The 72,089-nt window shown below is 32.9% G+C and overlaps 7 protein-coding genes and 1 long non-coding RNA gene across 10 annotated transcripts in view; 5 read left to right on the top strand and 3 right to left on the bottom strand.

Moving 5' to 3' along the window:
• The window catches only part of LOC125068953, a 12,073-nt gene extending 7,385 nt beyond the window's left edge, over positions 1-4,688 (top strand). Inside the window, exon 4 of the mRNA XM_047678359.1 lies at positions 4,536-4,688. Coding sequence (XP_047534315.1) covers positions 4,536-4,688 — 153 coding nt within the window. The remainder of the gene's footprint in view (positions 1-4,535) is intronic.
• Positions 4,689-5,215: 527 nt separating this feature from the next.
• On the top strand, positions 5,216-6,870 carry LOC125068952 (bromodomain-containing protein DDB_G0280777-like). Its single transcript, XM_047678358.1, has 2 exons — positions 5,216-5,710; positions 6,118-6,870. Exons 1-2 carry the CDS (start codon positions 5,216-5,218, stop codon positions 6,868-6,870), a joined length of 1,248 nt encoding a protein of 415 aa, XP_047534314.1.
• Positions 6,871-17,259: 10,389 nt separating this feature from the next.
• LOC125068839 lies at positions 17,260-29,538 on the top strand. Of its 2 annotated transcripts, XM_047678172.1 has the most exons (3): positions 17,260-17,386; positions 28,989-29,229; positions 29,317-29,538. In XM_047678172.1, exons 2-3 carry the CDS (start codon positions 28,989-28,991, stop codon positions 29,487-29,489), a joined length of 414 nt encoding a protein of 137 aa, XP_047534128.1. In that variant the 5' UTR covers positions 17,260-17,386; the 3' UTR covers positions 29,490-29,538. The 2 variants fall into 2 exon arrangements, with proteins under 2 accessions (XP_047534128.1, XP_047534127.1); XM_047678171.1 differs by having other exon boundaries at positions 28,989-29,538.
• Positions 29,539-31,601: 2,063 nt separating this feature from the next.
• Positions 31,602-40,505, top strand: LOC125068667 (CD209 antigen-like). Its single transcript, XM_047677939.1, has 7 exons — positions 31,602-31,801; positions 34,606-34,644; positions 35,137-35,201; positions 36,443-36,564; positions 37,005-37,137; positions 39,216-39,276; positions 40,382-40,505. Exons 2-7 carry the CDS (start codon positions 34,640-34,642, stop codon positions 40,497-40,499), a joined length of 504 nt encoding a protein of 167 aa, XP_047533895.1. The 5' UTR covers positions 31,602-31,801; positions 34,606-34,639; the 3' UTR covers positions 40,500-40,505.
• LOC125068669 lies at positions 40,352-48,613 on the bottom strand. The gene is made up of 3 exons (XR_007119788.1): positions 48,383-48,613; positions 40,752-40,885; positions 40,352-40,466 (listed from the first exon to the last, which is right to left on the bottom strand). It is a non-coding gene; the product is annotated as an uncharacterized LOC125068669 (long non-coding RNA).
• LOC125068668 (40S ribosomal protein S12, mitochondrial) lies at positions 43,904-51,992 on the top strand. 2 transcript variants are annotated; one of them, XM_047677940.1, is made up of 5 exons: positions 43,904-44,023; positions 44,128-44,197; positions 50,101-50,285; positions 50,801-50,964; positions 51,857-51,992. In XM_047677940.1, exons 2-5 carry the CDS (start codon positions 44,128-44,130, stop codon positions 51,936-51,938), a joined length of 501 nt encoding a protein of 166 aa, XP_047533896.1. In that variant the 5' UTR covers positions 43,904-44,023; the 3' UTR covers positions 51,939-51,992. The 2 variants fall into 2 exon arrangements, with proteins under 2 accessions (XP_047533896.1, XP_047533897.1); XM_047677941.1 differs by having other exon boundaries at positions 43,935-44,045.
• Positions 51,993-53,149: 1,157 nt separating this feature from the next.
• On the bottom strand, positions 53,150-53,797 carry LOC125068664 (thyrotroph embryonic factor-like). The gene has a single exon (XM_047677936.1). It carries the CDS (start codon positions 53,795-53,797, stop codon positions 53,150-53,152), a length of 648 nt encoding a protein of 215 aa, XP_047533892.1.
• Positions 53,798-65,275: 11,478 nt separating this feature from the next.
• Positions 65,276-65,932, bottom strand: LOC125068666 (transcription factor VBP-like). The gene has a single exon (XM_047677938.1). The coding sequence runs from the start codon at positions 65,930-65,932 to the stop codon at positions 65,354-65,356; it is 579 nt and encodes a 192-aa protein (XP_047533894.1). The 3' UTR covers positions 65,276-65,353.
• Positions 65,933-72,089: the final 6,157 nt, after the last annotated feature.

The following is a 72,089-nucleotide window of genomic DNA, read 5'->3' as shown; positions in this document are numbered from 1 at the left end:
GGGAATATACAGTAAAGTATAGCGAAGTACAATTATTTATTCTACTATTTTATTATGGTTACTGCAACTAAACGGTTGTATTAGAATAGGAAACGGATAAACGGCGACGTTTACGTTTCGATTTGATTGCGATAAAATGTCTATTTGTTATAAGGATTTCCCCTGTTTAATCGAACTATCCGTTCACGGCGGATAACCCTAAATGGATAGTTCGAATCGTTCCTCATTCAATTGCAAAAGAATAATTATTCAATTGTAAATATAACCACCTTTGACAGTTCCTACACTAGTCATCTGATTTATTTGAAACATTTTCACGTGTTGAAAACGAATTGTTCAAAACGCTAAACATAAAGATATGAATTATCGAAGTACTTACCGTTTCGTCTTTATTTCATCAAAATCGGTTGAGTTTGTCCTAAGTTATAACAACTTATACGTACATATATTTACCGCTGTTACAGTTAAATAAGTTTATATGTTTTGCTTCCACAAATGTATTTAGGTCTAGCTTGATGGTAGGGCTTCCGTCCGTACCTGCCGTCTGGGTAGGTACCACCTAATTATCATATATTCTAACAGCAGTACTCAGTATTATTGTTTTCCGGTTTAAAATATGAGTGAGCCAGTGTAACTACAAAGGGACATAACATCTTAGTTCCCAAGGTTGGTGGCGCATTAGCGATGTAGGAAATGGTTAATATTTCTTGAAGCGCTTGTGTCTAAAGGCGATGGTTACCACTAACCATGAAGTGGCCCATTTGCTACCTATATTTTAAAAAGTAATTCATGGGCATAATACAAAAACCGCAGGATACGGCTAGTATAAAATCAAATCGTTTCTATCGTTTAAAGTACATTCGTATGCATACTCGATTTATTATAATTAAGGCGATGTAAGGGCGTCGTGGGCACTTTCAATACGACTTCCTTAAACCGAAACGTGTTCCAGTTTCATGTAATTGCATATATTATTTAACTTGTTACGCAATTCCTCCTATCGTATAAGGAACGTGTGTGTACACGCCCTTAATGCATTCGGCTGCTCTGAATATAATCTATGTATACAAGACTTCGCTCAAATGTCATTCAAAAATGTAACGCTAGTCTTGGTAAGTACTTTAATGTTTATACCTACTTCGGAACGGTACAGTACAAAAAATACAGAAACATCATTTTTTATTAAATATTGAAAACCACGTAAAACGAGTCCATCAATTTCAAAATAAATTAATCAAACAATGAAACTAATATTGGCGTCTTTCAACGTTGTTGATTCGTTTAAAAATAACATTTTTAAATTTTTCTTAAATTTTATGCTGACCAAAACTCTTTACAGACTACCTTAGCGTTCCAAATTTGAATATTTTGCAGCCACTGCGCTCCAAAAATAATAAAAAAAAAAAACATTTTTCGATCAGCGTAAAATCCGTCTAGTACAAATACAGTGGCTTTTTCATAACGTTATATTTTTCAATTAAAAATACATTATTCAAAACTTCGACTAGGCGTGCTAGTTTTCTATAATGACCATAAATACAAAGAACAACAATACCTAATTACTTTATTCAAACAAAGACAACTGCGAAACATAAAGAACCATTACCAGATCTAAGCAAAAACATAATTAACGAAGAACAATTAGACCAGAGAAGCGCAAATTTAAATAACAGATTGCTTTAAAATAAAAAGTATAGAAAAATATATTTTTTTTTTTTTAAATTAATTAATGTATTTTGTCTCAAAAGTTCATGCTGTAGTTGAAATTGACAAACAAACAGCATTAAAATAAATTTAATTAGATTTGTACAGAGATCGATAACGTTGTCCTGGCCGATTATGGGGACGGCGTCCAAAGTCAAAGGCCAACTGCGCAGGACATATTATAAGTCTATGCAAGTCTACTCTATTCCCTCACTCTCATAATCCGACACGTCTGGAAAAAGTTCACACACAAAAACCCAATAACTTTTTAACGCCCCGATCTGGTGCGAACCCAGAACCTCGGGATCTGTGACAGCCACAAGACCGACGTGGCACTAAGGAACAGATTACTAAAAATGCGTCAACGATATGATTTCAAGTATCAAAAATCACGTGTCAAACTAATATTCATTTTAGATAATATGAAGTGTTATCATTTCATTGTATTTCAGTATCATTATAATTTTGGCATTGAAATTCTTAAAAAACTTCACATTCCGGTCACGCCATAATTCATCGAGAAGCAATTTGGGAATCACAAATGAAAATTAAACGAGGACGTGAAAGAATACGTCATCTCAGCGGTAATTATGCTGCGGCGATTTTGACGACCAGTCCGTCGACTAGTTGGAAGTTCTGGTCGAAAGTCAACTTTGTCATAATGGCATTCGTTTTAAAACGATAATTCATCACACTTTGTTCAATGTAAAAATAATGAGTGCGTAAAACGATTCTGGAAACATTTCCATTCTTACTAACACGATTAATAATTGTAAGGGCTGGAAACTTTTCGTGGTGGTAGTTCTATGTAAGCCCGTCTGGAGGCGCATTGGTGTGACGTGAGGAATGGTTATTATATTTTACGGCGCCAATGTATATGGGCGGTGGTAACCGATTACCATCAGGTGACCTGTTTGTCCGTCCGCCTATGCCTACTATTACATAAAAAAATATTAGTCACGCTGCTTCAACGCGGATTAGATACATACGGCAAAATAAGTATTTAATACATGCGAACCATCACCCGAGATTAATTATTATAAACACCAATTAATCACATGAAAATTCAGCGGCAGTATTTAATTGGACTATCTATAAATCAATCCAATACTTATATGAATTATTTGAATTTGAAGATGAGAACATATCGCACGTACGTCCAATCAAAAAGCAGGCTCATTTAATCCATGTTACATATTACATACATGATCAGCCAACTAGTTGACCAACCAGTCGAGCGACCAGTCCCTCAATCCGACGCTGTATTTAATTATAATCAAAGGGAAATTAAGAGATCCGTTGGCATATGTGACAATGATATATTGTTCCAAAGAAACGTTCTCATTCTTTCCGTTCAGTTATTTCGTATTCGGGACGGAGTTAGCGCGCTTTGAAACGAATAAACCATTTTTTTGAATATATTTATGAGGATTCGCGGGTTTTCGGCTTCTTATCAAAGCTGGGGGGGGGGGGAGATTGTTATAATTCATTTTCTTGATAAGTTTCTTTGGGTTAAATGTGTTTCTTCGGTTCGGTTACGTGTCTTGCGCTACAATCGTAATGCGAGATTCTTATTTAACTTCATGTGTCAGTGTGTGTGAGTTGCCATTAGTAATAGTAGTATTATATAGTATAGTATTATTAGTATAGTAACAGAAATTATACTATAAGATGCTTCATTTTTAGTATACAATATCAGTAGCAGTGTTGCGTAATTTCACTTATTTCTAATTTAGACTATTGACGTGACAAGCGTGAATTTCACGCTCTTGTTTATTATCACCACGACAAGCCAATCCCTTTTTTAAAAAAGCTCTAGTATAATTTGAATATCGAATAAATTCGTACGTGACTACGAAACCTTTAAATAATTTATAGCTCATTCAATACCAGTTAAAGGTTTAAGTCTAATTTTAATTCATTGCAACTAATTAAATTTCCTAACACAATTTATAGGAATTCCAAGAGATCGCAAGTGCATTTCTATTTAAAAATAAATTCCATGTGTGAATGTCGAAAAAAATATTACATTATTACTCTTAATCATTGATATAACCTTCGTACGAAACCGACATTTATCAATATCTTCTATAAAATAATACACAACAATTCAATACATCAACGTAATCTCCAATCATTCAAGGGAAGGACGCTAAATCTTTTATAGCGATTCCTCTCTCGGCTTACTTCACTGAATTTCCCCTGGTTCTGTCTCGGCCCTGGAATAATATTACGACACTAATCGCTTTATCTCTGTCGGAACTGGGTGCAAATACCCCGCAGTTATGAACCAAGGAAGGGACGAGATCTACTAAAAATCATTATCCACTGAACAACGTCAAATAGCGTAAGCATTTTTTTGATTTCCCAAGATGAAAATTGTCAACATAGATAACATAATAAATTCCAGCAATGAAATGAGAAATCTGTATCACTCGATACAGAAAATATGTAGGTACTCCTCGATAAAAATAATAGCAAAACTTGATATCAAATATACTAATATAATAAACTCCTTAGTTAATAAGGCGTTAAATTTAAATAAATTTATTCTAGATTGATAAATCTTAATAATATTTTAAGGCATATTTTTTGCTAAATTCTATAACTAAATGATATGTATGAAATAAATCTAAAGTGGACCCCTGACGGACGACTACCGTGGACACAGTTTCTAATAGACACCGGAGCACGCTTAGTCTTAATAAGGTCACGCTAAACATCCTTGTTCGCATGTCACACAAAATCTTAGAGGTCGAGAATATTAGTGTAAGGTACTTACTATTTTTATTAAGGATCATGAATTATATTATTTTTTATTTTATTTACAGCAAGTTTACGCGACACCTGTGCCACAAATCTCTAAGATATCAGACGTGCTGACCGGACAGGGCCCTCCATTCCAAGCTGCTATCGCTAGTCATCTGTATTCTCCTATCTCAATCTACCAATCCAGGGTGAGTTTAGAGAACAGCTTTTTATAAGGAAATTGTATACACATAGCACCATTTTTTTAATATTTTTTTTTGGTGTGGGTAAGTACCGCCCACTCATCAGATATTATACCACTAAATAGAAGCACCCAATATTGTTGTGTTCCGGTTTGAAGGGTGAGTGAACCAGTGTAATTACAAGCACAAGGGACATAACATCTTAGTTCCCAAGATTGGTGGCGCATTGGCAATGTAAGGAATGCATAATATTTCTTACACAACTAAAACTACGAAAAGACGAATTTTCTCTAAAATAGAATTTCTGAAATTTCATCTTTAAGAGTCGAATGGACTGACTTTGTAAATTTTACCCGTACGAAGTCAAGACAAGCTGCTAGTCAATTATAATTTGCAAACACTTTAACGTAAAATTTCGCGTTATAAAATTGACACTTTTGACGTGGTTCTCTTTGTAAAATATAATTTCACTATAAAGTAAAACTACATTGCTGCTTTAATTACTCTAGGAAAACTATTAATTCTCCTCCTACCCTGATAAATTTTTTATTTAAATTTTAATGGAATATATTTCGTTCCATGGTGTTAATGTTCTCATTTATTTCCAGCCCGGACCTCCTACAACGTATGAAGTTTCAGCACCAGTGCCTTCTCAGCTAGCTTACTCAGAGCACAGACTATCGGTTCCATCGCCGAATTCGCTGCAATACAGTTCAAAGCCACAACCTATTACAAAGCCAATTATAACCAATTACGAACAGCCCCAAGGATTTGTTCAGCCATCTTACGAACATAACTTTCTTCAATTACAACCCAGCTACCAACAATCACCTATTAACGGTCATCTTCAAAGCGCTTATCAACCAATTCAGTATCAACCTCAAGCTTATAACCAACAACAATTGCAATATACACAAGAACAACAACTACAACAACCCGGTATTGCGTATACTCGTCAAGAACTGCCAATTCAATACCAAAAACAACCAGATCAGGGTGACTTAAAAAGTCAACCGGATGCACAGATTATTGAAAAGCAACAAATAATCCAACAGGTGAGTTCTTTTTTAATTAGTAATATTTTACTGACTATGTTTCCTTGACATTGTATGTTTAAATAAATTTACTCATCAGCTTGATGAACTATTTAAGTAATGGTAATGTTTATTTGTAACTTTAAATTAAAGTTATAAAAAGCGTGGACGTTCTATTTATTGATTTCAAGGCATTTATATAAAATTTAGTTGTACTTTACTGACACATTCTGTAATTTAAATGTTGAAAAAGAGTAACTATTGAGTTTCTTACCGGTTCTTCTCGGTATAATCTACTTTTCGACCCGGTAGTAGCTTTACATTTAATTCAATAATGTAGCATGAAGTACTTTACGAGCCGACTTGAATAAAGAATACTTTGTATTTGAGTATATCTTGATTATTGTGAGTTTGATTTTATGTTACAGAATTACAACGATAAACAACAAAATGCCCTGAGCTACGCAAGGTTTACCTTCAATCAAGCTATTCCTTCTCAAGAACAACCTCATCCACAAGGATCCGTATCACCTTCTCCGCAACCAGTATCACAACCAGAAACGCATCAACAACTGGTTCAATCACAGCCACAACAGTATTCAGTCCAATCGCAGCCAATAGCACAAATAAACTATCAGCTTCAACATCCTTCTCAATATGTGCCACAAATACAATATAAAGCACAACAACAAATTCAACAACCTAAACTTCAACAAATCCAGCAGCAACAAGTCCAATATCAAGCACATCAAGCAGCCCAGCAACCCCAATTACAATATCAGGGACATCAGCAACTCCAGCAACCATTACAATATCAACAACCTCAAATTCAATACCAGGAACCACAGCCGCAACCGCATTTCGTCTATCAACAACAACAGTTACAACCTTTACCTGATCTACATCTCCAAGCACAACAGCAATATCAAGTCCAACCGCAACAGTACCACCTACCACAAATTCAGCCTCAACTGTTTAACGCGGAAAAATCCGAGCAAGTACTATCAAAGCAATCGGTACCTCAAAGACAAGTGTTTTACAAGCAACCATTTCAACAGCAATTAATTCAACATCAACCACAAGATTTAGGTTACAAAAATCTCCCCGTCTTCCCGACGTTCCCTCCCGTTCAATATTTTGGCAAATTCGCTCAATCAATCTTCGGTAATTACCAGCATTAATACAATCTCCCAATCTAACGTAATTGTTCAAGCAATCATTCAAGATTTCTATAAAATATTTCTTTTAATTTTATGATTAAATTGAAAATCCCAATCTTGAATAATAGAGGGCTTGCTGTTGGTCTTGTAAATATTATTTTGGTGCCAAAAAAGCCGTAAAAGCATAATTACTCTGTACTTATTATTTAATATTCCTATCTTTCCATTCTTATAAGCTGCGTATAGCAAAGGTTCATCGTTTGTTTTCGCCTCTAAACCGAATTAGTCATAAGTGAATAATTTAATCGTCGTATATTATATGAAAGTAAAATTAGGTGGTATGACCTGTGATGCCATAAATGTATTGCTTCTAAACTTTTTCTTGTAAAATATATTGAATAGGTTAATAAAATTATTTAAATGTAAACATAGTCTTTATCTTTTACGAATCCTTTTCAAACATACTTGTACAAGTTAAAAATCAGTTCCGTGACGTAATTGGTAACTATTTTAATATGCAAGAGAAATGCTAAGTTAAAGTACACTTAGCTTGTTGTATTCTTATTAAGCTATTTATTGTATGTACATAATAAATTAGTGAACGCAGATCAACCACTTGTCAAATGTATTCGCATTAGAATTAGCATGCATTAGTAGCCCGTAAATGTCCCACTGCTGGGATAAAGGCCTCCTCTCCCTTTGAGGAGAAGGTTTGGAGCATATTCCACCACGCTGCTCCAATGCGGGTTGGCGGAATACACATGTGGCAGAATTTCGTTGAAATTAGACACATGCAGGTTTCCTCACGATGTTTTCCTTCACCGCCGAGCACGAGATGAATTATAAACACAAATTAAGCAGATGAAATTTCAGTGGTGCCTGCCTGGGTTTAAACCCGAAATCATCGGTTAAGATGCACGCGTTCTAACCACTGGGCCATCTCGGCTTAATGTATTCATTATGTTGTATATTATTATGAAGTAGCTTTTCTCTACGATTCGTTTGTGTTTTTGTTTATTTTCGCGTATTTTCCTTTCATTGTACGCTTTTGTCAAATCTTAGCTCCTAGGCTTCCTATAGGTCAAACTTATTTACGATCGGTTCAGTAGCTTAATCACGATGAGAGAGCAAACCAATCAATGATCATAATATATTCTATGACCAAAAAGCAATACTTAGTGATTTTGAGCTAGTGTAACTATAGGCAAGAGGGATATAATATCTATGAGGAATAATTTCTTTCTTATATCAGGTTATTATTAGTTATTTCATTAATAAAATAAGCTTTATAACAGCCAAAACGACCAAACGAAACATTTTCATACGACCAAACCACGATATTCGATATACAATTTAACAAAATATATGCGAGGTACTCGGAAAATGGAAAAAGGAAAATTTCCTGATTTGGAAACTGATATTCTTTGTAAATGTAGGTTTTCTATGACATCTTTAAATATAATATTTGGTCAAAATGGTCTCAGAATTTTGGACCGTAATCAGCGAAATAGTTGCTTCAATGAAAATACTCCGCACGCATTCTCAGAGGCCGAACTTGGGCCAAGATAACAGAGCCCACTCGTCCTTACTTTATAACGACCACTTCATGCTTTCTTTACGTTTACTATTTCACTTGAAAACATTTAAAAAACTTATAAATAATGTGTCAACAGTTTTAAGTGTAAAACGAAGACATTTCGTACAATCATATCTCAATTTCAATGTCATTAGGTTTACAAAACCTCTTGCAAACGTTTTTAATTCCTATTTTTCTTCTATCCGATATTTATCTCTTTAAAATATATTTCGAAATAAAGCGGGTTATTGTGTACGGAAATTAATAGATGTGGTAGATTGTTAGACAGGTTTTTTAATGTAAAATCAGTTGAATTAGTATTAAATTTTGAACCCGCAATCTTTTTTTGAGATTCATTTGCTCATACCGCTGGTACTCCTCGGTTCTAGTTTTTAGATATAAATTCCGCTGTCATTTTGAATATGGTTGAATGTTCAATTATTTATTTATTTATTTAACACTTTTTTGTACACCACAAGTACAATCACAAACGATTACAAAATATACAAACTAATAACCTAATGGTGAAACAAAAGGCGGCCTTATGGCTTATTAGCCATTTCTTCCAGACAATTATATATTAATATATTCAAAAAAAACTTTATAACTTTGTTATGTATTATACAACTAATTGGTTTTGTGTGAAAGAACAACAGACAGACAGAGTTATTTTCACATATATAATATTAATATAGATTATATAATATATTAAATTGATTAAAAAATTAAGTGAAAGTGAAACTAAAGAGATCTCAGAAGCACAAGGGACGACATCAAAATATGCCAATGCTAATTGCACGCGACCCTTTTACAACAATAGGGCGAGCTTAGGTCGAGTATGTTTGAGGTAATTTTGATGCTTATAACTTTGTCAAATATAATTTTATAACTTTCTATTTCTTCCTTAAAATATGTATGTAAACGTAAGGCTCATTTCACCGAACTAAAAAGTAAAGCTTATGTGGCATTTGCCCAAATTTGCCGATTAACAGAAGATGACTGAAAATATAGTATAAATACGAGTATATGTATAATAAAAAATAGTATATTACACTTGGTGGTAGGGCTTTGTGCAAGCCCGCCTGGGTAGGTACTACCCACTCATCAGATATTCTGCCGCCAAGCAGAAATACTTGATATTGTTGTGTTTGAAGGGTGAGTGAGACAGTGTAACTACAGGCACAAGGGACATAACATCTTAGTTCTCAAGGTTGGTGGCGCATAAGAGTCTAGTCTAGAAAGTCTAGAGCTCGCTTAATATATGATATTCAGTTTGGTTTTGCGAAAAAATGGCGTTTTGAACGTCGTCGAAACTGTTATCAGAATTTTCGAAATAAAATTAAAGTGGATATAAGTAGTTACATGTGAGAGTGTGTTTATAGATAAAGATATATTAATCATAAACTCTTAATAGCGCACAATATAGCTGAGTTATTAGCAAATCGCGTGAATCGCGTTTGCTTATCTTTATTCCTACTACGATTGGTATAAGCTACACATAAAGTTACCAATGTATGTCTGTAAACACGAATGCAGCACATGGATACTCCATGGTTCTTCAACCCGCAATCTTCATTTAAGATTCACGTTTCTTAACCACTAATTCCCCTGGGCTTTAAATTTAACCAACATAAAGAAATTCAACCTTCTTTGATGGATATTAAGACTCAATACACTATTCCATATTTAATATTTAAAATAAATTTTAACCAAAGTGTGTTAATTACAATTAAATAATCAAAGATACTTATATGTAAGCCTACCTATTTATATAGATAATATAGATATATATTTTTAAAGGATTATTAGGTAAATTGTGTATAATGTAAGCTAAATAATAAGTCATAATTATCTAATTATAGATTTTTATTGTGTAAAATAACACTTATTATTAATTTAAAATAATTACTAATAAATATATTTAAAATAGCAACACTAGACAAATAAACAAATTATAAATGAGTATGATTGACAATGTGAGTAGTGGGAAGCGGATTGTTCTGGAAGTTATACGGACGCGTCGAAATTGAAGCGAGACAAATAAAATTGTAAAAGTGTAAACCAGTGTGTTTCAATTATTAAAAGTTCTAGCTAAACTGGAAATGTGACTTCATTATACTATACTTGTTGAAATCGTACTAAAATGTACGCGTTTTGTTAGTAAGAACCACATGGAATGAAACAATATGCTTGTAAGAATTATAACAATTACGCAGGTCAGAGTACCGTATATAAACAAAATAATTATTTCCTTCCTTATCAATAATAATCTAGCAAAGCCAGCCAGTATATCAAAGCTACAAGCTGTACTGCGGTGCCATCTAGTGGCAGAGTGGATATAAATAAAACTTTTTCAATTAATTAAAGTATTCATATATAAATCATTCTTTTACAGCGTATGAAAAAAACAAACATTAAAATTTTATATCCACACCTCTAAATTTTATATAACTGTTTTATTTTACGATCTACTTATAATTTTTTTCTGTAAGTACTTATGAATTTGTCTTTTGGCATTTAGTAATTATTACATTTAAGTAAAATTTAAAACTCTTTTCACGATATATATTTTAATCCGCTGTGGTTATTATATTAATTTCAGTTTCCATAACGCTCCAGTTCTATTCGAAGCATAAGGAAAAGCAACCTTTTAAATTTCGGCACGCACTTCCGACATGTCCCCAATTTTATGGAAATTTTCTAAATTTATTTCCATAAAAAATTCCAAGTTATTCGAGCGATTCTATGCGACTCAACTTGGCTATAATATTGTTAATAACTTAAATAATCTTCTATAAGTTTCTAGTTTCTAAGCATATCTTCTAAAAACACCCGTGGCATCCGTGGCAGGATGATATTATTATCATCCTTTACCATGCCATATACTATATGTCTTGCTTTCTTCTACTGATTTGTTTCTTAACAGTTTTATGATCGCGACATTTATATTTTATCGTAAAAATATTGAACTCCTGCCAAGCCAGCTGAATGGCGGACGAGCAAATAGGCCATCACCTGACGGTAAGTCACCTTCACCTTAGGAAATATTAACTTTTCCTTACCTCACCAATGCGCCATTAACTTTGAGAGCTGAGATGCTATTTCCCGTGTGCCTGTACATAGGCTCAGTCAACATTCAAACTGGAGCACAAAAATATCAAATATTGCTCTTTAGCGGTAGAATACCTGATGAGTGGGTGATACATACTCAGAGGGGCTCGCAAGAATCTCCACCAAGTATTGGTTCAGGTAGTGGTTACTTGACACCACAGCAAGCATTATGATAACTCCACACCTTCTCCTTAATGGAGGAGCCACTTTACGGTCATGAGATATTTACAAACTTTTCAGTTACACAATTTTTTTTTCTCAAGGACTGCATTAAGCTAGGAAGATAAGCGTGGGCGTTCCTCTGCACTCAGATAGTTAATTCGCTTTGTATGTAGGTAAGCAACATTTTGACTGTGCGTTATTGAAACGTGACACTGATTACGTAACAAATGTAATATAATGTACTGTTTGTATGTTTTATTTTATTTTCGTATAAAGTTTTGATATATATTTATTCAAATATATTGAAGTTTGTCGGTCTTCCGGGTCGACTCCGCTGATTAAGTTAATGCACATTTAGTTTAAATATCCTTCAAGCAGTCATTTATGATAACTTTTTTAATTCGTTTTATTCTTATCAATAATAAATCTCAAATCCGTTTTTCGTGTACTTTTAATTACGTTTATTAAAAAAAAATACTGTACATATCTATGATCGATATATGTACATGAAAGCGAGGTACCACTCCCTGATTAATCACGCAACCTCAGAAACAATAACACAGATAGGTTCCTTATAGGGTGTAGACATCTGTTAAGAACGGACTTTACGAAACTCTATCCCTAAGGGGGTAAAACGGAGGTCGGAAGTTTGTGTTTTATAAATTTTGCGGGTGAATCCGCAGGTTCAGCTAGTACTATTATAAATGTGAAAGTAACTTTCTGTCTGATTGTCTCACTGTCTGTCTATTTCACACAGCTAAATTAATGAACCGTATTTAATGATATTTGGTATTAAGAGAGCCTGGTTAAGGCTCGCTTAATACCAAATTTTATTACCACCAAGGAAGGACATCGATTTTTTTACACCTAACACCTAAAGACATACCCTAAAAGGCGAACTAGACCGCGGACGACAACTATTTATAAAAAAATATAAAAATTTAATAACTTTAAAAAAAATGTGTAAAAACATAAACGACGTAAAATTGAGCGATTATTACTTAAAAAAACTTTAATACGTTAGATAACCTTACGATAATTCTTACTATAAAAACTTTAAGCACTTGTGTAGGTTGGGTATCAAGGTTTCCTTCGCACGCTTATGTTTTCCCTATCTCAAACAAAACGGTTTGTTTCACGTTAAACACAAAATAGTTAACTAGGTTAACCTACAATAAACCTATAATATAACCAATAAATAATAATAAATAATAAACCTAAGTCATATTACACAATACAAGATTATATTAAAGATAAAAAAGACTGGATTTACTATTTACTTGCATTGACTTCTAGGTGGGATATATAAAAAAAGAATTGTTTACTAACATACTCTGTAATTCAAATGGTGGAATAGAGTAACTACAGAGTTTCTTGCCAGTTCTTTTCGGTAGAACCTACTTTCCCAACCGGTGCTAGCTTTAAATTTAATTCAATAGTGCAACGAAGGTGCTTTTATGAGCCTGCTCGATTAAATATTTTAATTCTGATTTTTAATGTTTACTAATTGTTTAGCGAAATGAATCAAGTGTTATATCCAGCAGTGGATTGTGATTGGCTAATGAAGATGACGATATTAATCGGAGGGCTTTATTAGCACTTTTGAATGATAAAGATTAAATTCTGTAGCTAGCTATCTATTAGGAATGTAAATTATATTAAGACGAACCGCCATAATCAATTATATACGGTATAATTTGTCGTAATACTTTTGGGACGAGTACATAATAACTTACTTTTCTATTTCTCTTTGAAACTTGAACATAAATAATAATCATACATTCATTTACATCGACTCCGCGAAACTTGTAGTTTCGCACAGTTGAATTGTCAAAGCAGCGCTCTGGAGCCGTAACTCTTGGCCCTTTACGTTATTACGCGTGTTTTAATGACAGATATGCAGCTCCTACACGGTTAATAACATTTTATAGCTTGTTAAATACTTTCATCTGAAACACATTGTGTGTTCATCGAGAAAAATATTTTTAAAAAGTTTTAAGTATGCGAAATGTAGTGACAGAGTGTAGAGCCGGGGGAAGTTAAATGGAGCAGCGAAGGTACTCAAGTAGCGGAATATCGTATCGGACAATCTTTGTTAATTAAGTATACATGTTTATGTTCTTTTTATTGTATTTTTTTATTATTTTATGATACAAGTACATGATCTAGGAAATGGTAAGTGGTCACTACCGCCCATAGACAATGGCGCTGTAAGAAATATTAACCATTCCTTACATCACCTTTCGTACCTTGGGAACTAAGATGTTATGTCCCTTGTGCTTGTAGTTAAACTGGCTCACTCAACCTTCAAAACGGAACACAACAATACGGAGTATTGCTCTTTGGCGGTAGAATATCGGACCCACTCAGACGAGGTTGCACAAAGCCTACCATCCTACCACTAAGACTACTAATAATCCTGATATTAATATGATTGTGGCCGTGATAGGACGGCCGGTAGGTAGAAATATCGAAACTAATAATTATTGAAAGAAATAATTATTTAAAAAAACAATCAATTAGATAAATATGGAGTACAATAAATAAAAACAATGTTTCGTTAAGCATAGATATATGATTGCATAGCATAGAATAAATGAAAAAGGTATCTTATTGTTCATTAAAAAGTACTCTTAAAAAAAAACGCCTGGATTTAGGCTGGGGTTCCATCACAGGACACTAATTATTGTAAAAACCAGCTTTGTAAATCTTTTTATTTGAAAAGAGCAACTATGCGAGTTTCTTGCCGCTTCTTCTCGCTGGAGGCTGCTTTCCGAAACGGTGGTAGCATTTTAATATCGACGATTCTAATACGCTTCGTTGTGAAGTTTACTTGAATAAAATTGATTTGATTTTGATTTTGATTTTTTTATTTTAATAACATGCAAATAAGTAATGATTAAAATAATTAAAATTGTAATAGAATAGATATTAAAAAATAAGATAAGCTGTGAAGTTGTCTATTTCGCGTAACTTGGCATTTAATTGGCTTAGCGAGCAACTTCATCATGTAGTCTTTACGTCACATTTTGGGCATCATAAAAAAATACCATGATCATTGTTAAAAAAAAAAAAACAAACAAATAGTACATACTACTTCACCGATGCAGATGCCACTTCCCAAGCATGTTGTGTTCTATGGCTTGGCACATATTCAAATGAGCTGATCTGAGCTGACCTCCGGCTGCTCGGCCTTTCCTTTCCTATTCCGATTAGCTTTTGATTAAGGTTTTGGCGAGCGAGGTCGGTTTTGGGCCTAATAAAGCCAGTTTTTAAAGGCTGAACGTAATGTGTATCGCAAGGCTTGTATTTAAATGTATCCTGGTAAATGTAATTCCGTATTTTTACCTAACAAGTCTCGACAGATCGAAACTTAAAACGACATGTCTTATTTTAATACATGTATAGAAATTAGTCAATCGTTAAAAAATCTCGCTCAGATTTATTCGTCGATTCCTTTCATGCCGAAAATATTTACATATATTCTTTTAAATAGTTATACTTAATATATGACCATGAATATACGCATTTTATGCATGATATTATGAAAGCACTGTTATGGCTCAGTGGAGAGATCAAGCGGATTTTAACAGAACGTTTTGGGTTCAATTTCGAACGCGCTGATTTTCTTTTTTGTGCTTAATCTAGTCTTGTGCCTTGAAGAACAACATCGTCAGTAATTCTGCATGTGTCAATTAAGGTCAAAATTCTGCCACACGTGACAGGGAGGATCTGTGCCCAGCTGTGGGATATTTACCAGTTATTTTATGGTTAACATTATGACATTAAATAAAAAATTATTTATCAAAGGTTTTTTTTTAGTTACATATTGTATTATTTCTATCTTTGAATATTGAATTTAATAAAATAGACGATCGTAGTCAAAATTGAGAAACGGCTCGAAGAGAGATTATAAATCAAAATTTGAGTGCATGAGCTTGAAAAATGTCCTTAATCTGTTAATAATTCCGGAAACTTTCTATAAAATGAAATATCTTCGGAAGACGAATAGTCGTAAGAATTAATATCGCTATAGAGGCTAAAATTAGAATTATATGTTGTTTTCTTTACGTATGTCTGTCAGTATGCACACAAAATAAGTGTTTGAATCGTACGTATTAATTATTATTTAATGATAAATAATAATTTTATGTAATGTTTACATTCCGTAAAAATAATATATACAAACTTATTAACTGGGATAATAATCTTCCCGTTTTATACTTTATAATTTTTCTCATTTGTTTTGCCTTTATTTATAAAATTTTACCTATGTGCTATATAATAGACCGTCACTCCACTGTACCACCTCGAGTATATAAGTGTATAATTTAATAAAAAAAAGTGGCCTAAGTCCTTCCCGGGACTCACACTACCTCTCTACTAAATTTAATATAAATTTGTTACAATTTCGATAAAATCAAACGAAAATTATTTTAAATACAATACACACACAACTTACAGGATTTAGTTCGACTTTTCAGTTTATGTCGTCATGTTGTTAATTGATATCATAAATTACATTGAATACAAAGCTAAATGTTTTTATATAGACTAATATAGACTCTCAGGGGACGAATAGAACTGTGATTGTTACCTTTTTTTAACGGACGGAGTTGCGCTTGCTCGTATATATTAGAAACAAATCGTTCCGTTAGTTGTTTCCTTTTAAATATGTAAATTTAAACAACTGGGTCCGAGTGCGACGTTGATTAAAAGTGACAAGATTCACAAGATGAACATCATAAATCCGCGATGACCCCCCGGCATTAGAATAAAATATTAATGGACGTGCCTTATTCGAACTTGTAACTTCCAACTTATTTGTTAAGTGATTCATGTGTGTCGGGCCATTAGAATTATATAAAACTCGTCCAGAATTCTGTCGAATATATTTTTCATTATAAAATCATTTTGATTTTGGAATGATGACAAAAAAATTCTAAATCTAAAAATGTTTTCGGACACTTTTAAATTTATTTACCTATCAGTATCTAGTTCAAGAAAGGAGCGAGCATATAAGTCACGGCTACATTGATTCAAAGTGGAGGACACAATCATAAAATGACAGAAATAATATACTATAAATATAATACTTGACTAGTGAGATCCGAAGTGGGTTCTTCTAGAATAACACTGTGGAATAGCACTGGTGATCGTAATTGTTAACCGTAGTCTAGACACTAGTGTATATTATTATTAAATTAAAACTAGGAATTATTATTCCTTTTTTTACATTGTTTTTACATTCTTTACATTGAGTCACTCTTATAAGACAGAACAAAATAATACAAAGTGAAGTTCACTGACGTTTCCAAAATACCTACGACTTCCTACACTCAGTCAATCAAACCTAAATATTTTAAACTTTTTATGATTTTATATATTTCCATATCTAATTCAAGCTTACAGAGAAAGAGCTCAGTAATATTGTCCAATAGCAGAATGTTTAGACAGCTTTGTATCAGCCGCTACGAACTACTTCGAGTATGTAAATCGCTGTTTTAGTAGCGCGCCTATTTTCAATACCGGCTCGCGCGATACCATTGCAGTGCAGACAAACTGCCTGCGTCGGAGAGTATACGCGTGGTTTATATACAAATCTAGTGAGTTTGTCAGTTAGTGTCCGCGGGAGATTTAGTGGTACCTGTGCTTGACTAGGACTGGATTACTATCTGGACGTTCAAGGTAAATTTAATATTGTTGTTTTAATTTAGCCTAGATAATAAAATTATACAGAAATTATAAAATCACGCCGACCAAAAGATTGTCCTGTGGTATTGTACTCCATACGTTTTGCTATTACCTATCTGAATCGCTGGCACTTTGCTCAAAGACTGAGCAAAATGCCAGATCACCTGAAGCCTGAGTCACCAGAAGTTTGGACTAGTTTCTTAGAAAAAAAGAATAGTTAAATAATATATTATCATTCATCAATTATTTTACTGAAAAGCATCAATACTATAATATATTATTTTGTTTTGGTTTGAAGGATAATCAAAATATCATGTATTCAACTAGTAACTTACCTCTTTATAATTATATTAAATACAAAACTATCGATTCGTAAGAAATTCGATTGTGAAAAAATGGCGAAAAGTTAAATTGTTACTATTTTACTGAAATTAAGTACACAGTGTTAGTTAACACATAATTGTAAAAAATAAATCTAGCAAAAAATAAACTATGTTACATAATCGTAAACAGTCGATATGTAAACACAAAATTAACATTTGATGCCTTACCTCGATTCAAAAGGCGAGCTTACAAAAAAACATACAATATTTATTCGCGTTTATAGGAATATTACCATTTTTAATAGTCTATTAAGGTTAAGTATTTGAATATCAGCGCAATCTATTTTCAAGGTCTCAATAATACGTCAATCAAACAAAGAAATTAACTAAATATATTAGATTATATCCTGCTCGATTTCAAAATCAGCGGCCAATTTTAAGGGAGACTTGCGAAACATTGTATAGTCTACGAGTTCATCCACAACTACACGTGCCCTCCCAATCATAAGCCGATGGGACGGGACTCCTACACGGTCGGAGAGTTCAGGCGCAGAACCAACGTATTTACGTGCTAACTGACACCAAAGTTAGTTGTTACGATTTTGTACAAAATACCGAATAACACTTAATTTAACTAAGAACCCAAGACCTCAGGATCTGCGTCATAGTAAGCTAGCCACTAGACCAACGAGGCATATTTAGTGGATAGAAGGTAACAATAAATGTTTTAAACCGTAACAATATCGACGAAGGCCGCCTTGTTACTATCACTTACAGTGTTGAAACCGCATTACATTCGATACAGGTTTTATTTAATAGCGATTTAAATTTTATGTTAATGTCATATTTTGAAACTGAATGTACAAGTGATATACAAAAACAACACACGTACAAAAGTCACAGATTTTATCCTGATCCCTTGAGCTGTAGTGGTCATCTTTATTAATGACACCAGCTTTACTGTTATTTGGAAAGAAAAATAAAAATATCAGTGACAACATTGTACAAGCCCATCTGGCTAAGTACCAATCACTAGTCACTAGTTCTCCTTCTCTCTCTCTCTCTCTCTCTCCTATGCATTTATTATTCCCATCTAATGATGGGGTCTGCCTTCCTAGTCATTTGCTTCCACTTCGCTCTAATTGACTAGTCATCTAGTCACTCGTTCTATAGTTAACAAATACTAATCGTATTGTTGCGTTTCGGTTTAAAGGATGAGTAAGTCAGTGTTACAGCTACAAGGGACATAACATCTTAGTTCCCTTAGTTTGATGGCGCATATGCCGAAGGATCAATATTTCCTACACCGCCAATGTTTACGAGGCAATGACTTACAATTAATTGACACATCGCCAGTCCTCCTGCCAATTAAAAATCAAATACCTAATGGTAATAAAATAAAAACGTTACATAATCGACATATGAATTTGACTACTTTTAAAATCAAATCAACAATATTCTGGTGAGCCCATTAAAGTAATGGTTCGAACAGGTATCGAAAAAATAGTTTCAATCGTCTATATTTCGCGATACGAACCCGAAAGTGGAAAGTAAAGAAGTATTCGGTTATCTGAACATAATTTCATGGAACATTTGCTTTACCATCTTAAGCGAAACTTATTATTTCCTTTCATAGCTGAAGAATTTTGATAGATTTCCTATAAACGGCGAATGGAGGCATAAAGCTCGAGGAAAACTATTTATAGTTGGCATACAACTTCAGAACTATGTAACAATATAACCGACCAGGGTACGTACGCATAGTTTATTTTAATCGCACATGCTATTTCTCTACGTAGCAAAAGCCTCCATTGATTAAAACATAATATGTATACAAAAATTATACAACATAGCTACTGGAAAATATATAACCATGTGAAATGGTATCAAGAATGCTGGCACCATTTTCCAATTAAATTGAAACTCCGGCTTTCTAGGCAAAATATTAAATAATTTTATCCTATTTCTTTGTGATAGGGCTTTGTGTGAGCCTGTATGGGTAGGTACCATCACTTATTATATATTCTACCACCAAGCAGCAATACTTTGTATTGTTGTGTTTCGGTTTGAATGGTAAGTAAGCCAGTATAACTACAGGCACAAGGGACGTAATAGCTTAGTTACCAAGGCTGGTAGCGCGATAGAGATCTAAGGAATGATTAAAATGTCTTTCGTCGCCAATGTCTACGGGCGGAGGTGATCACTCAACATCAGGTATTTGAGCATCCGACTACCTATTTCAAAAAAGTGTAGGTAATAAAAGGCCTTTCATGTTTTTCGAAATTTCATGCACTTCTACTCCAAAGTCCAAGGTTTCGAATATAAATGGTGAAAATGTATAATTTTGAGATAGAGAAAATTATTAACACTTTTTTCAGCAGCATTTCCAGTCGCAGTTTTAAATGCTCATTTACTGACATGGGCCTGTTCCAATGTCCCAACAGTTGTGGAAACTTTCAGTATCACCTATATAGTACCAGGGTCAAATATCCTCATAGTACCAGGGTCAACCTATCAGGTATATCTTTCCATCATCATGATAAATTCCAAAGCGCTCAATAATTTCTAAAACGAGAGGCAAAAACATAATTGTACAGCATTCTAACTATACATACATGTATATATGTGTTAGCAAAATAGGGTATGCAATGTTCATTAACATAGAACGTAAATGAATAACATAATAACAAGAATCAATAAAAAATATTACGTATCTTCGGCCGAATATGGTCTGTCTATAAAATTAAAATATTCATTATTCGAATAGATTCTTATAATTACTTTTGATTGACCATGTTTAGATTAGTCGCGAGTATTTCTCGTTTTGATCATGATGCATGCAAAAAATTACAAAATTCTATTAGAATATTCTGCGATTTGTCTAAAGCATTTGATTGTGTAGAACACGAATAGCTCGAAAATATAAGCTGAAATATTACAGTTTTAAAAGTAAAGCTCTTGATCTCCGTGCTTCATACTTAAGTCAAGAGTACAACAATTTTACATTAATGGAATAAAGTATTCTTGATCTATGCTAAAGATGGGTGTAAAACAAGGATCAATTTTAGGTCCTTTTCTATTTCTTATTTATATGTGACGTTGTTTTGTTTCCTTCACTAATTTTTAAGGTTGACAGGAAAAAAAAATATTTCAAAGATGTAAACCGTACTTCATCATGTAAACACTTTTGGTTCACAGCCGCTTATTGAATTCTGAATGCTAATAAAACAAAACGTCTTGGTTTTACCCTACCTAAAGTTAGAAAAAAAAATTATAGCATATCATTAAACAGTAGCTATCAGGATCTAACCGATGTCGGTGTTTTTAGACATAACATTAAATTCTAAACTTCCGTTGAATCCTCGTTTATCGTCCCTAACAGAAATTCTCCGCTCCGCAACTTATGCGGGTAGAAAAGTTAGACTAGTAACTAATATTGATACCGCTACTCCAGTATATTTTGGTTACACGTACAAAGGCCTATTGTTCTGTCACCCCTGCAACAGAACGTTTAAAACCAAATGTGGCTTTTCAAGCCATCTTCGCTCAAGAGACTAGCCAAATTCACCATTGACGGACACGTCAAGGAGGACATCATATTTTGGTCATTTTCATAATATTATATTATAGGACATATTACTTTCGGGTAACGCTGCAGTTATTGAATCTGTTTTTATTTTTTTAAAAAAGAGACCTGTCCGGTTTGTTTATAATCTTGGAGTTTGTGATGTTTTTAACAAAGTAGGAATACTCGTTGCGTCACAACACAGAACTATTATGAATATTTACAATAAAATTGATCACTTTGATAGAATCATTGTATGGACACAAGATGTACGGATAAGTCTATAACGGCAAGTTTCCGACTCCACAATGTCAATAAATCCTTCTCGGGGCAAGGCATTCGTTTCTATAATAAAATTCCGCCGATATTTGTAACTCTGCCGATTCATGGATTCAAATGATTTGTTAAAAAAACATGAATAAATAAGGCTATATTGTTCAACATAAGATTTCAGGCAGGATATATTATATTTCATGTAATATATTGTACTTTATTTAATAATCCGAGTCGATGTAGAAAAAGTTAATTAGTTTTCTATGTTGTCTTGGGTCTGGGTGTATGTGGTACCGTCGTTACTTCTGATTTTCCATAACACAAGTGCTTTAGTTACTTACCTTTTGGTCAGAGTAATGTATGTGATCTTGTCCAATATTTAAAAAATAAATAATATATTTCAAATGTTAGAAAAGAGTAACAACTGAGTTTCTTGCCGGTTCTTTTCCGGTAGAATTTAAATTCCGAATCGATGGTAGTTTGTAGTAGTCTGTGCCCGCGACTTCATGCGCGTTTGAATTTAATAAATTAAGCGTGACTTTAATATTATTTTACATATAATTCTAAAATAAAAGTAGCCTTAGTTACTCCTTATTACATCAGCTATCTGATGTAATAAGGATGATCTCCGTTCCAGAGATTAGCCGGAACAAACAGACAGACAGACAGACAAACAGACGGACAAAAATTGTAAAAAAAATGTTTAGGTATATGACCGTGAACATAAAACGCGGTTATTTTAATATTACAAACAGACACATCACTTTTATTATATGTATAGATATAGTTCTATAAAATGACGTTTCACGAGTGGTTGTTAAAGCCTATATATAAAGTATATTCTGATTTTTATTTTTGGACATATTATATATTAAACTGGCTCACTCTCCAAACCAGGACACAACAATATCACGCGATGAGTGTGCGAATAAGACACACTTACACGAAGCCCTATCCCAAAGTAATATTCTTTTTTTTTAACACACGATTTAGCTTACCGATAAAGAGTTTGTTGACTATGAATATACTCGTAAATAAACATTTCTTATAACATCATAGATTCTCTAATGTCATAAGAATATCATGTCTAACCGAGCGTGACGTTAAAGCTTACCGTGGGTCCGATAACGTCATAAGTTAACTTATCACATTAGATATAAACTTGAACCTCAATAAAGGTCAGAGGATATCGTTACATGTAATAGACATATCTCGCTCAGCTGACCTTGGACTTTAAGACAAACTGAAATTTTATTATTTCAATAGTTCGGCTTCGTGGCTCCCTATCTAAATCGTGTCTATGTAATAATTCTTATTTAGTCAGTGTTATATATTAGGGTGTCCCTTATATGACTTTATATGACCAAGCTACAAAGTTTATTAAAAGTAGTTGTATTTCATGATAGTCTTATCTGCTATAAAACTAACATAAACAGAATAAATGAAGTAAATATGAATTGAAATAAAATAAGACAAACATTACTAATAATCAGCCAAAAGCCAGGGGTAACTTCTCGCACACAAAAATGAGCTTATCAAACAATTTTTGGGTCAGTTCTTCCTTGGATTGAACATAGCTATATAACATAGCTTTGCTATATTGCTTATCATTCATCGATAGATATTATTTTATTGAAGCGTACGATAAGAAAATAAAAATAAAACAAAATTGTTTTTGATTTCTTAACTTATTGTGAAGAACTTATTCTCGTTCAATCCTACTGACAGACAGACTTTGATCGTAGGGATGCGCTCTTATATTAGGTACGTAAAGACGAAATTTGTGAAAAACACAGGACAACAAACAAAAAGAGTATTTTTATTAAAAATATAAAGAATATACTATTAAAATTATTCATCTTATTCAAATCTGTATGTTGGATGAAACCGACAGCGGCCATAAAAGCGGCGTGATGGAGCCTTAAACCACACTAACCACACTTTACTTTCTAAGATCCCAAAATTAGTTCACACAAATAACTGTACAGCCAAGCGATGGCTTTATTGTAGCAAAGTAAAAATAATTGGCAACCCCGATCGAGAACTTATACACTGTTCATTAGACTTAATAGAAACGCAGTCACGGGTTCGTTATGACGTTACAAAGGTTTTCATAGACGACGGAATACCTTTACCCCTTTGACCAGAAGGACTAATCACTTTATCTCCTGAATATCGCCGATCGGACTTGATTAAAAGTCAAAAGGCAAATGAGAATAGCGTCTCTAATCAACGGATCTGATCATTTCCCGAAATGGGATGCTGAGATGATATTATCCTTTTAGAAAAGATTATCTACAGGATTTGCCGATTTGATTTACCGAATTAATGACGTCAGTTATTGTTTGCCAATTATAAATTGAAGGTTTTTTCAGTAGATTGCTCTCATGCCGACAAGATTTCTTTTTTTCTTTGCCTTATCGCCGCTGCTCTCTATTCCCTTGTGGGAACGTGACGCGTATACTATATATTTTGTTACTATTATAACAAAAAAAAGATTTGTTTTATTAACTAAGCCGTAATTTTTTGTTTATTTTAGTCCACATTTATTTATTAATTTTATTGAGATTATTTTAGATAACCACCGATTTTTATGTTTGTCATCAGCTAGGCGTCCCATGACGGCCATATTTACTCTATCATTTATATATCCTATGCATTTAGCCGAGATGGCCCAGTGGTTAGAACGCGTGTGTTAGATTTTTTATAGAGAGTGAATACATTATGTCAGGATATTTTAAGATAATTTCTATTTCTTTATTATTTTATTATATTTTAAGGTTATAAGACAATAAAAGATTATATACGAAACACAAATATTTATTTAGCCATTATAATAACTGTAGTAATCGTATTTAACAAACTATTTACAGTACCGGTTCGGAATGTAGATACCAAGAAACTCAGTAGTTACTCGTTTTCAAAAATACAATCATGTTAGTTAAATACAATTATACTAACTTTGTATATTGATAATTGCAAAAACACAATTCATATATTCATCAATAATTTAACAAGCAGTACCAATTATACTATATCACAAAATTATATCGTACCTTAAATATTAGCACCTTGCTGGTCCAGGATCAAAGTGAATAGTAAAAAGTCGTAGTCGAATTGAACTGTACCTTTTTTTTCATGGTTGAGTAGTGCTGTTGGCCCTACTGGCCTTTACAGCGTCACCGAACGTTGGGGCGAGTGTTAAAACACTGCCTTAGAGTGAACCCTTTTGGGCTCGAGAGTGACGTTCGTCCTGAGGGTGTCTCCTATGAGATCGCACCTCGGCTCAGAACATAGTCGGTGGGGTAGAACTGTACCGAGCGTCCATCACTTATATAAGCCACACTACGAATTACGTGACTCACAATATTGTACAGAAAAGTCAAAGTACCCTCTTATTCCATATCGATGTTATCAATACAATTCAAAAATAACTTAAATTAAAATATTGTTATTACAGAATTGATTAAAACATACAATACATAGTGTAAGCCTTGTTTGTAATTGTCTAATGCGTAACGTGGTAGGAATTTTGAACCATATCTAAGTATTCCACTCGACCCACGCAAGTAATCACAACATTTTTTCTTCACCTCTGAACGCTGAAGGAATAAATTAAACATAGGACTCAATGTTGCTTACGTTTACATAGTTTTCGTTTTAACTAACTGTCATCAATCGGGCCTTCAAATGGGATAGTATAAGACTCTTTTCAACGAATAAAGCAGAAATATAAATTAATTTTGGCCCTATCTCGACGTAACCATCAATCTATCAGCGTATCAGGTGCAGGCATCGGTTTCGCGTAATGAACCCTGTCATAATGATCCTGGCGCGTAATTTGTTTGCGAACATAGTAACGACATTTTTGACCAAATTTTACATCATATTTTACAAGTGATATTTTTTTGGGTGCGTTTTTTCAGCGTTAATTGATCTGCGTCAATTTAAATTTGAGCTTAAAACAATGTCAGGTATTTTATTTGATGCTAGTATACAACTAAATGTACTTATTTGCCGCGCTCAAATATATTACGATAGTCATGGCGATCGGTTTAACGATAAAGAAGTAGCTGACCTGCCGCACCATCAAAGCTTAATATTCTTCTAAGCTTAGTATTCTTCTACTTTGACGAAATGTTTACACAAAAATATAAAATTTTGACGTAAAAACTTCAAAATTTAAAATACAAATAAAATACATTAAAAGATTATTAAATACATAAAAGTACTCAAACGTCGGTCATAATCAATAATTATTATAATAAAAGTCGTTAATAACAATCAGAGCTGTCTCAAGCTATGCTGGGGCCATGAGCACCCATGAATTTGGGGCCCTTTTGGTAGATATTTACTACCATGTACAAATAGTTTGCTTATAGCCATGCCTTAAGTATAGTTTCAAATAAACGGTGAGGTACTTTTCGTAAATTAAATATTAAATATGACAATTTCGAAAATACAATGTATAGCAGTAAACTTGGGTATAAACGTGTGAAACAAACTGTTGGTTCTTCGGGGCCATCTCAGGATGGGGGTCCTGGGCACATGTCCCGTGTGCCTTATGGTAAAGACGGTAATGATAACAATCAACAAGTTCAGCACGATAACATACGCGTTATGTCAGATCGTAAGGACGTGCGCATCATACTAGTTGAAATATTAATAATTTAAAAAATATCAATAATACATTCTAACTGAAGTGACTCTTATGGAATTATAGTGTTAAAGCTTATATTTGTGTGTACCAAGTGGTCATTCAAACCTAGTGTGCACGCGCAATGTTATATCGTATTTGCCCCGCAAGCCGCATTCTTAAAAATATATTCTACTACCCGCCCCGGCTTCGCACGGGAGCAATGTGGGTAATCCCTAAGAGATAGACATATACCATCGCGGACTTTTTTGAAGACCGTTTTAAGGTGTACAATACTGAGGTACATTATTTTGATCTATCTCGTAGGGTTCAGCCAGCGTTTACAATGTAAGCGCAAAAAATGTATAAATTTACGACATCACATTAGAAACTTATAAAATTATCAGTGCTACTTAACTATATTGTGTATGTATTATATACAAAAACCTTCCTCTCGAATCACTCCATCTATTAAAAAAAACCGCATCAAAATCCGTTGCGTAGTTGTAAAGATTTAAGCATACAAAGAGACATAGGGACAGAAAAGGCGACTTTATTTATACTATGTAAAGATAATACTGTTTTTCTAAACATAAAAAAATGTGTTTCTAAAATAAATTACATGTACTTCATTCTCCCTTCGTAGCTAATAAACAAACTCATATGGAAGCAAAAAGAACAATTGACGTGAAAAAAGGGATAAATTGAATAACGATGCGTGACAGCTGTCAATTGTCAGCTGAACGTGTCACGTCACAACGTGACATCGGAATTCGCGCCTTGACTGTCAATGGAAACGGTCTGCATTTCAAACTTCAGATAAAATTGTCTATGAGAGTAATCTTGAAAAATGTAAATAAATATATTTAGTTAAATTTAGTTTTAATAACTTTAATTAATTATAAAATAAAGTCATCCTTAACCATTATTTCATCATTTTAAGTATTATATTTACGTTTGCGATCAGTTTTATTTTTATCCAATATAATTTCGTTTTTAGAAGCGCGCCAAAACTTTTTATTTATTTTCCACAGATAATAAAATCTTATGTTGGGTCATAAGTCGATTAACAAAATGAATGTTCTATTTCAATAGACATTATTAATTATTGACTCGAAATATAAATAAATTAATAATTATTATTGTAAGATGTAACTTTACAAATTTTTAACATTGATTTAGAATTGACAATGTTACATTATTTTGTCATTTGTACATGAATTTTATTTTATACACTACGAATGTATGTACTTCAAAACAAAAATCGATTCAGACTATTTTTCAGGTGTCTGGGTGACTCACAAATTATTCTACATAAAATTAATATCGATAGTATGTACTACTATGTTCTTGTTTTAATAGTGAGTGAGCCAGTGTAAAAATAATTTTGAAGGGGTTAAAATTTAGTTTATTTGTACTAAGGAAAATAACCTTTACCAAAAAAAAAAAAAAATACTCGAAAGCTACATTATTCTTGAAGCCGGATTCCGGTAATATTTAACACAAAATATTTTATTAGTTTGTTTATAAATATCCTTAGCTCAAAAAATACCCCTAAAAATAACCTTAGTTAATATATATTTCAAATCCAATATAAGCTATCCGGGGCTTTCCTCGGATTATTTTTCATTATTTAAAACGGTTTCGGCTGTGGAGTGAATCAATTAATTTTAAATACCTATCCCGTATCAATCGGATTACTTATAATGAACGATAGTCGCAATCCGCATATTATAAATAACATATACCTGAATACATACTACATAAAGATATAAGGTTTTTTTAAATGAACTCGGAAGGTTATTATAACAAAGGCAATGAGGTCGTCTATTTTGTCAAGACTTACTCTTATCTATTATCTCTTTCTTACATCTGAGGTTAAATAAAGATAGAACGCCTTTTTGTCTTATCAAATTAATTTAACTCTGTACCATAGCATTGACACATTGATCTATATATAATATGTAAGAAAATTAAATATGTCTTCTTTTTCGTATAATTGTATGAGAGGTTGACGCTTTGTAAAGGATCTTGTTTTAAAATAAAATCAAACAATTTACTTGGCAGCTTTTACTTGTTTGTACCACATTCTCATCGTATATTCCAATACCAAACATGTTACATTCTTTTCATATTACATGTAAATTTATATAAGAAATAGTTGATATCCTTGAGGTGGAGCCAGGAGAGCCTTAGCACAGGGAAACCTAGTTGGGGCTCCTGTCTCCCACACACAATTGTACTTATTATTAAGATACGTTTAAACTGTAATGTCTGTAATGTGGGAGAGAATAAATAAATTATTATAAAAAAAAAAAAAAAACAATACCGAAGGCAACAATACTAAGTTATTGTTGGTTTCTGTTTTGACAGGCATATTAGTGAATGGGTGTTTAGAGGTAGAACAATCAATAAGAGAATAAAACGCCATCTTCAAATAATAGATGTAATATCTAAACATAATTCCAACTCACCGTGCTCCAGTGAGGTTTTGTGGATATAACGTAAAATAACAGCTCGTTAATGTCCATTACTGGACTGTCTACTTTTAGAAGAGAAGATTTTGTCTCTTTTTACGCTGTTCCAGTACTGGTCAGTGCAGTCTCAGGACAGATTTGTATCTAACAGATGCAGGTTTACTCACGATGTTATCCTTTATGAACACGAGATCAATTATAAACATTATGTAGAAGCATTTAAATATGCATGCTCGAGATTGAACCAGCAACGCCATCTTGAGATAATAGATGACATTCTTCCACTCTGACGCATATCTTATCACTAACTCCTTATTTACAGATGACGTCGTTCCTCGTCCTTTTGCTGGTCATGGCCCAAATCTACAAGGCATCTAATCTACCAAACCATTTGAAAATATCATCAAAAGACGTAACACCAGTCACTCCACTAATTATCGAACACCCGCAGCCGAATGCAATACCAGAAACGAAAACAAGAAAAAAAAAAGGTCCAACAATACCACTGTCGTTACAGTTCCAACACCAATACTTGGTTCCAAATCTACATGTGATACCGTTAGGTAACGTCCAACATAATAGGCACGATGGTAACTTAACACACACAAATTTGATCCAAGTATTGATACCAATTCATAACTTGGTTCCAGTTCACGACTTGACAGTTATTCCATTGCATAGAGTTAGCGAGCAAAAGATCTCGTACCGATTGAATGATGAGCAAGATGACGACCGATACAGGAATCCATTGGGCGGTTATGGAGTCGGCTGGAGGTTCGGTGGTCACGGCGCTGGCCACGGATTTCATTATTCGTACGGTTAAAATTACTCACAGTTTATTTTAATGTAATAAATTATTTATTTTTATATTTCATGTGACTTTTATTTACATGTCAGAATTACAAAACCAACACAAAAGACATATCTAGTCCTAATTTTCTTAATGTTTAGCATTTACTAGTTACCTCTTCAGGCTTCGGAGGGTAGGATAAGGGTTTACATAAAACGTTTATACTATAACACATAATATAACTGTATTGGTTTACGCAGCGCACGTTAATAAATCTCCCAGTCGGCATGTCTTTTTTCCGACATCTTAATCAAATATCATTATATTTCAAGAAATTTAAATAAATTAAACAATTAAATAATACAGCTTAACCTTCCTCACGACGCACTCCGTCAAACCAAACTATATGAAAATTCGTTTGGTAGTTTATAACGTTCATATAGACAAACAGACGGATATACGGATATAACGGAGTTTATTTTATAATATGTAGTGATCTTGCTCCAATGTTAAATCCATAATCTCAATTTAAGATTCACGCACTTAACATTCCACATTACATATGTATCTTTTATATAAACATAACTTTAGACAGACTAAAGTTTGAGACGAGACCGACAAGTTTCACTTACCTTCTGAGTATGTTCCTTAACGTGTAAACATTAAGACGCGACGGACATATAAAATGTTTTATTCCCATACACTAATGCACTCGCTACAATAATGTACTCAACGCTCCACATTAAGATACCTGCGAGAAACGACTCGACTCCGCGACGTTTTCAAGAATTCTTTTTATAACGTTCTCACTAACATTTGTTATGTGAGATAACGACAAATTGAATTTCTTTATCTGAAAAGAAGGAGAACAATTGGTTTTTTAACGGCACTCTACATGAGTGTCTGTATTTATGTAACGGTTGCCGAGGTGGAGATACCCCGAATCAAGACTACCCTTCACTGTGTTCCGACATTAGCGGAATTAAATCACAGATTCATCTTCCGTATTTCACTTGAAATAAAATTAAAATGTTATATATAAATGTGAAAGGAGTTTGCTTGTGTGTTTATTGTTTGTTACCAATACGTAACGTAAATTTTGCATACACATTATCATACGGTACTACCTAATTTGACTCCTTACCCTACCTGACATGTCGAAAAAGCCGCGGATGGAAACTACAGTTAACATGAAAAGGGTTGTTAAAAGAACTGATAAAAATGCAAAACCTGCATTTTATTAATATTTACCGGTTGAAGCCTTTATAAATTACCATATTTAAATGCAAAGATAAGAAAAGATTATCTTTATAAATACAATTGTGTGCGTAAGTGTCACAGCTGGTCAAAAGCCTTGGGTTGTTATATATTTGTATGTATTTATTGTACAACAGCTGCAGTGACGTGAACAAATTTATCTCAATAAAAAGTCGTGAAGATAACAAAAAGAAATCCTATAATATTATTTAAAAATCAATTTAAATCCCAGGTCATCCGTCTCGATAACTACCTCCCTATTGTCATACGTTCTGCCGCCAAACTGCAGTAGTATAGTATGGTTGTGGGACACTCAGCCACATGGACCATAGCATCTTAGTTCCAGTACAAGTTACTATGGGAAGTGGTGACCACTTACCATCAGGTTGCCCATTGCCAGTACGCATACCATGATGATATGACATGAAAAACAGTGACAATGTGTTTTTGTTTTGTGTGGGTGATGGTGACCACTTACCATCAGGTCAAATGGGCTACCTAATGGTAAATGGGCTGCACTGCTCATAGACATTAGCACCGTTTGATATTTTAACCATTTCATTCATCATTCATTTAACATAACTTATTTCATGAAACAAAAATTGAATATTTTATTTGTAATTTCGATTCTAATACCAACTGGAAATGGAACATGTACATTGTACGTACGTCAAGACTAAACGCAATCAAAATAATAGAATCATGAACCAAAAAAACTAGTAGAACTAATTATGATATAAGAACTCAATTTGACTTAACAAGTACGATGTCTGTGATCGTTTCGATAAACTGTGTCAAAAATATTTATCAACGTATAGTATAAAAACATTTGTTATGTTTTTAAATTTATCAGTACCGTTCGTTACTGAAGTGCCGTTATCGCGCATGCGCAGTGACGAAAGCGACGTCGCCCTGTACACACATCATATAAGTATAATTCTTGTTAAGGGACAACTATTTAAGCTATTATAATATAAAATATATAGGTTTTATTTTAATGTTAATTAAATGAGGGTATATTTAAACATATAGTGTACAAACAGTGATAAAATTGGTTATTCTATTTGTCCCGGACGCAGCGTGTTTCGGTGAGTTCATTTGTTATACTTATAATAAATAAAATCAAAATATTTACTCACTTTATTCAAATAGACTTTCACAAGCACTTTTGAATCGTCATTTTATACAAACGTATTTAACGTAAAACTATCAGCCGTTCGGAATGTAGAACCGGCAAGAAACTCAGAAGTTAGAACAACACTATACTCTTTATTTACATGAAAAATATTTACACTTACTGCACAAAACATGGCCGTGTTCAATGGTGCCAAGAAATAGGAATGCTAGCAGCATTTCACCATTGAATCGCAATTCCGATTTTGTTGGTAAAACAGAATAAATGTCACCAGTTGCCCCCTACCGCCTGACAAAAGACGGAGGCTTTCAATACACTACTAATACTACTAATAAGCTTTGATGTTGTTGTTGAGTGACAGTTATATTTACAGCCCTTTACAATGTACTGCCATATGTTTTTTTTTTCGCACGTGACATTGGCGAAATAATCTGCGGCACAAATAAAAGCCAGAATAAAAAAATAAAAAAACGATTTTTTTTTTAAATAATTTTCTGCAATCGTTACTTAAACTACCGCTAAGCATTGATTAAACCTTTTATAGAGTGTCATGTTATATATTTTGAGAAAATTATATGAATTTAATGTCTGTTAAAAATCATCTGAAAAGTAATGATATGTATATACTATATTAGCATTTTTTTTTAGCATTAGTAGCCTGTAAATTTTCCCACTGCTGGACTAAAGGCCTCCTCTCCTCTCAATGCGGGTTGGCGGAATACACATGTGGCATAATTTCGTTGAAATTAGACACATGCAAGTTTCCTAACGATGTTTTCCTTCACCACCGAGCACGAGATGAATTATAAAAACAAATTAAGCACATGAAAATTCAGTGGTGCCTGCCTGGGTTTCAACCCGAAATCATCGGTTAAGATGCACGCGTTCTAAATTTCGAACAGGTGGTAATGCTGGAGTAAAAATATTTTGCTTTCAATAACAGTATATAGTTCAAAGCGTTATATAAAAACATATGTATAGAAAGTACTCATAAACAAATAACAATGTATTAGCGAAGGCAGCTCCTGTTGTTTGTATTAACATACAATACATTATCGATACCAGTTATGTCCTGATGTCACAATCGTGATAACCATTCCGTGTGTAGTAGCATTATGGCCGGTGACTACATTCTACACGTTTAAATCGCTTTGCTTACGAAATTGCCGCCTATTTCCTGCGCATCATCGCTGATACGATTGCTCGAACCTACCTCTAGTCTGCATCTGAAATCTTCATGTTCCCTATGGATCATGCTTCCTGTGTATGCTAGGCGGTAATTCGTGACACATCTGCGTCGCTTCGCATCCGATCTTACTCTCCGATATAACCGTGACCACCTGTGTCAGTCGTCTGACCAAAAATATTTATCAACTTACATTCTTACTTATTAACTTACATCAGCATAAGAGCATACACCAGATTTAACTAAACAAGCGATATTTTTCTTGAACTTATTTTGAAAGTAACAGTCGGAATTATAAAATGTAATTCAACCACCGGTTCAAAATGTATATTTAACGAGAAATTACAGCTAGAAACACCAGTTACTCCTCTTTCACGTGACGTATATATTCAACTGTGTATGTATACATAATGTACATAAAATTTATATTTAATTAGTTATATCCCCTTAATGAAAATCAACGAATGCTTTGTTTATTAAGAAAAAAAATTAATTACGGGTAAATTAATAAGTAGTTTAAAAAATTTACAATTAACTTTATGGATTTATTAAAGAGATATTTCGGAATAGTCTTTTTTACCTTTTCATTTAGTTTAAGTTACATTTTTTAATATTTAAGCTATATTATTTATATTATTATTAAAAATAGCTTGATTTTGAGTTACTGTTTAAGAATTATTTATTTTTCGATGATAATAAATGACCATATTACGGAAAATTACTTTAACCCTTTATTAAGTATCAAAGTAAATCTCGACTTAACTGACTAATTAATTACAACCGTTATTAATTATTTGATTTGGTTGTGGTTCGTCGCTGAGCGATTCAGCTAGCCGACTGTAATCCCTAAATCTGCCGAGCTTCGCTACATTGCAGCATCACTGACCGATCCTCAATCATTATTAAATTAAATTAGGTTTAATTGAGCGCTATTGACACAATATAACCCCATTAATATTTTATTTGCGAAGGCCGGTCAGCCGATGTTGTCTTGTTACAGCTTTTTGTTTTTTTAATTTGTGTTGTGTATTACGAACAACACATAAAAATAAAAATAAATTCCTTATTGCTAAATCAATTTATATGTAGTACCCTATTATACAATATTAATATACCTGTTGGTTTCCAGGCAGGATATATTATATACATATATAATTGTATTTAACTAATAACTTACAGTTATATACTTAACTTAGTACATAACTTTTTATTTTAAATGTTGAAAAAGTGTTCCTTCTCGGCAGAATCTACATGCCGGTTCGGCACTTAATATAGTGTGTTTAATTCAAAACTGCTTGTAAAAGTCAACTTGAATAAAGTATATTTTAATATTTTTTTTTTACTGAAAATCTTTGCACTACCTCTCAGACTACGTGTTATTGTATACACGTTGAATTTTAAATCAATAATAATAGTTAAGAGATTAAAAAAAAATATAGCAAAATACGACTGGAAGTTACCTCTTAATTACACTTATGTTTATATATTTTGTATATTAAATTAGAGTAAATATATATTGTTATAATTTACCTTAAACGTTCTACAATATATCTACTTGTTGTTTTTTATAGGTAAACACATAATATTTCCGCCAGAAGACCAATCATGAGGCAAGTAATGAAACTAAAAAATTGCGAACGACAGAAACGATCACGCTTACACATTAACTTATAAACGCTCATAAACGCACAACTTGCACACGATCACTTGTCACTTTCATTCTCACACACACACAAACCCACGATCAAGCACAGGCGCACTCGTACACTTGCAATTTGTGTGAATAACACAAAAACGCCAAGCACACGCTGCAAACTAGCGATCTTACAAATAGAACATTTGTAAGTATTTTTTCGAAATCCAAATTATTGTCGAAAATAAGACCAACTGTAATAGATATAGTTATATTATCAAACTATAAATTCTACAAGCTAAAGCAGCTTTGATCACACACACACTCATTATAACACATACACACCCACACACTATAAACGCGAACGTCTGCTTTCTCACTAACTCCCGCCAAAAGTACAACGTCGTAACATTCGTAACAGCGAAAATAAAACAAAATGGCCGATATAACGAGCGTCGTCTGATTGCAGAGGGCGAGTTACGATTGTCACATTCTTTATAGCGCTGCCCTGCATCCGATGCGACGCGCCTGACGGTAAGTACTGTACAGTTAGCACACTTTAATTCGTAAAAATATTATATAACTCTGTCATTTTTCATAAGGGATTACGTCATTGTTATGACGTCAAACATACGCAGCTATGATTATGTTTAATTTTCAAATTTTAATAATGCAGTCAACTTAACTATGGTTCATGCTGGATTTATACGAGTTTGTAAAGAAATCTTCTTAAACTGATAATTGATATAATTAATGCATGTTTAATTAGTTACTCTAGTTCAAATTTACATAGTATATAAATAATAATGAAGTGTTATAGAGTGGTAAGTTTTAAAAATAAATAATAAATAAGATAGAAAAAGTACATACTTTTGGGTACTGCCGTGTACGGCATACGGTAGTGTATTATTGCTTGTAGGTACATCATATCATTGTTTTTTTTTATAAATACTGCAGAGTCTACATCTGTTCTTATCTTAAAGAGAACAGAGCGCATTCGATACTTCTCCAGTGTAAGATAATATCATAATATGTCGCCTTTCCTCTCATCATCATTTGAATTTCGAACATAAAAAGATAAATATAAAACTCTTTAATCCGTTACTCTTTGCGTAGATTTTAATATCAGCCACTAAAAAATATACTTTTACAGAGTTTCCTTGCTAAAATTTAAAACATAAAATTTACGTGAACTATTTTACAGACAGTACTAAAGATAGAAGTATCAAGTTCAGAACTTAAAATGAACAAAACTACTCATTTAAAATACTACGATGCAAGTCGTTTGGTTTTACTCTCAGCTTACACTATTTGTAGCTCCGCGTAACAACATTTTATACTGTGTTTAAATATATACAATATACTGGCGACATTTTCTACGCTTTTATATATATATATGTTATTTTAAATGGATAGGCAGACTAGCAAATGGAACATCGTCATAGACATTTGGCACTGTATGAAATATTATATAACTAAAATGTTATGTCCCTTGTGCCTGTTTCACTGACTCACTCGCCCTTCAAGCCGGAACACAACAATAGTAATTGGATTTTTGTTTTGTTTTTTATGATATTGGTCGGCGGACGAGGAAATGGGTCACCTGATGGTGAGTAGTCACCATCGCCCATGGACAATAGCGCTGTATGATATATTCGTGTATCGTATATCCGTTGTGTAATTTTAAAGATCAGACATAAGGACAGACAGCGGTAAGCGACTTTGTTTTATACTATGTAAGGATGATGATTATGTAAAAAAATTGTAATTTTCAGGTTACGTCGTAGACAAAACGACGGATATCGGGTATCGAATATTCTATCAATCTCAGACGTGGCCGGTAGCCAGGGACAAGTGTGAAGATGATGGTGCTAAATTAGCAGTTCCCAAAACTTTAGTAAGTTGCCTTACGCACGTTGTAACTTTTCTCTATAATCATCATTTAATCTCACGTACTAAACGACCCTCGTTGTTTAAGTTAATTCTGAGTTTTTAATTAGCTTACTTATGTTATGTGTATAACGCTATTTATTTTTTAAAATGTATAGTAGCAATGTGATTTGAGGAATTCCTATTTACCCCTCTAATTAAGCTGAACATTAGTGCTAGGAGTTTGGGCGACAAGACCAAGGGGTCAAGATCGAACCTGCGATTAAAGTCATGATTGTGTGTGTTGATATAAAAAATTGTTTTTTTTTTTTAATTATGTCATGTTTGTCCGTTTTATACTAGACATAACTTTCAAGGGATTTTCCGTTTTACATATAAAATACATACATATAAGTATTCATATATACTATGAATGATGTAGAATAATTACTCGACACTCGTTCACAGGAGGAGTTCTCATTTATGCAAAAGCTGGTCCGAGGAATGCACTACCCCAGTATCGTCGACAGCGAGTACCAGGTGGTCGTGTGGCTTGGCATTAACAACCTCGATGATTACAGGGTCTGGAAGAATATTGATGGTAAGAATTTATAGGTCTACTCACTCACGTAGGCGCATTCATTCACGTTAAAGTAATTATTAACGGCGCGCATTCTTGAGTGATTGATACCCGAGCATACAAAATTTAATAAAAAATAATTAGTTTGTTTTGCTGCCAATAGATGGCGTTAGTAGGTCTTTAAATAGCGCTTTAATTGTTTAAATTTATTATTTTAAGTTATGCATCGTTCTAAATAATTGAGTTTCCTTGATCAATAGTACGTTGCATTCTTCATCTAACAGTGTATGTGAAATAACTAAGTGGAACAATACAAGTTAAATTTAATAATTAATTTAAAATGGATAGGCGACAGGCGTGCTTTAAGATTTAAGAATTCTATAGATGAAGTTTCTTTAATCTCATCTTTATTTTATAAAACTTACGTACGTCTTTGTGATTAACGATTATGTCTCGCTACCCCATAGGTGTCCCTTGCATAGCGCTTACTGTGGGAAAATTCAAATAATATGATAAGCGTTATTTAATGATAAACGCTTTAAGGCTGATCCTTTAGAGCACGCATTGCTATAGGTAGAAGCCCGATCAACTTTACAACAAAATACAGAAACTACTTGGCGGCCGAGCTTTGTGCAAACCCAAGATATTCTGTCGCCAAGTAGCAATATATATGTATATTCCATAAATGGGACAGTGAAATGAAATGTAGTCGATTTCAATGAATAGAGACAAGTTTGACCTTAATATATTAATTATATCGATTTTGATGAATTGATATATTTGTCAAGAACTGTTTTAGTGCGAAATATAGCAAAGCTATTAGCTCATGATAACGTATTTTATAAAGCTGAAGTGTTAGTTTGTTTGATCGCGCTAATCTTGGATACAACTAGTACGAATTTAAAAAAAAATCAGTATTAGGTAGCCCATTTATCAAGGAAGGCCATTGGTTATATATAATCACGTTAAGACCAATAGGAACGGAGTAACAATGAAAAATGTAAAAATAGACGCAAATTATACAAGAGCTAAATTATCAGAAAAGTCATATATGAAAGAATCTATAATGTAGTTGAATAGAATCAGGATATCATCATACATCGTAGTTGTCGTTACTCCTGCTGCCCTTAGAATGAACTTTATGTAGCTATACAACGCTATTTGAAACTATATCGCACTGAGAGATAAGCATAAAAATATATTTTAATATTACCTCAGGTGCGGACTGTGGACGATTTATCCCAATTATGGCATTTTCATATTTCATCATATCTTTTTCTGGTCACTTCATTGTCGCATAAATGTAATAAGGTTACTAAGCAACTCAAGAGGTGCAAAAGTGACGCCCTATCATTGTCTCTCTGTTGGACTTAATACTTCTCCTGAACAGAAGATTTAGTGCCAATTCCACCACGATGATACACTACGGATTAGTAGACACAGGAGGCAAAATACCAGATCTTTTACTATTCCACCGAATATGTGAATTATAAATACAAATGTTTTAAGATGAACTCAATGATATTTTCTTGGAATTCAACTGGGAATCTTTGTCTTTTTATATTTAATTTTAATAATAAATATTGGACAACATCACATACATTTATCTGATCCCAATGTAAGTAGCTAAAGCACTTGTGTTATGGAAAATCAGAAGTAATGACGGTACCGCAAAGTAAAGACTACTCGACCACGGAGGTCGTTTGAAAAATTGTCATTTTTAAACTCACTGGTCAACGTCTGAAGCAAGCTAAGAGATAATGTATAAAATATATGTTACGCTATTTAATAATGATATGAGAACCGTAGCATAGGTATCCCACCTAACTAGGTTTTGCCCCAAGATATATTACGTAATAATTTGTATCGCGGTGTTCCTGTTTTAAGGTCTGCAATTACAGACGCATATGACATTTCAGATGGTAATCTCGTAACTTTATTATTAATTAAATTTGCTTATAATTTCTTCCACAGTCCTTGTTTATAAACAGAGGTCTCTTTATCATTAGGTTAAATTATAATTAAAAAACTAAGTAAATGTTGTTTTTAATTATTACATAAAATTCGTTATGGGTTAATTAAATTCGTATCTGTTCCAGGTGAAAACATAAACGAAACTGGTTTCCACGAATGGGCCACTGGCAACGGGAATGGTTACAGGTAAGCTTTTTAGTATATAGTTAAATATCAAAAATCAAAATATTTTTTCAAGTAAATTCATAAAAGCACTGGCAAGAAACTCGGTAGCTACTTTTTCCACCATTGTTACTTGTGAAAAAGAATGAATGGTAGCTTAACATTTAATTGAATCCTGTAACATTACGATTCATAACACGAATAAAGATATATTCTTATAATACAGACGATTATCGTGTGTAGTGCGAAAAGCAGATCCGAAGTTTTATCCACTCAGCCAACTGAAGTCATTTGAACAATATACCGTAATTCAAATATTGTTTATCTAGAAATACAGCTCAATTGTATTAATAACTGTCTAAATCAAATCCCGCTTGCTACCAACTGGCCCACGTGACCTTTACCGATTAACCCTTGTTGAAAAACCAACGAACGGTTAATATTCCCACCAGTTTAACGATAATTAAGAGATAATAATCACACTCAACGTCAAATACATCGAAATAATCTATTCAAATATATAGTATACTCGATCTTAAAGCTACAGGTGTAGGGTTCGAATTAGCTTGAGCTAACATAAGTTATTAAGTCTTTCTGTCGAAAAATTCTTAGTTTTATAGTGAAAAACCGTTGACTCTACGAGTGATCTCTATCCGGTCATGTTACTGTCCCATCGAACTGTATGATTAAATAGACATACCTATAATGCCTATTCGTTTTCACACATCCGCATGTACATATGGCTAGTCAGAGCCGTCTCAAGCTATGCAGGAGCCTTTGGGCACCCATAAATTTGGGACCCTTTTGCTAGATATTTTTTTGTTTAATTTGGTAAATTATGGTTCTTCGGACCCTCTCAGGATGGGGGCCCTGAGCACGAGCGCCATGTGCCCTATAGTAAAGATGGTAATGTGGCTAGTAAGCTTATAGCAGGAAGACAAATTCATTAAATAATTCACAACACCGTCGTGTATATTCCTACAAAAAATGATAGTAATACCCTTACGGTAATGCTAGTATATGTAACAATATTCTATTTAAAATGACTGCACTATATATTGCCTGCTAGGTGTAACAGTATATACCAATAAAGCGTTACCTAATGTTCTTTACATATGTTCGCTTACAGCGACGCGCCCGAGGAGCCCCACTGCGCGGGACTCGACGCCGTGCACTGGCTTCGCGATTTTTGGTGCCACCGTCGACAGCCTTACCTTTGTCAAATTAATTTAAAAAATAAAATATAACACAATCCAATCTATGTTCTTTTAATTAACTATATAACGGCAAACAATTGTCCTAATATAAGCGATCATCTTTGAAGTGTGTGCTGATATAATAACTGGTATCAGATACATCTCAGTTTCCATAACAGGCAAACTAGCCCGTTGATTTTTTATTTTAGAAGAATAAATATAAAACTAAATATCAAATTATTCAAAACACCTTAAAAATAAAATATGAAATTGATATTCTCTATAAAAGCATACAAAGTTTACCGAATTTGCGACGCAGCCAAGTTTGAACACGTAGAGGCGATGCATCGCGCTCAAGGTGCTCTGCCAATTAAACTATCTCTCCCGGGCGTCTGTCGTGACGAAACTCTTGATGCGCGCTCTCTCGTCTTAGTGGACTGATTTTAAAATATACATAAATGAGAATTACTAAATTAATTCGTTGATAAGGATTCACAATTTTAAATTACATACTATTATAATTTATATTTAATTTTAAATACTTTGACGTTATAAAATTTTATAATTCAGTATAACTTATTTTATTTACGTAAAAAAATTAATAACAAATATAAGGTATAATATAATATATAGTAGTGTTGCATATCGACAGACTATCGATACTATCGATATCCTGAATAGTTTTCGAGGTCAACTATTTATAGTCAAACTATCGATAGTTCTGCAACGCTAATATATATATTATACCTTAGAAGCGACGTTATATTATACAGAGATCTCTTCTCTCTCTCTCGCTGCTTAGAATAAATAAAAGAACAAAGAAATTGGAAATTATAAGTACTTATAATATTAGTCTAATTTAAATGAAGTTAACAGTTCATATAAATATGTGATCTAATGTTTTTTTTATTAATAAATAAAAATTATTTCGCCGCAGCGCCAGGTGTAATCTAAGGTATAAATAAATGTTTATATACTTTTGTATATACTTAAAGTTATAAAATTAATATGCATTATGCATATTTTCTACGAACTGTATAAAAAGACAACCATATAAACACATTCACAGTGTTTATTATTTACTATATACGGTTTGTGGAAAAAATGACATGTGTTTGGAGGTCTCGGCTAAAAGGTTAGTGTTGACATAAAAAACTAGACTTACGATAGTGGTAGTTTAGAAGTTGTAGTTGTTTCTGAGTACCTAGGGTAGTTACGTTATATGTCATAGTTTAATTGACTGTTGAAAGGCACCCGCGTTAAAATCAGAATGCTTAAAAGATAAAAATCGATTATAGCTTGAACTCTGAATCCCAAAAAAACAGGACATGCAAAAATATTTGAAATACAACGACCACATCCGTGCCATTATTTTATTATATATGAAATACTAGACATAATTAATTCCGATATCACAACAAAGAATCAATATACTGATAAACAAACGCCTAACGCTCCCTAAAGAATTGAAAAACGAAACACATAACGAGCTACGTACAAACTATTTTCTATGTATTTAAATAAACCGTACAAATAAACTTCAATATCGCGGCATTTTATATAGACGAAACCTTTAGAAACAAAATTATGTATAAATTCTTGTATCAATATTAGTCACGTCAAACGTTTGTCCCTTGAGTCTGAACCCACAATTAACTGAATTAGAAAAAAAAAACAACGCAGTTGACTTCTCTTTCTACAAAAAACATTCAACGAAAACCGCAATTCAGGAATACATTAGATATATTGTAAGGATGTTAGGAATATTACAAAGTTTGTTTGATTGCTTGGCGCGGTTCAATAATATATAATTTCAGTATTGACCTAGGATGCGCATATGATGCATGTTTTATTATCTCATTATCTGAACGTATTATTAGTCCGGCGGCCACCAACTGAACGCTGCAAAACTATATGCAGTGCAAGATTTTATTATGAAATATGTGTGAATTTTAGTCGTTATTTCAATAGTTTTTAAAAGTTTTCTTTTAATAAAAATATAGACTTTATACCAGAGACGAGTATTTTTATAAATATTTAAATACAAATGTCATAGAAAAAAAAAGCAAGCAATGGAATATATTAATCAGCCGCTCAGTTACCAAAAATATTATGTTTCATCAATTATTTAAAAAAATATCAAAAACACCTATGCAAAGTCAACACGAGTAGTACTTTCTAAATTAAATAGTTACAATCCAAATATACGATAATGAAATGCAAATAGTTAAAGTCGAAACCACGAAGCAAAATAATATAAACTCGGATATAACGTTAAATAAAATCTCTTCTTCGGAGATTATGTTAAAGCCGCCATATAAATGGTAAAGTCGTATTCGAGCTCATAAAACTTGAAGAGATTTTACCTGAAGTTTTAATTCAATCTTACTATATCAGGCACTCATCTTCTTATGAAGTCCTGTCGTTCCAGGTAACGTTTTCTCTTAAACAGTTTTACTCAACTCTTAAAAGCTTTAAAGTGTTATACTGATTTAATTATATGGCAACTTTAGATTTTGTTTTAATTTACATATAAAAATATAACTGGTAATAATAGCATCTATTTAATTTGGTAAAATAAATTATATATTTTTAATTCACTAACAAATGTACGCACTGATTGGAAACTCTCTGTCCTTTAAGATACGGGGTCACCTAGTTTAGGGGTATAGGGCCTCTGATTTATGTATCATACTGTATACCAATAAAACATTATTATTAATAATAATAATAATTTCGTATTTATTTTCAACAAATACGAAAAATCTTACCTACCAATATTTGCGTACTTTTTGATAACAATTAGAATAAAAATTGTAGTATCGCATCAATTATTATGGTTAAATTAATGTAGGTAGATTAAAAATAAATTACTGTATATCAGTTATTTATTTTTAACCGTAAATATGCATGTAAAACTTTGAATTAGTACAATAATATATTTTATATTTCAAACTGCCGTGATAGATAATTAAAAAATGAATAACCACTATAAAAATGTTACTGTAATAATTTGTTCGTGCTTTCACTACAAAATGTATTTCCGTGATAAAAGGCAATCACTTTTCGGTTGATGACTAATTCTGTTGCTGCTTGAATGGTCAAATCTAGAAACAGTCAAACACTAGCATTATATTATGTAGAGATTTTGATATCAAGTATCAACATAAAATCAGCAGTTTTATTATAACATTTACGGGACTTTGCAAATACATAAAATGTAGTCATTGAAGCGACATCTATCGTTGAATAGCGGTGAATTTTATAAGTTCAAGATAGAAGTGACATCTATCGAGAATATAAAGATAGCGTCAATTTATTATTAATATGTTAACTTGTATAATTTTGAAGATATTATTAAAATATTTTCTTTAAATTATTTATATAGTCACTGATGTTTTTTTAATATTTATAAAACTTTTTTCATTAACATGCAGCACTGACAATCTGTCATCCATAATTCCATATGTCAAATGCCAAAATAAATATAGAATTTAAGGTTATGTTATGAAAAACCATTAACTTATTGGACTTTTATAAACAAAAGTACTAAATAATATTAAAATAGTGTTAAGGTAATTGAAAATGAAGCCTTAAGTAAATATGCTAGTGAACTACTTTGATGTATTATGATTGAAATATCTTGAGCGTTAATTATAACCTAGTATTCGTTTTTCAGATGAATTTACTAAGAAAAGGAATGTCGCTGCTATCTATTGGATTAAGAACACAATGCCCTGCTTATAGTGGTAAATAATATTGCACTTACCCTTTTATCTTAAGAATTTATCTTATTCCTAAGATCCACAAAACTTGTCTGTCTTTTCAAAATTTATGACCATTTATGTTTATAGTGCTACTAAATATCTTACATAAGTATTCTGTATAATAAATGAAATAACTATACATAATACGTAAATAACTATACGTAATATGTTTTTAAAATTTATATTGTTGTCGGTTTTTATTTGTAAGGCCATATATGCAATATGTAATTATATTTATATTATAACTGCGGAAGTAACTCTGTCTGTCTGTTTCTTAAGCTTTCACGACCAGATCACTGAACTGAATTCAATTATATTTGTTTAGAAGCAAGCTTAATTCCTAAAGAAGGATATAATCTACTCTTTATACCTAAGGCCTGATGACCAACCCTGACTGAGAGTGGGTTTCATATAAAAAGAACATTTAAAAAAAAATTCAACTTGTTGTAAACCATCTTACATAATATGTATAGTATCTATTTCTTACTTTATATTTTATTCATTTATTAATCAATCTAAAGTTTTAATGATAGTCAAATCATGACAAAATTAAAATCACTACAGTACAATAAAATATTGCTATCAAACCTTATTATCTGATTAAAAGTCTGTAATTAATCCTGAATTTAAAACTAGAATGAAGCAATATCTGGTGTGTGAGGAGATTATTTGAATTTTTTTATATAACAAGAATACATACTCATACAGCAAGAAAATTTTAACGAAATGGAGTAATTGTATAGTAAAGTAAATAGCATGTAAACTCCCCACTGCTCGAATGCAGATTGGAATTTACATGTGACATATTCTCACCTACCAAACGTAGGTTATCTCACTATGTTTTCCTTCACCACTGTATATGAGATTGATTTTAAACAAATTAAGCCTATGAAAATTCAGTTGTAATTGCCCGGGTTTGAACTTAGAATTATTAGTTAAGATTCATGTCCGCTATCCTGTGGGCCATAGTATGAAAATAAATAAAAGAATTCATTTCTTTTTTCATCAGTAAATAAATCACATATAACATAATTTGGAAGTTACTAAATATTATATAAAACTAAATAATGATTATTAGCTTTAAATGCCATAAAGATTATTATAAAATTATCTTAAGAAATTTTACTGTCACTTTAGACTCAAACCTTCAGCAGAATCCGCATTTATCTTCCCTGACAGAGACTCAGCGCCTCAGCAAATACCGTTAGACATTATATAAGGACAAATACTTCAGTTAAAATAATTTATCCAATATTTTTGTGTAATGTTTCAATTGAAATAAATGTTTTCGTATTGCGTATATGGCCAAATATTTCAAACCGCAATGTAAACCTCGCATAAATAACGCGTACGTAAATAAATCCGATTGTAAATAGGAAACCGTATATAACTGTCAATTTAGCGGACATGTCATTTCGCTACGCGGAATCGACATCTGCATCAATTTTGGCAGCTGCCTGGATTTTGTGAGGGAAAGTCTTCTTTATTTTCGACAGGAATAGAGGTTATTTTGGTATGTATACCAATCGTTGGTTAGGGATTGCGATCGCGCCTGTCTTTTGCGTGGAACCCTTCCGCGTGGACCCGGATTATGTCCACTGGGACATGTACCGACAGCAAAGCAATATCTATTGTATGCAATAGATATAGTTTCTGAAACGCTAGTGAAACCCGGAGTTTAACTAACTTAACTAATAGGACTTTAACTTAAATTCTAAGTGGTCATTGGTCGGTTGACGTATTTACTATTCATATGCTAAATTTTATTGTTACTAGCGTCTGAATTGTGTTCAAAGCTTATCGGAACGGGCATAAAATTTAGTTTGAGCGACACATTCTAACAGCTGAGGCCTCATAACAGCTGATAGGTACAGTAAAAATTATGGAACTTACTATATATATATATATATATATAAATTTGTAGAACTGTGACTAAGAATTATTTGTTTCTAAAACGAGCCTAAAATAATAGCTGTTTTTTTTTATTTCTATAACCAACCTCAGAACTTTTATCTCATAAAATTTTATTAAGAAACTTATAATAAAATATAAATAAGTAATCTCCAATTATTATGCTTAGTATTAAAATTGGTAAAGTCCAAGCATTAATGGTAAAATTTAATTTGCTAACGCTACACAATTCGAAGCGTAAATAAGGGTTGCGAGGGTGGCATGAGTCAGCGCTGACCGCTGATGAAGATCTCATTCACACCTCGGCTTTGTGCATATTGTCGCACGTTACTTGCAGATTCAGGATTACTACACCGAACACTGCTTTACCGGACAATGACTCAGCTATTTCATGCAAATTTTTCTATGACCGCTCTTTTGAAATGTTGTCATATAATTCAATAATAGAAAAAAATGCAATTGAATGTCAACCACGGTAAAGAGTAATATGTTTTCTTTTAAATGGCACCGAGCAACTGATAAAAGTCTTTGTAAAGTAAACAAAGTACCTACTTGCAACTCTGTTGAAACGTTTTGCTCAAACGTTATATACGCAAATAATTGCAGTCACATTTTACTTCGTAATCTTACTCTCGTCCAAAGAAATTTCATTATATAATCAATCAACACATCTAAACATTCTCAATGCAAAATGATATGGTACTTCAAGATTTAATCAAATTATGTATTTTTTAAGAGATTGGAAATTCAGCAATAAGCTGAGTCCACAGACTCCTAAAAAAGATTTATGTTTCTTTTTATAAATTCTTGTACAAATCAGTTTTTTGTCTCTTTTTATACCTACTACTACTTCTTACTTTCAGTAAAAACAATTTATAAATATATATTTTTGAATAAATAATTATTATCTTTAATATAAATTAATATTATCGTTCTAACATATATCTAACAAAAATACTAATTATTAATATTTCGATGTGTTTATGACATAATACTAAGCGAAGGATTGTTGACCAGACGCTGCGTGGGATCTTCCCATATCAAACTTTCTCATAGAAAGTACGAGTAGCAATGAATCAATTGTGTCAGTTTTGATCGCTTCGCCGCAGATCCTTTAACGTTTAAGACGCGGAAGTTTCGCTCGTCCTTAAAATCGAAGCTTTGAGAAATCTAAAACCTTCCGTTTAAGTGCTTAATATGTGTTTATAATTCGTTAAGAAAACATTGTAAATAAAGACGGATGTGTTGAATGAAATTCCAAATTATCATTAGCACCTTATAGAGCAGCCTGCTGGAATAAGCTATCTTCTCGTCAAAAGAAAAGGAACTTGTACCCATTAGTAGGACATTTAAGATGTATTACTTCTGCTCCATATATAATATGAATGTAACATAAATAGAAATATAGCTTCTAAATATATAACAGAATATTATCATCTCATCGATGCTACGAACTGATATCTAAAATTTTCTTCTAGAAGTCTTAAGAATCCTTCCAAGAATTAAACTATTTTGATAAATATTCCATCCTATCTTCAGTTTGGGATTAGTCTTTGATAATAATGTGCAGTTATTTGCAATAACCGCGCGCATTGTGTAAGGAGTTGAATTGACAATTGCGAATGCAAAGGGATTTCATATTATCCATCAGTGTGATAAAGTTGTACCATTTGTGAGTGGTATTAATGTTATTCTTACACAAATATGATTTACAGCGTTTCTGGGAACGCACAATGCTCCCGTGGCTCAACTCTTCCCTATTGTCGCCTGTGGATTTTTTTTTTTCTGAACAATTTCGAAGCAACGTTGTCAGAAAGGATAATTTCAAATCTATGTGTCCGTCATCTGCGGACAATGCCCACTATTAGCGGATTATAATCCGCAAAAAGAGCAGGTACTGTTTCAGACGCTGTCTAAGTTAAGGGTGTCAGCGTTATTAAATCATACCACACACAATTATTAATGACTTTGATAAATTAAACGATTGACTTAAATTCATACAGAGTTTTATCAACAGCTAAATTTTCAATGACTAGTTAACTTATATCGTAACAATAATATTTGAGTTTGGATAAATTCTCTATTAAAAATATGTCAAAATAATACTTCAGATAAAAATCAACTCCTGTTATTCATTTTTCGATTGAGTTTCTTGTTTTAATGTCTTATATAGGTACCCTTAGTATAAATTAATTTATATTATTATTACTTTAATTTAAAATTGTCTTTGATGTCTACAAGTCATACTGTACATACCTACCTCCACGTCTTCTTAATAAATTTAACAAGTGTTCAGCCCGTAACTTGCACCGATATTATAATATTTGCTTGCGCTAGACAGATGCAAGTCTCTCTCCCAGGAGACACTTGGCGACGATTATCTCAAACAATAACATTCTGCCGGACACTACGTGATATTGCCTTCGACTCTGGTATACGTTTGTTATTTTAGTTGTTGCTCAAATAATTTTAACTTCTGAACATGTTTCTGCTTCCTGGAACATTTTTAATTTGCATGGAATAACATGTATTTTAAAAATTTCTAAACATTTAGTAAGTAGGTATATGTTTAAAACAAATCTGCAACGGGAATCTTTTCGTTTTGTTTAATTTAGAAGAACAATCAGTCGACTTGAAGATACGCATTCAATTTGAGTTGAAGCGTTTTTGTCGTCGTTTCTGTGACCACGTGACACATCAAATGTGTCATCGACTTTGGCGATTTCTGGAAATGAATTCGCCCGCTGATATGAAACCTGACTATGGAAATAGTATTTACAATATTAAATCGATTCCACTTCGAAAGCAAAGTCGGTCTTTTTTTCTATAATTTTGGATTACTTAATCTTATTAACGTCATTCATTTGGGTAATAAAGGGGCAAGTTACGACGTTTTACAAAATAACTTTAAATGCACCCCAAAAACAGTTGATTGGTATAATAACCAGGAAAGTATATCAGCGTCCAAACAAACTAAATCACAAAACTCATATCGACATGTAAGTCCATTGCAGTTGATTTAACCGTATCTACAAAAAATGTATACAAATTCGAAATAATTGTTTAACGGACCACACTTGATGTTCCCGCTGCATCGAATCGTACAACACCTTGGACTTGTCAATCATACCTTTCAAGTCCCGCTATAAAGTACACAACGCCCCACGAGACCATGTGAACATTTGATCACGGCCCACACAATTGATACAATTGCGAGAACGCCTACAAAACCTTGATTTAACAATAAATTCGCGGTTAACAGTACACATTTAGCCCTTTCGTCATGTATATTTTCGGTATCCTTATGTCGTTGTGATAAAGTTCAAATTACGGTAGAATATCGAGGATACATATAGACAGGAGATAATCCGAAACAGAGGGTTTCGCACCTGCTGTTGTATGCGTTTCAACACTGATTATAACAGTATATTTGTCGGGATGAAAATATTGAGTATGAGTGAAAGAGAAAATGAAAAAACTAGCAATTTCAAACAATAAAACTTCGGTCTGAATTTGTATTTCTTTTTGTTATATTTCCAATCTACATTGACTTTGTTATATGAAAATATTTTATTACCGCGACTTAATTCGCATCAAAGTTAAATTATACTTACTTTATTCGAGGAGGCTTTTATAAACACATTTGAATTGTCACCACCGGTTTGGGCTGAAGATCAAAAATGGAATAGTCAATTATTATAATAATATTAGCACTAATTTAATACGATCTGCTAAGACACGATATAAATATATCTTATTTTATTATAAACCAAAATTAGTGCTAATTAGGAAATGATGTCCGTTTAAGAAGATTATTAAGATACTGACTGTACAACATATGGAAAATGTAACGGATCGGTCCAATAGTGTAACCGTGATGTAGCAAAAAAATAAAGAGACAGAGATACTTTCGTATTAGACATACTTGTATTTAGATAATGATAATATTACTTATTCTACAAATTTTCGTTCAGCTACACCCACGCAAGCTCTAATCCGTCGAGCTGCACCTATAACAGACTTCCTCGCTGGCTCAAATATCCAAGCGACATCGGTGCTATCGAGAACGATGGCTTCACTCGCACAGATGCACAAAACGGGTCCTCATATCAAAAAGCGAAAATCTAGAAACCCGCTCAATGGAAATCCATTCGCCAAGGTATGTTAACTATTTCTAAAGTCATTGTAATTATAAATGTACGAAAAACCTAACTATTTTTAATTATTTGTCTGCGGTGGTAGAACAGTACCTACAGTAGCGGCTTGCGCACCTGGGTGGGTACCATCCAGTCAAGAATAGTTTGTTATCGTTATTTTGAGTCAGGGGTAACAGACACAAGGGACATTACAACTTAGATCCTATATTAAGCGACATGTTAATGGTTTGACTCTTCTTTTGGTCGGCCTTACAGGGATAATTTGGATTTAGAAAATTATTTACTTTCAAGAAAAGTAACTCGTAACGGTAACTTTAGGATGTAATTGTAACAGAAGAACAAGGGCTGTCAATACTTAATACTATAGTTAACAGCGCATTAGAAATATACATAAAAGAAAATGGTTACAATTATCTCTTGTTTTCAAAAGGCGTGAATTTTATATTAACCCATACGGAATAGCAGCCGGGAGAAATTTACATGTTATCTTTTAGCTAAATTAGAAACACAATTTCAGGGTGTAATACTGAAAACCTTGATCAGAAAACCCAAGAAGCCAAACTCCGCTAACCGTAAATGCGTGCTCGTGCGTCTCTCCAGCGGACGCGAGATGATCGCGTACGTGCCCGGCATCGGACACAACCTGCAGGAACACAACATCGTCCTCGTCAGGGTCGGCAGGTGAGTGACGTAGTTCATATAAGAAATGGACCAATTACAGCTCTGAACTGCAGCGCATTGATGCTAAATATATATAGGGGAAAGGTTATTGTGCAAGATCATGTCATGTGCCCAAGTATTCAGTATTTGCATTAATTTGCTCAATGAGTCATTTTTTTAAGTTATACTTGAACACTGAATTTTCATGATGAGCGCGCATCGAAACTACAGGATGAAGTTGCCCGCTAAGGCACCAACTTACTACTTCGGACCTTATCTTATTTTATAATGTTTATTTTATTAAATTGTAAATGTTTAAAATTATGATTAAATATTATCAGTGGTGAAAAAAGAAAAAAAAAATATTTTTCATAATAATAATTAATAAGTAAATTATTAGTGTTTATTTTTATTGTAATTAATTATTTCCATGCAATTAAAAGCTATTTAGAATTACGCCAAAGAAGAAGAACTTCTCACACGCAACAGATAACGCATACACGCACCTTTTTTATTAATCATAGTCTAAATGAGATAAACGTACGATGATTTCCTCACCTGATTTTATTCGCCAAATAATACCATTCTATTTGCGCTTATTATTATACGAATGGCGAGCTCAAGGACAGATGCAATCTCTTTTTCCTCACTCTCATAATAATGGGATGGCAATCCAAAAAGCCCGAGAGAGTACCAGCTCAGGATACATGAGTACAAATTCTGCTAGGCAAAAGACTGTCAATTTCTTAACTGAAAATCTCTATAATTTTTCATTGACCTCAAACGAGATTATTAGATAAACACTAGAGACTCACGCGAAACCAAACGGGTAAATATTACGCTTCAAGATAGGAAATGTGCCGGACATAAACAATACATGCTATAATAGTTTTTTTTTTTTTATATTTTTTAGAGTTAAAGATTGTCCCGGTGTGAAGCTAAAATGCGTCCGGGGAAAATTCGACTTGCCGCACGTCATCAAGCAGAAAGTGTAGCGGTGTCCAGTTGTTTAATGTAATTTGTAGCGGAATATATTTAGTTTAAGTACAGGAATTTGTTTTATTTTTTAGTCTTTTTATCCCACTGCCATGGAAGATTAAGTAAATCACGTCCAGCTTGGTACAAAACGCGGTAACAGTTGCGTTTTTTTGTAACAGATCTTGTAATTGTTTTCAAAATTTCAATATAACAAACAAATAACCCGGAAGCGATGATTTAATCCCCACATCTATACTACTTATATTAATATTAAACATGCGAAAGTTACTCCGCCTGCCATTTTCACGGCCAGACCATCAAACCGAATTTGAAAGCACTTATTACGAAGCAAGCTTAAACTTAAAATAAGGATTTTTTATGTATTTTTTTTTTATGCCTGATACCTTAAGCCAAAACCCTAAAATGCGAGCGAAGCCGCTGGCGACAACTAGTATGTTATAAACTATTTGCATCAACTTTTGGTAAATAACGATTACCATAATAGTATATTTTTTTATTATTATCTTAAGTTCATTTAAATAATATAAACTGAAACATATACAAACGCTACATACAATAAATATACAGGTTAAGTAATAACCATCTATCATCTGTGGATACATAATAAACATGGATTCACGAATCTCATTGGTCGGAAGAATCACAAAGCGGCGCTTGCGCTAGCCGCTCCCATTCCATTGTGACAAAAAGGTATGTACTTAACTTTTTATTCAAGGGAAACTTGAATGGGCTTACACTCGGTAGTTCAGATATTTACTTTATGATACGAGATAAAATTCTCTAGTAAAAGGATTTGAATCGACTTAGATATTGTTCGAATAAACTTTAAATTAAAATGTCTGTTTGTCATAATTAAAATTATTTCGTAACAAATTTACTCATTACTTTTTAAAATCATCAATTGTTTCAGGTCTGAGTGAACCAGTGTAAATACAGGAACAAGGGACGTAACATTTTAGCTCATGTTACTATTTCTTAAAGTACAAATGTCAGTGGTGACACAAAATTAATAAAAAAAAATGTTAATTCTTAAATCAATTATATTTATTTTATTTCATTTTACAATAATTTAAAGAATATTCTGCAATTGTTACATAATCGATATAATATCTAATAAATTAACTACTATACTATTTACAAGATTGCACATATAGCTTAGACCTTATATATTAGATAAATAACATTTTAAAATAATCTTATACTAATTCTAGCAGAGGCACGTCTGGTGACACCGCATACATGTTTTTGTTGACAGCAGGCCTTTGAGCTTAGATAATTCATTCTTCAAATAAGTTACTTTCAAAGCGAGATGGATCTCCCTAAGCTTCCTCCTATCGCGGCTCTGCTTTGCAGCAAAATTATTCCTTTCCCTTTGTTTTCTATAGGAATCGTCGGCGTTTTGACTGGTTTGAACGGCACGACGCATTCTCGGGTTGTTACCGAGTAAAGCTCCTCCGTTCTTTTCAGCCATTGCTCTAAGGGCGTCCCTTTCGAAAGCTTGAAAATCAGGATCATCCGATAATGAGTCGACGTCCATCATGTAACTCGGGCGCTTTCTCTCGTTCACTGATTTGGGAGAGTCTGGTGGCGATATCATGCCTGTCCTCATCGGAGGACTCATCGATTGCGGCATGTATCCAGAACACGAAGACGCTGGCGATGCTTCAGCGACGGGCACGTACATAGGCTGGACATATCCGATGTAGGGGTACTGTTCTACACTGTGTTGCACTGTGTTCAAACACGGATATGATGGAAACTCCGTGTATGTTGGTATCGGCGACATACTTTCCGATTTACACTTCACTGATAGATCTAGTGCTGCGTCATCAGCGTACGGCGTCCAGAGAGCCATGTTTACTACAATGATGTCGTTACGGTGGATTGCGAGTAACTAATGATGTTGTGGATCGCCCCTGTCTTTTTGTATGCATAGGGGTGTGGCCTAATTGTGCAGGGCACCCCCACCCATTGCAAGGGTTGCTTCCGCTACCTGAACCAACGGGACATATTGGAAGAACAATGGGGTGACTTGCGGTCTATTATGAAGCGTTGCATAGTTTTTCATTTGCTATTCAAGTCTGCTGTTGTTTTTTGGCACCGCAGATAGGAGAGTGTGAAGTTTGATTACGATGATATCAAGATGTCACAATTTTTTAATGCAATATCGGCAATTGTTTTCGAATAATGTCTTTATACCTATTTGATTAGGAAAACTCAAATATATATAACGTTCGCTTATGTTTCCAATGTATTGGATAAAAATAGTTTATGTCCTTGGATTGAGTAAGTAAAATATTTATGTTAGTCTTTAGCCGTGTTTATGTACATAAAGTAACTTTGGTCATCACATGTAGAAAGTAAGAGACTATATTTACATACGATCATTGGCGATTATTATAACGGTTTTTTTATATCCTATTTTGGATATCTCGTTAGGTAGCCTGCCAGGACCGGGAGAAACTCAAAGACAAATAAGTATACCTATTTCGACTAATCCGCAATAAAGCGCCGTGGCGAATTAAGGTAATCCTTTTTCTTATCAGGGGCAGCCTAAGCCCACCAATGAGATTAACAGACGACAAGAAAAATACCTCCGCAGTTCTACGAGTAGTAGACCTCTGTGCAACTATGCAATGAAATCCCGCAGAAATATTGACTAAGTCACTCAAAGTTTATTACAAATATATATAACAAGTCTCTCTCAAGAAATAACGAAATAAACTTGTGAATATTAAAAAAAATATTTTTTTTTACCTTGTGAGTACGTGTAGAGCCTATTCCAATCAAAGTAGGAATAATGATAAACAATCCTTAGAATTAACTGAGCCATATTGTACTATAGAGCTAAGAGCTTATGGTTAATATATCTTTATTTATAATGCAACACTATTACATTTAATTACTTATATCCGCATTAATTTTATTTCCAAAATGCCGATAACAGTTTCTTTGACGGTAAAAAATATTTTTTTCGCATTCCGTTGTAAATATCATAGATTATGTTGTCTTAGATTTTCGCGATTATTACACATTGAAATAAAACTTAATTCTTAATTAAATTTAATTCGAACAGACAAATGTCACCTTAGTCTGCCCGTGACCACGAACACTGCAAAGTGCTCGAAACGTCGGGATGTTAAAATAAAATAATTAATATACGCGATTAAATCCGTTAAAAACTAGTTTTATTTCAATATCATAGATTAATCAAGCTCTCGACCAATGATATCAAATGTTCTTTATTATATATTCTTATGGTTGGAATAGACCTTATGTTCTTTTTAGTGTCCCTGAGAACATGCCGGAAATTTCTTTATTTATAATAATGAATGATAATATGCTGATCGGTTATGTAAATACGTAACAATCCATTCACATTTATAATAATAATAATTAAAACATGCAAAGAATATTAAAGCTCATGCAGACGAAGTCACAATCTCACCGAGGGTATCAAACTGTTATTGTCATTGTAAATGATTTAAACCGTCTCGAACTAATTACGTACCTACCTATCGTTACGATTGCAAAACATTTGACAAACAGAATCATTAGTTAGTTAGCTTCATCCTGTAAACAAGTTGTTAACAAAATCCGTAATACTTAATCGTTTATTGATAATATTTGTCAAAACAAATTAAAACAAAAATTGCAATTCTGTAAACAAATTCAGTTAATATTGAAAAACATTAACAAAAAAAGAACCCGATGTTGTATTCGCCTGTTCTTCTCAGGTCTGAGTTTTGTCTTTTACAAACCGATTATAGTTTTTATTCTGACTATTAATGAACCTAAGTGTAATGCTTCTCTACACAGCATAAAACAAAATCGCTTCCCGAAGTCTGTACGCTTAGATCTTTTATACGCAACGTATCTTAATGTGGTTTTCATAAATAAACAGAGTTAATAAAGAGGAAGGTTTATAAATATAATACGTGCGTATCATAGTAGAGAAAAGCCGAGAATTTCAACCTTGCAAACCGAATAAACACAAGGGTTTTTCTTTGAATGTGTTTGTCTTTAATCTAAAAGTATATAGACACTTATTGTAACCATGTAAAGGATTACCGGGACGGACTAAGCTAATTTAAATAAAAAAAAATATCAATTAATTGGAACGCATATATTTTATCTAGTCGTATAGTTTTGGTTCATAGAATATCAGCTGGCACTTTACGACTTAAAATTTAAGACTTTAAAATTTAAATGAAACTAAAACATGTCTTATACGAACCCATTTGTTACGTCGTTTTACAGAGAAATCCAATTGTAAAGTTAACTTCGCTAGAAAAACCAGCAGCATTCTTCTACGTATAAATCTATACTAATATTTTAAATGCGAAAGTAACTCTGTCTGTTACCGCTTCACGCTTAAACCGCTGGACAGATTTCGATGAAATAGTTACGGTTGTAGTTTGAGACCTTGAGTAGGATTTATTTTTATTTGTGTGTGGTAGGTAATGTTTTATATATTTCATGCGGGAGTCAAGATGGCCTAGTGGTTAGAGCGCGTGCATCTTAACCGATGATGATTTCGGGTTCAAACCCAGGCAGGCACCACTGAATTTTCATGTGCTTAATTTGTGTTTATAATTCATCTCGTGCTCGGCGGTGAAGGAAAACATCGTGAGGAAACCTGCATGAGTCTAATTTCAATGAAATTCTGACACATGACATTCTACCAACCCGCATTGGAGCAGCGTGGTGGAATATGGTCCAACCCTTCTCCTCAAAGGGAGAGCAGGCCTTAGCCCAGCAGTGGGAAATTTACAAGCTGCTAATGTATGTAATGTAATGCGGGAGTGATTTTGTGAGTAAACGAGTGTAACTATTGTCATAGTTGCTAAGGTTCGCGGTGCATTGGCGATATAAGAAATGACTAATATTTTTACAGTGCCAACGTTCACGTTCCCACGTGACATTAAAAAAATGTAAACAATCAATAATGATCATGTTTTTATGTGATTTGATCTAAATAGCAAGTTAATTTCGTTGTATTATAACTTTTAAGAGTGGAGATTGTGGATGTGATTAATTTGTGCTTAAAAATCTCTCAATTCAAAATCAAAATATTCTTTATTCAAGTAGACTCAAAAAATACACTTCTGAATCGTCACGCCACAATGTTGAATTTAATGTAAAGCCACCTCTCAATTAACTCCGCTATTCTCTTCAAAAGCAGAGGAGATCCTACGCACAGCAGTAATGTTCACAATCTGTTACCAATTTTTTTATTATTATATTGTTATTACAACCATCGCAGATTTTTTTGGGAGAATATGCATTTAGTCGCAACATTTGGTCAAATAGAAACTAAATCATTCGTGAATAATGAAAGATAATTCGAACGTTTCATAAAAGTCACTCATGCAATCATAGGAAGCAAATGTCATCGTAAGGTTTACCGGATGTAATTGTATTTAATTCCTATATTATTTGGAATATTTTTTAGCCGACAGTGCAGTCAAAGTGAGTAATGTTGTTCGTAGCGACTTATGTGTTTCTTATAGATAGAACAGACATCTATAGACTTAATAATGATTCGTACATTTTATTCTTATTTAAGAACAACTAGGTAGGTATTGAGTTACTTATTATTGCTTCTCGGTTTAATCTAGGTACCTACGTAACGAATTGTTGGTAGCTGTTTAAAAATTTAAGTGTACTTTGTAATTATTCCATTCTTAAAGAATGTTCGAGAACGTACGAGTATTTTATTGCATTTGTAATCCTACGTACAATTGTATATAATAGGTAATCTTCGTGTACTTAGTACCGAAATCATTTCATAAAAACAGTATCGTTGGAAAACCCGTTAAGCAGCTTAACATAAAACAAAACTAGGCTTATAATCCGCTGTATTAAGTCATTGCAATAATGCGGGTGCTGTATTTTATAGTCATTGCCGCTGCGCAAGGTTTACGACTTCTGCAATAAATCGCGCGCCGGCGCAGGTAGGCGGGCGGTGGGCGGCACGTGTCTGTGAGATTAATATTAATAACTGCCTATTAAGGGCTAAAAAACTTTTCTAAGTTTTTGCATGAACAGACTCATCAATGTTTTCATCATCTACTACAATTAAATATATTATTATGCTGCCGTTTATTTCATTTGCAATACTTAAGCATTAAATATTATTTATTTTATTGCGTAAGATTATTATTATTCTAGTAAGACATCGCTTCGCTTCTACCTACGTTATTTTTTATTTTTATAGTTTTTAATATCTTTAATTAGATACATGGTTGATTAAATGTTTTGTCTGTACTTGTCATGCGACCTCTTAATATTTTAAAGTACGTTACAATTAGTAACACTCTCTGTAGGAAGTCATTGCGCGGAAACTGACATGGAACAACAAGATTATTCTCCGAATCTTCTGATGCTGCCTTAGGTTGGCTGTTGGACTAACGGCTCATGTTACGGTCGATTTATTTATTTTAAAAATATGTTAATATGCTAATAATATAATAACTTATAATGTTGACTAACACGTCAAATACTTTGTACTAATTATTTATCAAACAAACTGACAAGGCTTATCTACCATAAGCCAAAACAAAATGATGTTTTAATACTTTTGTTGAAATTAATGAATAAATGTAAAATCGGTAATTAAGAGTAAATACCATAAAACGAATACAAAACATTAATTACGGAATCAAAACATAAACAAAGATTTATCATATATACTAACACCTAAGTAAGCACACACAGAGTATTACGCTCTAGGTATGTCTTAAAAATGTCTAGTGCCTACTTATTTGAATATCCAACATGGCCAAAATATCTTAATACCCGGCGGCAGCTTCCGACCTTTCACGACTTCTTAAATGTAAAGAATAAAACAAAGAAGAGATTTAATTTATTGCATTTTACTAATAATTTTTTAAACCATCATAAAACATCGACCGAGTCCCCTGTAGGTATATTAATACTATTGAATGATTCCGTCTAAAGGATTAAGATAATTTAAGCTTAGCCATTGTTTTACAACATTTAAAAATATTGGTGTTTTTCTTTGGCTCAGCGGTTAGATTATGTACGAATGGACTTACTTACTTACAGTTTGATCAAGATGATGTTACCTACATTATACATATATACATACATATACAAATACTATGTGAACATTTAAACTAAGTATGTATACATAAGTACATGATACTTGGCAGATAATATCGCCGGGTTTGCTTATTAAAGAAATGTATTTTTATCAATTATAATCCTAGAGTTGAGTTCATATTTTTGTTTTGATGTGTTCATTTTTGTAATCATTGTATTAAAATGCTTCAGTCGCATTAAAATGGTCAGTATTCGGTTATTGATTTTTTCTTTTAATACGCACTGTAAATTTTAGGGTCAATATTGGGGTCTAAAGTTATGTCTATAATGTTATATGGCTTAGATCTTATATTATGAAAGGACGAGACTAAAACTAAAAATTCAAAAGCAATTGTGCTAGAGACGTACACAAAACACCCAACCACGGACGCGTCATCAAGAAATTCGTCTCAAATACGACATTGTCATACACAACTCTACTTCATATTTTTAAACAATCGTGTATCAAAAAAGTATAAACTTTTAACACAGAAATTCACAAAACGAAATACTAGAACATGCACAATACACTACCCGGGGCTTAAGATAAAGACACCCCGTGCAAATATTTTCCCAGAATGGTCTAACGGTCAGGTTTGTTTGCACCAAATCTCTAAGGATTTAGATAAGTTGAAAAATCAAACATGTTGCGAACGCTTGCAAAAGTGTCATCTTTAATACCGTAAATAGAATTATAAGTTTCGTAACCGTTAACTCGTGTTTCACAGAATACAATGTCATTCTACGTTTTACGGAGTACTTCTTGCAGCTGACTTCCACAAAGAGGGAAATGAGCAATGCGGTTGAAGTTTATTGATATTATTTCTATGTACGATACATGTATTTAAATTTAGTTTTTGTTTACAGTAACTATTTTTAATTTTGCTCTATGTATAATTAAGGCCTCAATGTTAATAATTCTTATGTACTTATTTAAATTAAAACATTCAAAAATAAAATTTGATTGTTTTATTTTCCATTTATTTCATTGTGGACAGGTAACGATAAAATCTAAATGTATTTTAACCAACTTAAAAAACGGAGGTTCTCCGTCCATAGATATAGGTATGTATGTTAGTTTGTATCATCATCATTAAGTATGCTATTTATGTATGTATATTACGAATTATTTTAATTTTTTAAAGAAAAAACCGAATATTTAGCAGATTGTTATACTTATTTTCAGCTCAAAACGCCATTGTTTCGTATTCGCAATCACACATATAAGATTTATCCTTTAACCAAGGGAGAGATCGATATTACATAACTACGTAAGGGTGAATGGGGTCGCACCCTCGCTCATTATGCACCGCCCATGCACCCTCGCCTGCGCAAGTTCATAAGGGTGGGGTGAAAGTATATTGAGACAATTAAGACGTAGGTAGCTGTGTACACTATTATATACAAATAGAATTACTTTCTGGAAGAAGTTTCTTTTCATTTTACCCACACGAAAACGTATGAAAAGTGAAATCTGTATTTAACAATTAATATAAGTATTAATTTATTTATCTCTATAAATGTATTCAAGAACAAAGTCCCTTGCCCGTGTAATTACACTGGCTCAATAAATCTTTTATACCGAAAAGCAATGAAAAAATTGATAAGTTAATTTTAAGGCGAGTAACTGGTACGTACGATGTATCAACCAACGACACAAAAATATATTAAAATAATTGATATTATTTTAAAAATAAAATTTTCTGACATTGTCTATACTAATAAATTAAATGCGAAAGTTATCTGTTCGTCTGCTCATACTTTTTTATATAGGTACAAAACCTACGAGCGCCTCGACACGCAAGAACTAGTAAGTAATAAAATAACTTGAATATTAAACTATAATAAAATATTACCGTCAATGGGTATGAAAATATTCTTTTTTATTTATAAAATAATATAAATCAGGCAGGTTAAATATTACTACAATCTTATTTCCTACTATACCTACCATTACTCTTCGATATGTTCGAGCGATAAACTTTTAATGACATAGCTGCTAAATTAAATATAACAACACATTATATTTAATTAAGTGTTTTTATTTGTACTATGTACACTAATATTAGAAGAGAGGAAGCCCAGTGGTTAGAACCCGTGCAACTTAGCTGATGATTGCGGATTCAAACCCAGGCAAGCACCACTAAATTTTCATGTACTTAATTTGTGTTTATAATTCATCTCGTGTTCGGCGGTGAAGGAAAACATCGTGTGAAAACCTGCATGTGTCTAATTTTAACGAAATACTCTCACATGTGTATCCACCAACCCGCATTAGAGCAACGTGGTGGAATATGCACCAAAGGGAGAGGAGGCCTTAGCCCAGCAGTGGAAAATTTACAGGCTGATAATGTAAAAAAACATTTATATTCACAATGCGAAAGTAACTCTGTCTATCTTACACTTTCGCGGTCAAGCCACTGAACTGATTTAAATAAAATTTGGTGTGACCTCAAAAAAGTACATAGCCTATTTTTTTATACCCAACTCCTAAAACGCTTTCCGCCAACCCGTGGTGGAATATGCTCCAAACCTTCTCCTCAAAGGGAGAGGAGACCTTTAGCCCAGAAGTGGGAAAATTTACAGGCTGCTAATGCTAATGCTAATGCCTAAATCGCTAAATCGCTAGCGATGGGATGCTGACAACAACTAGTTTACAATAATACAAGAGTCGAGATGAAGTTGAAGTTTACGGGCTCAAAGACGGGCAAGCATGAAGCACTACTGAGTTTTCATATGTAAGTATAATTGTACCGTGTTGTGTAACCCGCAGAAGGTTCCCACATTTCTACGCGACACGGTCCCGGTACCCGATGTTTCGTTCGCCTGTTCTTCACACTCACTCAGGTCTGAGACTTTATTAATATGTAAGTGTAATGCTTCTGCTTTGAATAAATAAATTTTGATCATTTTGAACAAAGAAGTACTCATAAAAGATTATACGAGAAAAGCAAGGTTACAAAATAAAAAAATATATAAATATGAAATGTCTTTAAAATAATATGCATAATACAAAATAATACATAAAATACATTTAATAATACATTTCTACTTAAATTAAACATTATTACATTCATGAAACCGACACCGTGTAGAAACCCAAGAGGTAACTACGTCAGATTAATATCGCACACCAAACCATACGACATCAATGTGGAATAAGTAAGCTTCCATTTTTTAAAAGGAGTCTTCGCCTGCTCTGGAATTTGGAGCTCCTATTTTTATATACAAAAATATCAGTAATAAAAGCATGGTACCCATCGGATCCTCAAGCTGCAGATTAAATAATCCTTCCTCCACGTGTCAGGCAGACTCGATCTATGATAACTTTTTTTATTCGCGCACGCGCACGTCAAGCTGTGACCGCAATCAAAACAATCTCCACGTGACAATCTCGACGTGTTTATCTTAACTCGCCGGTAGCCACGTGTGCACGCGCCTCATATTATTTTAGGGTCGAATTTTAAACGTTAATAATATATAGACCTTGAGCTTTATTCTTTTAATATAGAAACGTTCGATATTATTATAATAAGGAAATTTAATATCTTGGATTGATATCCTGCCGATCGATTTTGGTCATTCTCAAAAAAGACCAATAATATTTTAAGCGACAATTTAGACTTGACTAGACCGGACTAGCTTAATGCCAGTAATAAATTAAATAAAAAAAAAGTGGAGTAAGTACATAAAACCAAACGTTATCTCGGCGGACACACCTCTGTCGAAATGAACACCAAATCCGATCTCACATCTATAAAAAATTAAAAATAATCACATGTAAATAAATATTCATAACTCATGTCTACGTCAGTTATAAGAAAAACTTCCATCAATCATTAAATATGCGTTGTCCTTAATTACGGAAAAAAACGAAAACTATTGTCAAAGTGAAAGCTAAAAAAATTTCGAAAAAGATAATACTTATCTTGATTTGTGAACAGCCAGCGATTTGCAGCCGCTGATTTGTGATCAGTCAACGAAAACTCCAAAACTCGTAAACATATTTTTTTAAACTCAACCTCCGTCAAATATAATGAGAAGATTAAATTTATATTACAAATATTGTCATACTATTGAGTCACGTATGTTTGTATTATAAAAGAGCAAAAGCAATAACAAAGTCATTAGCACAAACATTTTTAATCAAAACAAGACGTAACGCATTAACGTAATCCTATAGTAATAAAACTAATTGACGTTCATTTATTGTAAAGCAATTAACTGATGAGAACAAACACTAGCCATTCCTCGTAACTTCCTCCGTCATCTCGTAGACTATATTGATTTCCATAAATTCCACAATTCATATTCATCATATTACATCATTATCACCGCTAACAGAATTCTGACTACCACTAGAAAGTAGTCATGTGACATTCGTGTGATTTCAACGCGATACTGATTAAAAATAATGGATCCATCGTATAAAAAAATTTGGCCTTTATACACTGATTATATTATTATACCTTCAAATTCAAAACGAGCATGAATTTCAGTAAGAAATCGTTTCACCTACGTGTGAAGTGCTAATTATGTTTTAGCATATGAAGTAAAATGTTACAATAATATTACGTATGTGTATAGCAGATCTAAGTATATATGCAGTGTGCCTAGTGCAAGTTTTTTTACTTATTCGACAGCGTTGACGTTTATTTCGTTTATGGAATCAAAACAGTGCTGTCTAGTGACTCAAATCGGTGTTTAGTTGTTTCCAGTATTTTGCGAGTAAAGACGAAAATTTTGAACATTCGAAAAGTAAAAATGGTAGTACGCAATATAAAAAAAAACCGTGCGTGTCAGATTAAGTAAGAATATATAAATAATTAGACAATTACAAACAAGGCTTACACTATGTATTGTATGTTTTAAGCAATTCTGTAATAATAATATTTTAATTTAAGTTATTTTTGAATTGTATTGATAACATTGATATTAAATAAGAGGGTACTTTGCCTTTTCTGTTCAATATTGTGAGTCACGTGATTCGTAGTGAGGCTTATATAAGTGATGGAAGCTCGATACAAAAAAGTTGGGACTACGACGTTTTACTATTCACTTTGATGCTGGACCAGCAAGGTGTTAACAATTAAGGTACGATATCATTTTGTGATATAATATAATTGTTATTGCTTGTTATATTATTGATGAATAGTTAAATTGTGTTTTTGCAATTATCAATATACAAAGTTTGTATAATTGTATTTAACTAACATGATTGTATTTTTGGATATTGGAAAAGAGTAACTACTGAGTTTCTTGCCGGTTCTTCTCGGTAGAATCTACATTCCGAACCGGTGGTAGTTTTTATTTTAAATAATTTGTTAAATGTCGATTCTAAAGTGCTTGTAAAAGCCTACTTGAATAAAGTATATTTTGATTAAGGAAATTGGTTTTATTGTAATTAATAATTGATAAAAAAATCTAACATGCGCATATAAAATACAAATTAGCTTGTGTTTCTCTATGCACTCCGGCAATTTAACGTGGACTCGTCCACCTCTGTGAGTGAACAGATTCATATGATTATTAATGTAACGTAAAAAATATAAATAAGATGAGTAGCCAGTATTATTTTTTATTTAGTTCAAGACGTCCTCCTACTATGAAGTAGGCGCGGCTTGCGCTCACGCACATTATAATTCAGACCAATGGAAACGAGGGATCAATTGACGTATGTATGTATATTACTCGTTAACGGCACACGATCGCGACGTCTATTCGTGGTCATTTGATATGAATAAGCTCCGAGAATTATTTCAATTAATACAAATAATTTTATACAAATATATTTATCTAGTGATTAAAGAAAATTTAATGGACCTGTCAACCCGCATTAAAGTATTATGACGTGAACTCTAAACCCTTTTCCTCCAAAGGAGACGAGACTTTAGCCCAACAGTGTGATAATAACAGACTGTTAGATTATTTTTTTAATACATTATGTACATGTGTGTATATGTGATTTATATGAAATAATACATAACGATATATTTCTTTAAATGGCTTTCGTTATTTATTTAAAATATCTAATAAAAATGATAATTAATTGTATGTTAAATAGTATCCTTAGGTCAATAAAAACAACATTAGTTTAAATTAAAATTATATATTATAAACCTTAAAAAAATATTAAATTCATTCGCCTCGAAGTTCATAAATTTATTTATTACAATTTACAATAAGCCTAAACATACTAGGAGGCTGACAAAATATATTTACTATTATTTACAATGCAATAATTTATAAAATCGTAATTGAATGCACTTTTCACTTTTGAATGTCTAAATCGTCTCTCCGTCACTTAACACCGACACTGCTGCTGGCAACGCAGACACACTCGTTCTCCGAGCTTGGACCTTAAGTTCGCGATTTTTTTCTTTAGAAACGTCACTTGAAACGCGAGACGTACTTCTCGTAACTTCCGTCTATCTCTGCTCTGTTTTGCCGCGTAATTATTCCTTTCTCTCTGTTTCCTATATGAGTCGTCAGCTTCTTGGCTCGTCTGAACCGCTCGCCTCATCCTCGGATTGTTTCCAAGTAAGCAACCCCCGTTCTTCTCAGCCATAGCTCTTAATGCATCCCGCTCAAACGCTTGATACTCAACATCATCGGACAGCGAATCGACTTCGAAGGACTCCTCTGATTGTGGTGGCGAAGGTACCTTTCTGAAGTTCCAATTCTCGATGGGAGATATTTGAGATGGTGGGATATTGTACTCGTAGTAATTGTAACATCTATTTTCGTGTTCTAAGTTCGGCGACACTGATGAATATCTGTATTCGGGAACCTTAGGTCTTGAAGTCCTGTCTGGTGAGACTTCCTTTTTAACATTTTTAGTTAAGTCCAAAGCTTTTTCCGCATAGGGGGTCCACAAAGCCATGTTAGCACGTGTTGTCTTCGGACCGCGAACACTGATTGCAATTTTTCTAACACGTCTGCTTCATTTGTGGGCGGAGCGTAAAAGGGTGATCGTGGTAGGGTTAATCCGCTACCTGCGGGACTCGTAACGGGACTGAAGGCGACATCAATATTAAATTTCCCATTAAACAATAGGATTATATTTCTGTTTTGCTTCGATAAGTAAGTTAAATATTACAGTTTGAAAAGTCCAATGAAATATAATAAGCAAACTGAAGATTAGTCATTATTTAAATCGGCAGTTTCAATATATTCTATGTAAATGACGTATATTTATCCTGGGATATTGCCAGGACAAAATTGTATGTAGGAATTATTTCTTGACATAAGCGAAGTATTATCAAGCATTTGTTTATTTAATACAACAGCTTTTGAACTACAGTAGAGAACTCGAGTACATATTTACGAGCTGTTGTTTAAGAAACTTCATTTGCCATTTATAGTATTTTATCTTAATTCAAAACCTTTGTCCTTTGCTGTCGTACAGACCGAGCGAATTGCGTTAAATTTATCGCAATGCGGTCGCTGCTGTAAACAATAGTGACATTGTCTGAGTTTTCTGCTTAACACGAAACTGACCCAAAGCCATTCACACTATCAATAAACAATTCTAATACATCGGTTTCTTCAATTAATTTATAATTTGTTTAATTAATTTATTTCGTTGATATAAGGCACGTGAGTTAAGGCACCAGGTATTTAAAGACATTGTCAAATGCCCACGTGCAATAATGATTAATTTACCGGTGTCACATTTCAATGAAACATTACCTACAGCGATGTTCCACTAATATCCGACCTTGAAGTTTAATTCTAATCGCACCCCAAGAAGCTTTACTTCAGACACCATATAGCAATAAATGTATTATTATTAACTGCACTAGTGTCGAAAACGCTTCAGTATTTCACTATCAAATAATCCTCACATTACTTTGTGCCGTAAATCCCTCTGAGCTCCAGAACTGTTCTATAAACATGAGCACAATAGATGCATTTTATTACTACGTACCGCAACTAATAAATAATGCGCTTCTCTTACGGATTAAATGAGATTCCAGGATACATTTAGAATTTAAAAAGTGTGGTCGAATTTTAAAATTCAAAATATCCTAATTAAAACATTTTAGTTGGTCAGATGTTCTTTCCAATATTAAAAATGCGAAAGTAATTAACTCTCTCCTTTACATTATCACGACTATAACCAATGAACCAATTGCAATCAAATTTGACAAAAACCATTTGACATCGAATTGACATAATATATTCGGTCGAGAGCTTGAATAATCTATGATATTCATGGATTTGATGTTGATTTCACGGATATTCATTATGGGTTTGCAAAAAAATGGCATTTTGAACGTTGACGAAGCTGTTACCGGAACTTTGGAAGTAAAGTAAAAGAGGACTAAGTAAGTAGTTTAGTAGAATCTCGTTGTATTATAAATAAATGCATATTAGTCAAGAACTTTTGAATATAGCCGAGCCACTAGCAAATAAGTAAATCTAAGGTTTGTTTATCTTCATTCCTTCTTCGATATAATAGACTATATGTAGCCTGGGACCTGGATAAGAACATCAAAATATTGTGTGTATTTAATGAACTTTCTTGTTTTTGTATTTATGTCATGTAATTTTGTATTAAATTAAAATAGCTGAATCTTATTCATTAATTAAAATTTTGATTTTAAATCTAAATTATTATAATTATTTGAATACTACTTATATAATATTTTTAGAGTTGAATGCTGTTATTACTTGTAATTCATGTATCACACCAACTAATGTACAAACATTCTCGCAAATAAAAATGTTATTATTAAATAAAGGCACAGCTTGCCTTTATCACAAGATTTACAAAAAAAAAGCATATTATACGCAGAAGATAATGCATAGCTATATTTTATTCTACGTCATCAATATATATAAAACAAATCCGACAAATATCGTTACGATAATATGTTAATTTAACATCTTGCAAATTGCACTAGACAATTTTATTGGCAGGGTTTCGTCAAGAGTTGCTTGAACATAAAAAAAAAACTATCGGAAGCTACGTTTTACATCAAATGACAATATTAAAATGAATGCATCAAACCAAACAACGTAATAACTTTTCATGGTTTTGAATAATCTTTTGACCAATTGTAGAATGCGTCTCACTTGAAACGTTTAAGGTATTATAACCCTTTCCTGTCACGGGATCAATGCAGGACCACCGTCGGACTTTATTTATATAATTGCAAAATGGCGACCGGAAGTTACGGGACAGAAGCGACAGTTGGGCTGATGACGCTTCGATGACTTTTATCAAAGCACGCGCTGGACATCATTATCTGTGATGGGAACTCACCATTAGGGACTCAAAAAAAATTAAATAAGTTTAATTTGAAAGGGACCATTAAGCTTTATGCTTCTGAAAAAGAAAGTTTAAATGGAATCACGTCCATTTTCAAATGAATATAATTAAACTAAAAAAAAATTATATATTTTAAAATTTAATAACCAGTTGCCGCCCCGGCTGCTCTCGCCTTTTAGAGTTAATCATCCGGTAAGGCATAAAAATTAGCCTGAGGGCTCTTGGTGCTCAAACTTCCTTAATACCAAATTTCATTAATCAGTACAAGGGTTTGGCCATGAACGAACGGACAGACAGATAAATTTTATTGTGTTTAATTAATATTTTTAAGAGCAAATTAAGAAAATACAATATTATTTATAAAATATGCAATCTGCAAAAGTTATTTTGCAAATTCTTGACAAAACTGTTATCGGTGTTCGAATTTATTTTAAATTGAAATGTATAGAAATTAAATCGTCTGCAGTACAAAAAATACTATAACGGAAAATAAAATAGATATCAAACACACATTATTATGAAACAGTTATACCATCCATCTTGAAATATGTCAACAATACAAAATGGTCGAACCGACCACTATGCTTTGTAAAGGGTTAACACAAATGACAGGCGCGTGGGCATTCACACGTAACCTATGCTATTATATTTTATTCTTTAATGCAACGTAACAGAACTTAATTTACCATGAATGTACTTTTTGTAAGGAATATAGGCTATGTAATAAATTTTTAACCTTATCGTATTGCAATAGAGTTCACTTTGGATGATATTTATCGAAATAACAGATGCATCTTATTTCCGCGTTGCAACTGTATCAATCACACAATGCGGTAGTTATCGATTACTACATTTACTACACAATGAAGCAATAAATGTTACGTGTAGAATACATCTTTATATACTCATACATATATTTATATATACTGGATGTGCGGCGCAGTTTTATTCGCGTTAAATTTGAATTACACAAGGAATGTATCAAGACAAAATATAATTTATTTAATAGGCGGTTGCAAGAACTTTTGAAATGTAACTTTATAAATAACCTCCGGTTCGTGATATAGATTCTATATTGTAATCGATAGAAAAATAACGCCTTTTATACCAATTCAAGCTAATTTCTACAGTTTTGTGATACAAGTATACACAAGTATTAGTATTTATTATAACAATATAACAGAATATATAAAGAATCATACATTTATTTTTAATCACACCGTTATATTGTGACGCAAACACTCACTCACTCACTTCACTCGGTGGTAGGGCTTTGTGCAAGCCCGTCTGGGTAGGTACCACCCACTCATCAGATATTCTACCGCCAAATAACAATACTCTGTATTGTTGTGTTCCGGTTAGAAGGGTGAGTGAGCCAGTGTAATCACAGGCACAAGGGACATAACATCTTAGTTCCCAAGGTTGGTGGCGCATAGGAATGTAAGGAAATGTAAGGAATGGTTAATATTTCTTACAGCGCCTTTGTCCATGGGCGGTGGTGACCACTTAACATCAGGTGGCCCATATGCTCGTCCACCAAACAATGCCATAAAAAAAAAATCATCCAAACAATACAGCCCATGATTTGGTTATTTTTTAAAGAAACATACTTACACTCTGGACTCTGCGCGAGACACTCAAAGTTTAGTTTAAATAATTTAATAATTATTACCTAATGCATTGAAAATAAATTAAATCAACAGTCTTGTGGATAAAAATAAACAGTACTAAGTATTGAAGGTTCTTTAATAAGAAACAGTCATAAATTATACGATTAAGTTTCCAACTTCCACGATTGTGTGTTTTGGTTCGGCAACTCTTAACACTTCTTATAATCTTTAAGTATTTAAACAACTATGTCGTAAAAAGATTAAAATAAGTTACTGCTAGTTCCTAACCGACTCTGGGGAGGATTATAGTTTATTGAAAATCAAATCAAAGAGTCGATTGATTTTATTACTACTTACCTTCCTTCTAAGTTCTCGGGAAATATTAAGCTGTTTTAAAATGTTATACATACAAATAGCCGAGATAGTTCAGTAAATAGAGCGTGGAATTTAAACAAAATATACCGGGTTCAAATCTGAGCAAGTAGCATTTACTTTTTATAAATTCACGCCCTATTCAGCGATGGAATGTTTGTGATGATATGATATGTTTATAAACCTACACTCACTAAAGTAGCTTAGTGGAATCCTTCGATTTATATGTAGCCTTAAGCCTTATAAATATATGTCCCAGCAAAGTACTTTAATTAGTCTTACAATCAACACCCTAGCCGTTCTATAAAGCGGCGCCGTTGAACTAAATTCAGCCACATCATATTCCGTTCATAGAATAAAGTAATATGCTTTAGACTCTCCTGAAAATAAATATAATTTTATTGATCGCGTAACATTAGAACATAATTATTTTGTTAAATAAAATGTTATGTACTAACTACCGTAGATTTTCAATGTAAAAAATTGCGGCTTGAGTGTTTGTCTTTGAGTGGCCGCTTTTCGAACGCAGCCACTTAGTAAAAAGGCTAGGCTATTAATTTAAAGTCTAATTAAGCTAATTAATTATGTGCCTATGTAAGTTTACAAAGTAGAAGCTTAATCTAACCTATCTAGTTAGGCACAAACACCAATCGAGTAATCATCATAGTACATTGATAACTTACATTGCGTATTAATAAAACAACCCTTTCGTAATTTACTAAATTTGATTTCAAATATATTTATAGATCATCAGAAATTTGATATATACATATATAATTTTCACACGTGAATCTCACTTATAAAAACATCGGCACGAGTCGCTTACAAATATTATTTGAAGTTGTGGTCAGATGATTGACACAGACAGGGATGCAACATTTTCAATGGCCTTACATAAAATAACGCTATTGGTATTTGAATGCATAAAAGATAGACAAATATATGTTACGTTGGCTTTAATAATGATTCCTAATTTAAAAAAGGAGAGCTATTCTGTAAGAAGTAACTCGAAACTCACGAATGCGACATGGCTTTAATAATTATAAAATTTATAGGATACACAAATCAACGTGGCATATCACTGGGAGTCAGATACGTGACATTTCACGAGTGAGATACTAAATGAATCCTTACAGAAACGCATTGCAGTTACAGATTAAATCGTTTTTGAAAAATATTTCATAGTTAAATAAGAATTGTTAAACTTAATATATTAAATGCATGTTAGAAACACAATATATGCATTAAAGTTAAATAAATTTGGTGCATATACTTATAAAAATGAGCTACATTTAACCCTTGTCTGCCCAAAGGGTTGTCGTTTCTCTGAAAATAACAAAACTCGCCTACAAATTACTTTTACGGATAACAATATGTGTGAAAGTTATTAAAACCAATGCCACCAAAGTTCTGGGCACATATGAAGCGCTTAAAAAATTAAAACCTGTTTTGGTTTCTGACTAATAACAATTGCTTCGTCTATTTTTGTCTACATATTTTAAAAATTAAAAAAATTTAGTTAAAGTAATAATGTAACTACCGATATAATCGGAATACGCGATGCTCTTTAGAATAGGGTACTTTGTGAAAAACAAATTATGAAATTTGATAAAAAATAAGATTTATATATAAATATACTTAAATATTCTTATTTTGAGTCATAAAAGCACATATTGTTTTATCGTATTAAAATAAAAAAAATTACATTTGTAATTTTTAATCTGTATATCACGTGACCTAAAACACGAGCCGCCACGGTGTGACGTCATTTCAGTGTACAT

Source organism: Vanessa atalanta, chromosome 14 (assembly GCF_905147765.1).
Source record: "Vanessa atalanta chromosome 14, ilVanAtal1.2, whole genome shotgun sequence".
NCBI lineage: Eukaryota > Metazoa > Arthropoda > Insecta > Lepidoptera > Nymphalidae > Vanessa > Vanessa atalanta.
Note: the sequence above shows the minus strand (reverse complement) of the source record. Positions and strands in the feature narration are given on the sequence as shown.

What these genes read in the sequence shown, in the direction of transcription:
- LOC125068952 (XM_047678358.1), top strand. Translation starts at nt 5,216, where the DNA reads ATGGAATATATTTCGTTCCATGGTGTTAATGTTCTCATTTATTTCCAG. An exon ending in AGCAACAAATAATCCAACAG is followed by an intron (nt 5,711 to 6,117) that starts GTGAGTTCTTTT and finishes TTTATGTTACAG; the next exon opens with AATTACAACGATAAACAACA.
- LOC125068664 (XM_047677936.1), bottom strand. Translation starts at nt 53,797, where the DNA reads ATGGCTCTCTGGACGCCGTACGCTGATGACGCAGCACTAGATCTATCA.
- LOC125068839 (XM_047678171.1), top strand. Translation starts at nt 28,989, where the DNA reads ATGACGTCGTTCCTCGTCCTTTTGCTGGTCATGGCCCAAATCTACAAG.
- LOC125068666 (XM_047677938.1), bottom strand. Translation starts at nt 65,932, where the DNA reads ATGGCTTTGTGGACCCCCTATGCGGAAAAAGCTTTGGACTTAACTAAA.
- LOC125068668 (XM_047677940.1), top strand. Translation starts at nt 44,128, where the DNA reads ATGAATTTACTAAGAAAAGGAATGTCGCTGCTATCTATTGGATTAAGA. An exon ending in ATGGAAATCCATTCGCCAAG is followed by an intron (nt 50,286 to 50,800) that starts GTATGTTAACTA and finishes ACACAATTTCAG; the next exon opens with GGTGTAATACTGAAAACCTT. An exon ending in GTCCTCGTCAGGGTCGGCAG is followed by an intron (nt 50,965 to 51,856) that starts GTGAGTGACGTA and finishes TATATTTTTTAG; the next exon opens with AGTTAAAGATTGTCCCGGTG.
- LOC125068667 (XM_047677939.1), top strand. An exon ending in GGTCTGGAAGAATATTGATG is followed by an intron (nt 37,138 to 39,215) that starts GTAAGAATTTAT and finishes TATCTGTTCCAG; the next exon opens with GTGAAAACATAAACGAAACT. An exon ending in GGCAACGGGAATGGTTACAG is followed by an intron (nt 39,277 to 40,381) that starts GTAAGCTTTTTA and finishes GTTCGCTTACAG; the next exon opens with CGACGCGCCCGAGGAGCCCC.